Source organism: Eulemur rufifrons, chromosome 16 (genome assembly GCF_041146395.1).
Source record: "Eulemur rufifrons isolate Redbay chromosome 16, OSU_ERuf_1, whole genome shotgun sequence".
Classification (NCBI taxonomy): domain Eukaryota; kingdom Metazoa; phylum Chordata; class Mammalia; order Primates; family Lemuridae; genus Eulemur; species Eulemur rufifrons.
The window spans coordinates 78,897,745-78,967,032 of NC_090998.1; the positions used below are offsets into that span (position 1 = coordinate 78,897,745).

Below are 69,288 nucleotides of genomic sequence, written 5' to 3' on the forward strand. Positions count from 1 at the left end.
AATGTGTTTTCTGTGCCTATGGTTTTTTTTTTAGTTTGTTAACATGATAAATTATATTGATTTACAAGTAATAATCCATTTTTGCATTCCTGGGATAAACTCCACTTGGACATGATGTATTATCTTAAGACAATAATGTATTTTCTTTTTAGTGCTGTTTTAAATTTACAGAATAATTGAGCAGATGGTACATAGAGTTCCATATATCCACCTCACCCCACCACTCCCAGTTTTTTTTTATTATTAAGATCTTGCATTAATGACACATATGTTGCAATGAATGAACAAATATTGATACATTATTATTAACTAGTTCACAGTTTACATTAAGGTTCATGGTGTTTTACAGTTCTATGGGTTTTGACAAATACATAATGAGATATACCCATCATTATCGTTTCATACAGAATAACTTCACTTTCCTAAGAATCTCCTGTGCTTCACCTATTCATCCCTCTTTTCCCTCCTCTCACATCCACTGACCCTTTACTTTCTCTATAGTTTTGCCTTTTCCAAAATGTCATTTGTTTAGAATCATAAAATGTGCAACTTTTTCATACTAGCTTCTTTCAGTTAGCAATATTTATTTAAGTTTCCTCTGTGTCTTTCTGTGGCTTGATAACTCATTTCTTCTTATTGCTGAATCATGTTCTACTGTATGGATGCACCAGAGTTTGTTTATCCATTCACCTACTGAAGGACATCTTGGTTGCCTCCAGTTTTGGTAATTACAAATAAAGCTGCCATAAACATTCATGTGCAGGTTTTTGTGTGGATATGTTTTCAACTCAACTGGGAAAATGTCTAGGAGTATGATTGCTATATGGTAAACTTATGTTTAGCTTTGTAACAAACTGCCAAACTGTTTTTCAAAGTCGTTGTACTATTACTACAACGAATGAGGGTTCCTGTTGTACTGCATCCTCATCAGCATTTTGAATTATTAGTGTTTTGGATTTTAACATTTCTAATAGATGTGTAATGGTATCTCGTTGTTTTACTTTATAATTCCCTAATGATATATGATGATGAGCCTCTTTTCATAAGCTTATTGATGTTTATATATCTTCTATGATATTTGATTTGCTAAAATGTTTTCAAGAATATTTACGCCTGTTTTCATGAGGAACATTGGTCTATAGTTTCTCTTCTTGCAATGTCTTTGCTCTTGGTATCAGATTAATGCTAATCTCATAGAATGTCTTCAGAAATAGTTTCCCCTTTCCAATTTTCTGGAAGAGTTTGTGTAGAAGTGGCATTATTTCTTTCTTAAATGTTTTGTAGGATTAACTACTGAAACCATGTGGGTGTCCAATTTTCTTTATGGGAATGTTTTTAACTATACACTCAATTTATTTTATAGATATAAGGCTATTCAAATTATCCATTTATTTTTGAGTGATTTTTGATAGTTTGTGTCCCTGAAGAAATTCTGTCATAGGTTTTACCCTTGGAGGTTCTGATTTTGCTATCTAGGTATTCTCTGTTGCAACTATTTTAAGTTTCATTACCATACACGTGCATACCAAAAAAATGGTAACTATAGGTGATGATGGATGTGTTCATTAATGTCTACCTATACCAAATTATCATATTATTCACCTTGAATATATACTATTTTACTTATCAAATATTTTAAAATACACAAAAAACTGTTTCTAGCTTCTTAGAATTTTCTAAGTTTTGACTTCTAAAACCAGAATGACAGTATAACGAAGTATAAACCAACATGGTTAAGAAGTCCCTAAGAAAATGTAGAAGTAGCTTTACTTGACTGTTGCAGGGTCACATATTTTAATGCAAATGAAAAATTGAGAGATCAATATTAAAATGTCCTTAAGAGATGTATGATAAAAACATTTCCCAACTTCACTCTGCAGACTACAATGTGAAATTTTAATAAGATCAGTGAATGTTAAGCAATTTGGTTTTATATGGACAACTAAAATCATTAATATTTAATATAAAAATATTACTGGAAGATTAAGAATTTGTTTATATTAATAAACCCCTTTACTTTCTTACATTTCTTGGGGGAATCATTCAACTCCTCTGGGCCTCAATTCATTCATTGGTAAAAATGAGTCAATTAGACTAGATATGTTTGTTAAGATTTCTTCTAGACTTAAAAATGTTGTTATTCTAATTCTTAGAACTTATTTCAAAAAAGTTTGCAATTTTAACTGTGAAACAAAGTGTTTGATTCTAAAGTGTTTTAATTTATCAGTTTGAACATAAGTATACACAGATGCCTAGTAAATAATTTGTGGATATTATAAAATGAACTTTTCCCCAAATTTGTTTATTTGTAAGGCGCCGATCTAAAGTAACATTGTTTTGGGAAGAAAGTAAATCAAATCACAAATAAAATCTTTATAATTCATGTTCCAAAGGAAGAAAAATGTCTCTTGCTGGAACTAAGTACCCAAAATCCAATTCAGAGTGAGACCTGCTTTAGTGTTAGCTCTTTCATTTATTAATCTTACCAAAAAGAAATGTAAAAGTGAATGTTTTTGAAAAGAGACCTTGGCACTGTTGCAGCAGCTATTAAAGTACAGGATTAAATTGTGGGAATTTAAGTTCTTCATGAACTCTGGAAATCAAGCTTGTTTTTGTGAAGAACTTGATCAGAAACAAAAGAGTTTTACTGAATATTACGTTGTCTGGACACTCTTCAACAGCACATGGACACAATTTATTCTTTAACAGGAGCCATGCTCTGGTTCAGATATAAAATTTTCACAGTAAAACTCTGCTGGGTATGTATAAAAGGAAACATTTAAAAATTGTATTATAATTATAACTGTCTATAAAGATATAGATTTAGTCACTGTTCATCCTTTACTCACTCTCAGAAGATTTTAAAAACTAAAATTTTTAATGGAAAATGTTCTGGAAATCTGGAGTATGGCTTACCATCCAACTTGTCTTTATATCCAAGAAGAATATTGTACATTTTAAATAAAGGTAAGCTCAGGTCAATTTGGTGTTTTGGAAGCAGCACTGTGTGTAGGTACCCTGAAATATATCCCTAGGCCCACCTTGGATTTCAGCCACAGCTGTAGTGAAGAGTTCCACTTAATCTCAGAGTCACCTTTTGCCGGTAGCAACCCACCTCAAGTGGGTGCCCCATTTCTCCACTTTCTGACCTGGTGTCCTTTCTAAGGCCATGGGAGGCCCCTAGGCCTGTAAGCAAATAGATCCCACATTATAGAGCAGTAATGCCTCCACCAATGGGTCAAAGCTAGTGGACAAATGCTTCAGGTTCCAGTTCTTCAGGTGGACAATTCTAAAAGTACTGCTCATTCCTAAGGAGACGATAGTCCTGGAATCAAGTCCCAAGTGCCCACAATGGCAATCTCAGTGATATAGCCTTTATTGGATTTTATCCCCTCTCTCATTCTTCCTGCTCTCTCATTCCTGCTTCCTGAGATTACCTCATAACTTGCACCTACATGTTTGTTGCATGCTGTGCTTTAGGAGGAACATACAACTTCGTATAAGGAGCGACCCTCAAAAGCAGATCCTTAGGTTGGGATCCTGGAACTGGATCACTCACGCCTATTGCTAGGATAAGTGGATGGTGATAACCCCTGGTGAGCATCATTATTCCTACGAATTGCACCCCTGTGGTGGATTGGGATGAGGGGCATTGGGTTATAAGGTTGTTCTTCACTAGAATGAAATGGAGGCAAAGAATTGTGGGCTTGGCTAGCATTTGTTAACCACCTTGGAAGCCTTGAAAAATGAAGGTGGCAGGCCCAGATCAACCATCAACTTGGAGCACACTGTGAAAGCCAAAAGCCTCCTTGTCAGTGTTTAAAGAGACTATTATCCCCTAAGCCATAGAGTGGCTGTGCTGAAAATCAGACTTAGAGTGTAACTGTAAGGAGAGCAGGGTGGGAAAGGAGATGAAAGATGCAGCTTCAACATGTCTCCTTTGCTAAAGTCAGGGCGCTTATATCAAAGGAGAGGAACTCTGAGACCTGGGATGGGAAAATTTCAGTGAATATACCTGAGGAGCTTGAATTCCTGGTTTCCTCTGAAGCCTCCATCCCAACCAAAGCAGCTCCTTCTCCCACGCCAGAGGGTAGCAGCCTCCCCTCATGCAAACTGTTTGCCTGAGGTGGATGCCTTGTAAAATGACTCTTATCTCTTCAAGATATAATTCTGCCTCCCCCCATTGCTTTGAGATCAACTAATATCAGGTTTTGGCTGAGAGGAAAAATGTAGTCCTTGACCTGGGAAGAAATAGCTTATTCACAGAAAGAGTTTCAGGTACCAGCTAATAAGCACTGGCAGTAAGGTGGAGACTATACGTGAGAGGTGATTTTGAGGACGCTGGACCAGAGAGGCAGAATATAAGGCTGGCTGGAGGAGAGTTTGCTGATATGGGAGCATTGTCTTATGACAAGAGTTAGTGTCTTGGTGAGGACACAGGAGCTGGTCTTAACAGGCTGTGGGGTTCGTGGCTTCTTGAAACTTGCTCATGATGACAGCCTACACTAAATGAGGCAGAGATGCAGGAACTGCCTGGTCAAGGCATTGAAGAAGTGGGTGAGAAGCTCAGAGGTGGATATGTTAGAATGATTTATTTAATGTATCAAGAGAACCAACCTATCATTTTCCCAGGAAGGGTCCAGAGAGCACTCTCTTTGCTAAGACAATAAAGGTGTACTAACAAAGGTGGCACCAACAACTTTGAGAAAATCAGCAGTAGCTCTACTCTGTAGGCCAGGATTCACAGTAGGACATGATGCGTAGAATTGCGCTCTCTAGTACTAGTTGAGATGATAGGGTTCCATAATGGCAGGAGGCAGGTAGTGTTATTTAACCATCAGCAGCAAAGTAATAGCAAGGCTGAAGTGAATGTCACTTATGCCACCAGGAGTATATACAATAAACATTCACCCAATCTTTCTCGAAAGACCTTAAACCACTTAGCAAAGCGGGATTAGTGGAATACTCAATCCTTTCAAAGATTGCATACAGGGCTCAGTTGACTTGGTATCAAGTGATCTAAAATGTCAGCATTGTCCCTCACTTAAAGTGGGGGCTTATGAATACCAGGTAATAAATGGAGTCCTGGCTCCAGTCAATGTCACAGTAGTTTCAATTGCTCCAGAGGGGTCCCTGCGATTATTTCCCAGGTCTCTAGTGAATAACTGGAATAAATATCCTTAACAGCTTCACATTAGTTTCCTGACCTATGGAATAAAATCCATTAGGGTAGAGAGGATCAAGTGGAAATCCCTAAAATTGAACCTCCCTACCCTAGCCAAGATAATAAACCACAAACAATATTTCACTCTGAGTGGAATTTCAGAGATTAGCACCACTTTCAAAGACCTCAAGGATGCAGCGGTAGTACCTTCTGTATTCACCTGTACGGCCCCTGCTAAAACCACACGGAACATGGTGGAAGACAAGGGACTATCACAAACTTAACCAAAGTGGTAGCGTCGACCAGGGATGCCATGCTAGATGTGATATGTGTCCTGGAACATATCAACACAGCCTCTATGTGGTAAGTGGCTTTTGATCTGGCAAACTTTTTTCAATCATTAAGAACATCAAAAGTGTTTTATATTTATGTGGAAAGCCTAGCAATACCTATTAACCTGATTGTCCCAGAACTATGTTAGCTCTCTTGCTCTCTCTCACAGTGTAGTCTCCAGGGATCCTGTTCATCCTGACATTACACTGAACCTCATGCTGGTCCTCTATATTGATAACATCAGGATATTTGGATCTGGTGAACAGAAAGTGGAAAGGACTCTTGGGGTCCTATAAGATGCACACAAGCCACAGGATGTCACAGTAATAATCCATTATTCAATAGAAATGATACATTTGGGGTCAAGCCTGAATAAGTCCAGAGGCACATGTATAATAATTCAGACCCCTGCAGATTTTAGGGGTCCAATAGTATAGAGGATGCTGGGACATTCCCTCCAAGGTAAAGGACAAGTTATTGAACTTGCATCTTTACCGTGTACCTTTACCAGTAAGAAGGAGACACAGCATGTTGGGGACTACTTTGGCTTTTGAAAGCTTCACATACTTTCCAGTTATATTCTCATATAACTGGAGCTGCCCTTCATAACTTAGGTATTATCATAAAGTCAGATAGTCACAATAGCGATCCATTATTCAATGGAAATGATATATTTGGGATCAAGTCTCAACAAGTCCAGAGGCATACGTAATTACCAGGACAAGTGGCCTGTCATTTACCTCCCATAACATTTACATCTCTTGCAAATGTCTCTCCTTCAACCTATTCTTGTCTCATGGGGAATCCCCTAAGGCAAACTGTATCAGTTATTTATTGCTACAATAATGCTATAACCAAAACAACCAAAAAGTCTTTATGACAATTAACAATGAAAATTTATTACTCACACATCCAGGGGCAGCTGGGATTCAGCTAGGCAGATTTTCTGGTCTTGGTTCACCTATGTTTTGCATTCGCTGGTAGATGAATGGAACAACTCAGCTCTGCTCCACACATCTCTCATTTTCTCATTCTCTATCAGACTTTCCCAGTCATGTTCTTATGTCAATAACAGAGGCACAAGAGAAGGCAAGACCAATCAACTAAGTATTTTTCAAGCATCTGCTTGGATCACATTTGCTTACATTCCATTGGTCCAAAGCAAATCATGTGGCTAAGTTCAGAGTTCAGAACTGAAAGCTGATGCAGAATGCTTCACCCAGAGTGGGAGGGCAATGCAACATTCTAACTCATAAGGCATGGAGATAGGGAGAAATGAAAAACTGAAGCTCTTTTTGCAATATTAGCATATCACCTGAAAAGGAAGGGAAAAACGTAGGCCTTGTTCATGCATGAAGCAGCTTGATATGTTGGTGTGAGCCAAAAATGGCTGGTTACTACACTACTGCCTCAGTAGAGGTGGCCCTAAGAATTAGTGGTGAGAAAAAAATAAATCTTCCTGATGGGAAGAACTTCAAACAGTACACTTTGTCATCACATTGATGGAGAAAGACACGGCCTGAGTTAAGAACACAGACTTTTTAATCCTGGTAACTTGCTTGGCTGGTCAGGGGCATGGATGGAGCAAGTTTGGAAGATTAGAGAAAGAGAAATCTCAGCATGAGGCATGTGGACAAAAACTATGGTAATGTGCACAAAGTTTGAAGATTTCTGTGTCATGGAATGTCAAAAAGAGAACACTTACCTGAGGAGGCAAAGATTAGGTGGACAGGATGATTCCTCCAGTAGGTATCAGCCAGCCTTGTCCTTGGATCACCCCAGGCTCACACAATGAGCCCATGAATGAAGTAGTCATGGCGGCAGAGATGGAGGCTATGCATAGGCCCAACTGCTCCAGCTTCCTCTCACTGAGGCTAATCCAGTTACTGCCACTGCTGAATACTCAATCTGTCAGCAGCAGAGACCAAGGATTTGGTAAAATTCCATGAAGAGATTAACTGGTCACTTGGGAGCAAGTTATTTCCTTTAAATTCCTTCTACCCTGGAGGAGGAAGCAATTCCCTCCTATTGTAATTAATTCTTACTCTTAATATGGGCTTTCCTTCCCTTCTAGCAGTACCTCTGCCTACACTATTATCTGATAGCCTGCAGAATGCCTATTACCAATGTAGTATACCAACACAGCATTACACTGCCTAGGATATATGGATTTTGTAGTAAATGAAGAGCAGTAATAGGTGCATGAATTATTGGATCCACTGGTCTTACCATATACAGTAGTATCCAGAAGAAATCAAATAGAACCATGGAATTGCCTATTATAGGCACAGTACCAGCTCAGAGATAACATCCTGTAGGGTTGAGGGGCTGTTCTCCAGGATGTGGTATAGGCACTATATCAATGGCTAGTATATGATGCTTATCCCCAATTGCTAGAATTCATGGATCCATGGCCCTTCCTACCACCATTCCCAGAGAACTACTTTCATAATTGTGTTTCCCATCCCTGCCACCTTAGACTTTGCTGGGAATCCTGGTTTCCAGACAGGGTAGGAGGAAGGAGCCGGCACACTTCCATGAAGGAGCACAGTGAGGATTCCACTAAACTGAAGCTACTGCTGCCAGTTGGTCCCTTTGGACTCTTCATGCCTGTAAGACAACAGACAAAAAAAGGAGTTAATATGTTGATTAACAGGAGGAGCTAGGGTTGTGATTATAAAATGAAACAGGCAGAATGTGACTGGAACGAAGGTGATTCACTGGGGCATGTCTTGGTTCTTCAATGCCTGGTGTAAACAGCAAACAGATAATTCTGATAACCATAACCTAAAAAGGGCAAAGTAATCAAGGCCTTGGACACTTTAAAAGATAAAGGTCTGGCTCACTGTACTAGAGAAACAGCCTAGACCACCCAAATTTCTGGCAGAGAGCAGGTGAAATCTAAAATGGGTGGTAGGAGATCATGAATGTGAGTTTTGGCCTTGGGTTCAGTTGCAGCAATAGTAACTGTAGCTTGTCCCACTAATCCTCCCATGTAGTATTTTAGAGACTATAGCTGGCTGTCACCTTGAAGATGTGGTGACAGGGTAGACTTAACATGGGACTCAAGCAGTTCTGAATAGTCAAAGGGTAGAGAGCAGCAGACACCTCTTGTGTATGGACATCACATCCCTTTGTTTACTTCTAATAATAGCCACAGCTGCACTGGACAGTTCTAAGTGACCTTAGACTTGTTCTTGTTGGTGAAATCCCACTGCAATCGTAAGCCACGCAGCTTTCTGCTTTCTGTTCCAAGTCCTTCTTCAATGTTGGAGGAGACTGTTTTCCCACACAGAAGCACAACCCAGAAGTTCAGGGGTAGTTAATGTCTCTGGAGGCAACTCTCAACTAATGGTGGATGGAAACTGGTTAACAAATGATCTCACTCTATTAAGTGGACAATCTGGGGAGGCATTCTGAAAGCTTCTGAGGTCTTAGGACACTCAAGCCCCACCTTGATAACACACCTTTATAGTGGTTTCCACCCTCTTCCTCTCCCTGTTCTGTCACTTCTGTTTTCTGGGACCATCTCACAAAGGACCTTTTCTCAGGTTCTACTTCCAGGTGACCTAAACTAAGATGAGCAAAATTAATCAAATGCAATATATGTCTTTCCACATAAGATTTTAGGGATTTTCTACACTATATGTAAATAATTATTACGAACAATTATTTGTAAGGTGAGGTGAGAAAATTTTAACCCTATGCAAATTAAATTTTTTTGCTTAGATAATAAAGTTACGATAATGATTGTTGCTTATTCTGAACCACATTGTAACTACCTTCAATTCAATTTCCATCTGATAAATATAGTCATGTGCCACATAAGAGTGTTTCAGTCAATGATGGACCACATATATGACAGTGGTCCCATAAGATTAAAATACTATATTTTTAGTGTACATTTTCTATATTTAGATACCTAAATCCTACCACTGTGTTACAATTGCCTACAGTATTTAGTCCAGTAACATGCTGTACAGATTTGTAGCCTAGGGACAATAGGCTATACTATATAGCCTAAGTGTGTAGCAGGCTATACCATTTAGGTTTGTGTAAGTATACTCTATGTTTACATAACAACAAAATCGCCTAATGACACATTTCTCAGACCATATCCCTGTCATGCATGACTGTATTATAAGAATATCTGACTTAAAAAATATCTGAACTAACGGCCAAGTGGGGAAAAGTGGTATATGCTAGTAAATACTATCAATAAATTCCATATTCAAATAAGTTTCACATTGTCATAGATAATTTCAATCCAGTATTACTTTCTACCATAAATTTAACAACTCTTATGATATGAATGCACATATTTTTCATGTCAAAATATTCACAAAAATTGAATAATTCACTTAGCCAAATTCACTTCTTTGTATTGAGTCTATTACTGATCACTAAATTCACATTGACTTCATTTTTAAAATGCTCATTGCAACCCTGAAATATTTCACCTAAGTATTTGTAGCACTAATCATACTTTATTTAGGTTATTCTATTTTTCATTTCAGGGCCCTTTATTTTAGTAACAAGACACACTGGCAGGTTATAAATGTTTTATTATTTTGTTGACATAGAGGAAGGTTGGTGATGGGTATGTGGCCATTGATGTTTTTATGCCTAAGTTAGAATTCAGGCTCTCTTTCTTATAGAATGTAAATGCTACATATACATACATATGTAATTGTTATCAAAATTAAGCTTAGTCACTAAAAGATGATTCACTGTCTGAACTTTCTTCTGCAGTTTTTTCACTTTCGCCATCAGGGACTGGAGCATCTGGCCTCCTGAAAGAAGAAAAAAAAATTTTAAGTTTTTTTCCAATTGAAAAACACATTTACAAACTGTAAATTAGGGTTATCTTAGAATATTGCTGCTAATAAATCTGCCAAGTCTGTGTCTTTAACTGAGGGAGTCTCCCGCTCTACACCACAGCATGTTTCTCTCTGGCTTCTTCGGCACCATGGGGATTAAATGCTATTCCTGTAGAGGCCACGGCACTATTTTCTCTTGCCAGTCCTTACACAGTATGCTATTTCAGCAATTTCTGCTTCTCATTACCATGGAGACCCAACTATAGACAGAGATGCAATCTGTAGAGGCTGGCATGAGCAGTGCTAAATCCCTGAAGCCTCGAAGCGTACATGAGGTACAGAGAAAGGAAAGCTAGAAATGGAAAGAAAAGGAAAATCTTCATGTTTAGGAAAGCTGCAGGGAAAAACTTAGAAACGGAAGAGAGTTCAAGAATGGCTATTAAAAAACATAGGCAATATAGAAATTTTGTGGGGAAGGAGAGTGCCTAGTCAAAGAAAGTTCTTCATGTTTGAATGTTTTCATTTACACAGTTTATCTTTAGAGAATAAATATAAAAAGTATGAGTTGGCAAAAATACTGATTCCCTAGGCAAAATAAGGAGACATGAGAATGGTTAAACTTCATATTTGCATGGATGTGCTATAATAAACCAAAATGAATTTTAATGGTGTTATTAAAATAGTCAAATAGATAGGCCCCAATAGTGTTTGTGCTAGTAAATCCTTTAATCAATACAGTGGCACTATCACTCAGCTTCCATTCACTCTCACTAAGAAAGTAAATTAAGCTAGGAAAGTATACTTTGGGAAAAATTAAGAGGAAACAGAAGAATTATATAGCTACTATATCTTAATAATTAAAAACTACAAGACTTATTTCTCCCTCAGGCTCCTTGAGTCCTATTAATGATTTAGGACACTAAAGAAATAAAACTTTTCATTGCCAAAAATAGAAATTACTATTACTAAAATAAGAAAATATTAAGTCTAACAGTTACTTTTAGGTATTAAAAATAATGGCTTATATTTTTAATATATTTGCCATGCTACAAAACAGAAAGAAATTCTGGCATTGCTCCCTAGCTGTCAAATATAAATCCATTTGTTCTGCTGAACAATTTTAGATTATGCCTATAAGGAAGCCATATATACCCAGTACAGTGAAAGTTTAATGCCGGGCATAGCATTTCTAGGTTTTAATTGATGCTCCATCTGCCTAAAATACTAACTTGGGATCATCATCCTCATCACTCTTCATTGGAAGTAACAACTCTAGAAGTAGTGGGCATGAACACTGGGCATGTTTTTCCCAGTAAATTTCTCTTTGCTTTATAGTTGATTTCTTACTGTCTCCACTTTGTTAAAAGGGAAAACATTACTAGAGGGAATTATTTCAAAACAATATCAAAATTATATTAGTATCTATGACAACTCAAACAAATAAAACAATGTATATATAACTCCCTAAAATAAATGCTACTTAAGGGTAAAAAAAGCTAGGTCTAGAAGGAATGAAACTATAAAACTCATTAATTTTTGTGTGTAACTATTTATTGATACATGTGATGCTGTATCACACAGCAGTTAAGAACATAAGACTCTGGGGCCAGATTGCCTGTGTTCAAATCTCAGCCTTGTTTCTTACTTGTTGGCCAACTTTGGGGAAGTTATTTAACTACTCTGTGCCCAACTAACTGATTGGATTTTTGTGATGACGAAGTTAATTAATAAATGTAAATTATACTGAATTATATCCGGCACATAATAAGTACTAAATAAATGTTATCTGTTCTTCTTATTATTATATTATTCTCATCACAATGAACCTATTATTTGCTAGAAATTGTGTTAGGTATTGGAGATACAGAAATGAATAACAAGTATCTTCTGCCCTGAAACACCTGATATTTTAGTGGAGGAGACAGACACAAATTCTTGTTATATAGTATGATACAGCCATGTACCAAATAATGTTTCAGTAGGTGATGGACCACATATACAACAGTGGTTCATTAAGATTATAATAGAACTGAAAAATTTCTATCACCTAGTATTTACTATACTATACTTTTAATTGTTACTGTAGAGTGTACTCCTACTTACTAAAAAAAAAGTTAACTGTAAAACAGCTTCAGGCCAGTCCTCCAGGCGGTCTTCCAGAAGAAGGCGTTGTAGGAGATGAGAACTCCATGTACATTATTGCCACTGAAGACCTTCCAGTGGGACAAGATGTGGAGGTGGAAGACAGTGATATTAATGATCCTCACCCTGTGTAGCCCTAGGCCAATGTGTGTGTTTTTGTCTTAGTTTTTAATAAAAAAGTTCAAAATGTAAAAAAATAAGAATTTTAACCATAGAGTAAAGCTTATAAAAATATAAAGAAAACATTTTTGTACAGCTGTACAACGTGTGTTTTAAGTGTTATTACCAAAGAGTCAAAAAGGTAAAAAAATTAAAAATTTATAAAGTTACATTAAGCTAAGCTTAATTTATTATTAAAGAAAAATATTCGTTTTTTAAGGGACAAGGATCTTGCTCTGCCACCCAGGCTGGAGTGCAGTGGCACAATCATAGCTCACTGCAACCTTGAACCTCTGGGCTCAAGTGATCCTCCCACCTCAGACTCCCAAGTAGCTGAGACTACAGGCATGCACCACCCCACCTAGCTAAATTTTTTTATTTAAGAGACAGGGTCTCGCTATGTTGCCCAGGGTGGTCTCAAACTCCTGGTTTCAAGTAATCCTGCCTTGGCCTCCCAAAGTGCTGGGATTACAGGCATGAGACACCATGCCAGGCCAAGAAAAACATTTTTTTTATGAATTTAGTATAACCTAAGTGTACAGTGTTTATAAAGTCTACAGTAGTGTACGGTAATGTCCTGGGCCTTCACATTCACTTACTACTCACTGATTCAACCACCACAACTTCCAGCTCTGTAAGCTCCATCCATGGTTAAGTGCTCTATGCAGGTATATCATTTTTATCTTGTATACCATATTTTTACTGCATATCTTTTCTATGATTAGGTATACAAATACCTACCTACAGTATCTGGTACATAACATGCTATACAGGTTTATAGCCTAGGTGTGCAGTAGGCTATACCATCTAGGGTTGTGTAAGTACACTCTATGATGTTCATACAATAACAAAATCGCATAACAACACATTTCTTATAACATTTCTGTCGTTAAGCTGTATATATAAATACAGTTGAACTAACAATGTTTGTGTGAAAAGAAAAAGGAATCAACTCTGCTAGAGTTGGTCAGAGAAGACTCCAAGGAGGTAGAAACATTTGTGAAGAGTTTTGAGATATGAGTAGGAGTTTGTCAGAAACAGAAAAGGTGGGAATGAGAGTATTCTGAGCAAAGAATAAAATGGTAATGGTGTGGCATGCTGCATTTGGGAACTGTAAGTCATTTGGTAACTAAAGTGTAAGGTATATTGGGATATAAAAAATAGATGAGCTTAGACCATTTGGCAGGAGCAACAGGTGAAGGGTGGGCAGAAGTTATATAAAATGTTTAAGTTTTTTAATGAAATGGCACAACTAAGCTTGGGATTCTTAAGTACTCATTTACTTTTAAAATTAAGATATACAATTCACAGCAAAAAATTAACCATTTTAAAGTGTATAAATTAGTGGTTTTTAGTATATTCACAAGGTTGTACAACCATTCCCACCACACAATTCCAGAACATTTTCATTATCCCAAAAAGAAACCTGTACCCATTAGAAAATACTCTCTATATATTCCCCTTTAACCCTAGTCTCTGACAACCAATAATCTACTTTCTATGCATATGGATTTTCCTATTCTGGACATTTCATAGAAGTGGGATCATGAGATACTTGGCCTTTGTGTTTGGCTTCTTTCGCCTAGCACAATGTTTTCAAGGTTCATCCATGTTGTAGCATTTATCAATATCTCGCTATTTTTTATAGTAAATATTATTTCACTGTATAGATATACCACATTTTGCTTATCCATTTATCAGTTGATTGGACATCTGAATTGTTTCTATTTTTTGGCTATTATGAACAATGCCGCTATGAACATTTGTGCACATGTTTTTGTGTGAACATATGTTTTCAATTCTCTTGGGTATATACCACTTAGGAGTGGAACTGCTGGATCATATGGTATCTCTGTTTAACTTTCTGAGGAACTGTCAAACTTTTCCACAGCAGCTGCACGATTTCACTTTTCACCAGCAATGTATGAGGGTTTCATTTTCTCCACATTCTCATCGACAATTGTTTTTTTCTTAAATTTTTTATTACGGTAAAACACATACAACATAAAATTTACCATCATAACCATTTTTAAGTGTACATTTCAGTAGTCTTAAGTATATTCACATTATCGTACAACCATCACCACTCCTAACAGTGCATAAGAGCTTCAATTTCTTCTATTGCTATTTTTTGTCCTCATTCATTTTAAAATAAATTTTATGTTACTTTGAATTGGAATCACCAGGGAACAAAAGAAAAAGTGCACACTAGTTCTCTTTGGGTATAAAAAGAGAAAAACTTCAAAAAAAAATGACAATCAAATGAGGTAATATATAGGAAAGCATTTTATAAGTTACAAAGCCTTACAAATGTTAACAGTAATAATAAAATTCACAGCAATGTCATCATTTCAAGCCTTGATAGTCATATGTTTGGGGGAAACAGAAATTTGGCTCTTTATATATTATGATCAGAAGTACTCTTACTTGATCATAGATAGATGGATAGATAGATATGAGGGATGTATAGAGGATATTAAGAAATTGGAGCCCTTGTACAGATATAGAAATATGCGTATATCTGTATGTGTGGGTGTATGTGAATCTTTCATTTTAACTTGTTTTTCATGGAAAGAAGTTTTAATACATGTTTGAAAAGGTTGCTACTTTAAACTACTGAAGTTTAGCTTCTCCAAATTGAAAGGAAACACACTTCACTACTAAACTCTGGAAATGAAGACTTTATAATAAATAGTCTCTCACTACTTTAAATATGTAAGTGGATTACTAAAAAAGAGTGTAACAGCAAAATAAAGAAAAATATATAAAGTCATAGGTATATTCATGATGTATATGCATATTTTTAACAATCACAATCATTAGTGGTTACAATAAAAAACACTATCTTGGTAGATACATTTTTAGAAGCATTTTTATATTTATGACACCAAGATTGTCAATAAAATTCTTAACAAAAGCAAATTTTTAAAGTTTAAACTCACATCTAAATTATCTCAAAAAAAAGATCTTTTCAAAGAAGTTACTAGGTTGATCTCAACTAAAAATGAGCTAAAACACAGAAAGGAAAGGAGCATTAGGAGGGACTAAGTATATACAAATTGGTACTTTTTGGCATATCAGATACTGTGTGCATGCTAATTTTGACACCCATCCTTCTCCCATTTATGTGAATTAAGGAAGGCTGCCCTCACCCTTTCCTATCCACTTCCTTGTTTCAGTCACATAATCCAGGCCTGGCCAATCACAGGAAGCTATTTCCTTGGAGTCATGGATTCAAGGGAGGGCACATAACTCAAGCAGGGCCAATCAGACTGTCTCCCTAGAAATGAGCTATGGGTTGTGGAGAAGGGGTTGCTCTCTTTCTGCTCAGTTGGAAAAACTAGCAATATTAAAGCCTGTTGGGGGCTGTATTCCCTGGCTTCAGAGAGGAAGCTCATTAGCAGTAGGAGAGACATGGTTTACTATACCAAAAAAGTAAAGGTGGAATGAGGTGAGGGGAGAGAGAACTTCAGCCAGCCAGCCCAGGTGACATTTAGGCCCTAGATACTGTCTTACACCTAGATTTCTCAGCTATTTATGAGACAATAACTTCCCTTTTTGCTTAAGCTAGTTTGAATTGGTTTCTGCAATCCTGAACATGAAAAGAATCCTAAAATACAAATATTGCTGGTTTAATTTGTTTTCATTAAAGGAAGATTTGTATATTTGTGTTTAAAGACATAGTCACTTTAAGGATACAAAAACCAAATCAATATCCTTTGGGAAAATATTTATTTTTGTAGATAAAGAGTTTAAAAACATTTTTCATTTTCTTTATGTTTAAAATAGCTGAATGTTAAGCAGATTAAGTACCAAAAACATTTGTTAGTAAAAATATTTCTGAGTAGGAGGTGGTAGGGAGAGGGTGTAGCCGTTATTCAACTCACTTTTCAATGTAAACTACAGCACACATAAAATTATTATTATGTCATATGACACTGTTATATTACTGGTGGTCTGTCAAAGGTCTATGTGAAGGCAATGGGTAGTGTTAAGAAAAAAGCAAAACACTAAAATTCCTGACTAAGATTGTACATACTATATAAAGACCTCTGGGGTAATTAAAAATATAACAATTTGAACTTTGATATTATATTAATAGTAGCTAGTGAGACTTATTTCATTTACTCAAACTATATACACTTTGGTCTTTTCCCTTCTGAATTCTTATCAAGACAGGTATATCCTGTTCTTTGTCTTGGTAAGTAGGCTCCTGCAACCAGAACAATTTAATGTCTAATAAAATAAAGAAAAAGAAAGCCAGCTGTTCTAGGTAGGATGGGCTTCTGCTATTGATCTTGGATCTTTTACTTCCCAGCAGTCCCCTGTCTCTTGCTTGTTAGCTACTGACAGACCACACTGTTTTTTAACACCAGCTCTTTGATATTTCTATTATCTCTCACACTCTTGTGATCAAGGTCTCCAGCAATGACCAATCACAATTTTTGACATTTCTTATTTGTCCTATATTTTCTAGCCAGCGTCTGCCAGCCAGTGACTCAGGACTAGCAATTATACGAAATGGAGAACCCAGCTCAGCCAAAAAAAAAAAAAAAAAAAAAGAACCAGTGGCCAGGCAGTGGCTCACACCTGTAATCCCAGCACTTTTGGAGGCTGAAGCAGGAGGACTGCTGGAGGCCAAGAGTTTGAGACCAGCCTGAGCAACATAGCGAGACTTCATCTCTACAAAAAATAGAAAAATCAGCCAGGTGTGGTGGTGTGTGCCTGTAGTCCCAGCTGCTCAGAGGCTGAGGCAGGAGGATCGCTTGAGCCCAGGAGTTCAAGGTTACAGTGAGCTATGATAAGGCCACTGCCCTCCAGCCTGGGTAACAGAGTGAGACCCTATCTCTAATAATAATAATAATGATGATGATAAATAAAGCCAGTAAAAAAAATCTATTTTTTGAATTCCCCAGTTGTGGAATTGAGGTCTACTCTATCCTCAACTAGCTGAAACTCAGTCTTTAATCCATTATCTTGTTGTGTAGCAGGAGGTAGATAAAGATCACTGGCAGATATGGAATTCCCTTGGAAGTCAGGAAAATCTGCTGGACATGCCTTGTAAAAGAAAGTTTTGCTTTCCAGTATCCTTTTGTTTAACACTAATAAATCCTCTCTTGTCTCAGTGATAAGTAGGCTGAGGTGGTTGCTTTTACTTCTGGCAACCATTAAGAGTGGTCATTCCACTGTCTAGGAAGACGGTATAAATGTCTTTTGAATAGACATCTCTAGGACAAATGCCATCTGAGCTGGTTCTGTTCAAAGCCTGCGCAGTAACTTAGTTATATCCTTTCTTTAACCAAATCAATATACTGCACACTGCACCCTTCCACTAAGGTTAAGATAAGAGTATGACCATCTGAATTTCAATTTCAGTAATCTGTTGTTTACTGCAAAGTTGAAAATACAGATTTTCAGTTTGAGAAAACAGAAGCTAAAAAGATAACTATTCTATGTAAGTTAAATATATCTTTGTTGAAAACATAATGGTATACAGACAACTACAGGATTATAAACAAGCTGTGATCCAAAAGGCTGGCAAATCTGCTGTTTAGAATTTGCTACAAAGTCCTCCGTGAAACCATTCATAAATCACAACTAATATTTATTGACCATTTACTGCTTGTCCAGAGCTGTGCTAAGTGCTTACATCATTATCTATCTTAGCCTGAACAACTCTATGAACGGGTGAACTCTTCTATTTCTCATTTTACTGATAAGGAAACAGATGCACAGAGAGGTTAGGTAATCAATCCAGGATCATACAGCTAGAAAGTGGCAGGGTGTAATCTAAACTCAAGCAAGCAGACCATTCCTAAAGTCTGCCCTAGCCTAAGCCTTAACCATCATGAATTTCATCTCTTGCTGATGAGCAGGTCCAGAGTCGTAAAAGCAGTAATTACTAAGTAATAAGAGTAACTTTAGTTCTGGAACATAAATGTCAAAGTACAAAACAGGACAGAGGAAAAACTTTTTTCTTTTTTTCCTGGCAAGGAAATCTAGGCATTGATTGAAAGATTTTATAAGGCATGATTTATCTATTCTATATTTCTGAATGCAAAACTAAAGCAGGTTAACCTTTGGACAAAGACCAATTAATATTTCCCATTTTCTTTCCCTTTAAACTCTTTTGAGTATGACAAAGGTATTCTTTCACATATATTTTTATCTCAGTGGTATTAAAACTGATTTTTAGAAACTAAACAGGACTAATTCTTGGTTATATAAGAACTATTGTTATTTCAAAAACTTGGATTTTTAAAAATAAACAACCACTTAGAAGTATCAAACGAATAACATTTATTTAGTAATTGTCAGGCATTTTCTTCAATCTAAAATTCTATGATAGTCAGTTTTCTAGGAAAATTGCTAGGCTCTCTTCCCCCTTATCATGTAAACATTTTTTAGCTTAAAGTTGTGTACTCTTAGCTTCTGATTTTTTATACACACTAGCCAAATAAATAACAATGTATTTTCTGATCAGTATTTATTTCTATTTTAACCTCAGGTTTGCCCTTTGTTCAGTGCAGACAGATCTAGGCTATTTCTTCCTACAGTTCTATGAGTTTTTCTTACTACCTAAAATTAATAAAAAAGAAAGTGTATGTTTATACTTTAAAAGAAAAAAGGAAACAGAACAATCTTTACTGAAAGTTCTCAGTTAAGGCTTAATATGTACCTAGGATTCTAAATAAAAGTGCACTCTTTCCTTGGACGGCACATTTTCTTCTCTTTCATCATCTCATACTTTTCTTCCAAAGTGAGGCTCCTTGACTTATGTAAACATGATTCCAAGAGCACCAAAATTCCTCTGTTAAGGCAGTTGATTCTACTTATCATATCTAGCTAAATGTATTAAGAATTTGAACTGGTTTCTTACTCGTGGTGATTAGGTTATAGTGAGTCACCCCTTCTCCAACCAGTGCCCCTGGTGACCAATGGCATGTATTTATGAGGTAATCGGTCAGAATTCAAGCCCCAAGCTGTGGTTTAGGAGTAGCTTTTCTGTAAGACAATGTTAACTGTTACTGGAATTCTACCCTAAAATTTGGCACCACCTCGAAAATGAATGTTTCTCAACGTTTATAGAAAATGACATACCTCTCGTGACAGTTTCTTTGGCTATGCAGAAGCTTTTTAATTTGATCGGGTTCCATTTATTTATTTTTGTTGTTGCTGTGATTGCCTTTGGGGTCTTCTTCATAAATTCTTTGCCTAGGCCAATGTCTATAAGAGTTTTTCCTACATTTTCTTCTAGAATTCTAACAGTTTCACGCCTTGGTTAAAGTCTTTTACCCACCATGAGTTGATTTTTGTGAGAGATGAAAGGTGTGGATCCTGTTTCAGTCTTCTACATGTGGCTATCCAATTTTCCCAGCATCATTTATTGAATAAGGATTCTTTTCCCCAGTGTATGTTTTTGTCTGCCTTGTCAAAGATTAGATGGTTATATGAGGATGGTTTTATATCTGGGTTCTCAGTTCTGTTCCACTGGTCAATGTCCCTGTTCTTGTGCCAATACCTAGCTGTTTTAATTACTATAGCCTTGTAGTATAGTTTGAAGTCCGATAAATTGATACTTCCCATTTTGTTCTTATTGCCTAGGATTGCTTTTGCTAAAAGGAGTCTTCTCAGGTTCCATACGAAGCATAAAATTATTTTTTCTATATCTGTGACAAATGATGTTGGTATTTTAATAGGGATTGTATTGAATCTCTAGATGACTTTGGGTAGTATAGACATTTTAACAATGTTGATTCTGCCGACTCACGAGCATGGCATGGTTTTCCACCTGTTCACGTCCTCTGCTATTTCTTTCCTCAGTGTTTCATAGTTCTCCTTGTAGAGGTCTTTTACTTCCTTAGTTAAATATATTCCTAGGTACTTTATTTTCTTGGTTGCTGTTGTGAAGGGTATTGAGTCTTTGATTTGGTTCTCAGTTTGACTCTTGTTGGTGTATATGAATGCCTCTGATTTGTGTGTATTGATTTTGTATCCTGAGACTTTACTGAATTTATCAATTCCAGGATTCTTTTGGTTGAATCCTTGGGGTTTTCTAGATATAATACCATATCATCAGCAAAGAGTGAGAGTTTGATCTCTTCTGCTCCCATTTGGATGCCCTTAATTCTGCTCTCTTGCCTAATTGCTCTAGCAAGGACTTCCAGTACTATGTTGAATAGAAGTCTGCACAGTCAAAGAAACTGTCAATGAGAGCAAACAGACAACCTACAGAATGGGAAAAAATTTTCACATGCTACACATCTGATAAAGGGCTGATAACTAGAATCAATTTAGAACTCAGAAAAATCAGCAAGAAAAAATCAAACAACCCTATCAAAAAGTGGGTAAAGGACATGAACAGAAACTTTTCAAAAGAAGGCAGAACAATGGCCAGCAAACATATGAAAAAATGCTCAACATCTCTAATCATCAGGGAAATGTAAATCAAAACCACAATGAGATATCACTTTTCTCCAGTGAGAATGACCTTTATCAAAAAGTCCCAAAACAATACATGTTGGCGTGGATGTGGATAGATAGGAACACTCATACACTGCTGGTGGGACTGCAAACTAGTGCAACCCCTGTGGAAAGCAATATTGAGATACCTTAAGGTGATACAAGTAGATCTACCATTTGGTCCAGCAATAAAGACATTCTATAAAAAAGACATCTGCACTTGAATGTTTATAGCAGCACAATTCACAATTGCAAAGATGTGGAAACAAAAGTGCCCATCAATACATGAGTGGATTAATAAAATATGGTATATGTATACCATGGAGTACTATTCAGCTGTAAGAAATAACAGTGATATAGAATCTCTTTTGTTCTCCTGAAAAGAGTTGGAACCCATTCTACTAAGTGAAGTATCCCAAGAATGGAAAAATAAGCACCACATGTACTCACCATAAAATTGGTTTCACTGATCAACACCTAAGTGCACATATAGGAATAACATTTATCAAGTGTCGGGCAGATGGGAGGGGGGAGAGGAGATGGGTATATACATATATAAAAAGTGCGATGCGCACCGTCTGGGGGATGGAAATGCTTGAAGCTCTGACTGGGGGGGGCAAGAGCAATATACGTAACTTAAACATTTGTACTCCCATAATATGCTGAAATAAAAAAAAAAAGAAAAGAAAGAAAATGACATACCCTCAAACTTGCTAAGCCAGATAGAAGGGAGTGTTGGAGATGTTGGAATTTTCCCCCTGGTAGTCACCTATGGACTTCAGGTGGTGATACCTAATGAAGTCTTGAAGAGTAAGAAACCAGCCAGGCCAATATGATGGGGGAAGGTAGTTCCATAGAGAGGAAAGAAAACATTTAAAGACGCCAAAAGGGAATAGGAAAATGAAACATTCAGGAAACTGCAAGAAGTTTGCTATGGCTGCATGAGACAGACATGTGAAAGAATGGCAAAAGATGAAGCTAGTGAGAGGGTTTGGGTCTTTATGATAAAAGCATTTATATGCAATGCTTGGACTACATGTTGAAGGCAGTGGAGAGTCACAGGAAGATGTGAAGTAAGAATGAAGTATGAACAGATCCACCCAGACTTTAGTGGATTGCTTGAGTTGAATAGAAAAACCAATCTGGAGCTACTGTAATAATTCAGGTGAGAAATTATGAGGGCCTGAACTAAACAGCAATGGGTATGGAGCCATGTGGTCTGATGTAAGAGATATTAAACATGAGAAAATCATGTTTAAAATCATGTTTAATATCATGTGACTGACATAGTAGGGGGTAGAAAAGAGGGCAGAATCAAGGATTTTCAAGTCGCTAGTGTAGGTAGCTGCCTGAGGTAAAGAATTATGAAGTAGTTTAGTCTGGGTAGGAATGAAACGAAGCCAGTAGTGGGTAAAAGGATAGGATATCCAGCGTATCTGATGCTGATAGGGCAGTAGTTTTCCATTTATTACATTTTCTCTAGAGAAATATCATCATTTTAAAGGTCATTTTAGCTGTTATTATAGACGGTCTACTGTGTATTTCCAGAAGCAAAAAAAGAAGTCATGGTTAATGTTAAATGTATTTATAACCTATATATTCCAATGAGTATCAAAATGGATTGAACCCATATGTCCAATTCACATTAAAATATATGTCACAATCCAACTGCTTTTAAAGTGTGTGTCAGAAACAATTTCCAGAACAAATGCCAAGTATCCCGGAGATGCAATAGTTCAAATTACCAAGTCATGCTATTGTACTTGAACTGTTTGCTACTTGGATATATATCAAAATGTAGATACATGTTAGAAATCTGTTCTTGCAGACTTAAAAAAAAATTCTGCAATTTCTGTTTTGGAAGATAAAATATGAGAAAAAGACTGCTTTATGTGTTTTACCTCCAAAATGTATACCTTTTCTTGGAGGGCGGAGAGCCAAGAAAAATTCCAAAGTATACTTCTAGTACAGTATGAATGCTTGGATAACATAGCTAAATACATTGGGGTGAATTAAAACACCAAACAGGAAAGACTTTTTATGAGTACCTAGATATTTGCAAAATAGAATTCTTCTGAAGAATCCATTAAGATATATATCTTATACAGGATGAATTATGTAGCCAGGTTTGCTTGGATGGAATGAATTATTATCAAATGTCTGAGACACAATTTTTTATCATTTCTCAAAAAACACTTTCTAAAACTCACACAAACTGGTATATAGTTTCTTAACAAAAATTAACATGACCTATGGTAACTTTATCTTATTTATTTCTCATTGTGGCTTAATCTAGATGATGGTAGAATAAATTTCCTATACACTAAGGTGTTAAGTAAAAAGCTAGTAGATAATAATCATTGCCCCTTCCCCGCAAAAAAATAAGAAAAAGGTATCAAACAAGAAACTAAGGTTCAAATATAGAGCTTATAGGTTCAAGTTTCTATTATTCTCATACTATTATCAATTCCATGAAACTAACATTAAAATAGGAAGCTTATCTTCCTATTTTACAAGAAAAGCAAAAAAACTATCATCAAATTCCAGTTCCTTTGGATATCTAGATTCAACACTGGGCTACTGAAATTGCTCCTAAAATGTACAAAGGTTTTATTATAAGCAGAGGATATTTTTCTTTTTGGTAACATAGCAGAGACACTATTTATGAAGATGGTTTCTTCAACCAGAAAACACTATATAGGAAAAATACAGGGAGAGCTTGCGATATTTTTATTATAACTGACAAATTCAATATCTGGCAGTAACATAATTATATTAGAAGATTTACTTACTCAAGAAGATCTGGGTCTAGTCCTTCCGATATCATTTTGTTTCTTATTGCCATTACTGGAACACCCTAAGTAAAGGATACAAGATAATTCAATCATTAAAAATGCTTCCTTTATATATCTCCACATTTTACCTAAAACAAGACCTTTAGATATCTATTTAAAATAGTTCTTAATTTGCTTTTATATTAGTATGTGCGCTGCACATGAGTAATCTAAAAAGGTACATATTTTATACTGACTTAATGGAATCAGTGCTATCCAATACCACAGAAGCCCAAATTAAATCCTTTGAGCTTATTCATTACTAACTCTGATGTATAGAAGGCAGAGATCATATTCTCATTCTTATTATAACACTAACAGAAAGAACATTGATAAATGATTAAAACACTGGCTAGAGTGATACAATGAATACTTAACAATATGAATAAATGTGATCTCAAAGATTTAGAGCTTTCTACTCTTAAATATAGCTATGCTTATGCTCTTTTCATATTAAAATGGTCCAATTCCATTTGAACACTTTAGGCACAAAAGTCAAATAGAATTCAAGAGCCCTCCTGGGACTATATTAAGAATAGCAACAGTGAGAAAAGGACAAGACAGAAATAAATATAAATTTACTTGTAATAAAGTAAGGAAGAAATGAAAACTAACACCACTTGAAAAATATGTTACTCCAAAGTAAGACTGGCTTGAGTGAAATATATTTAAAAACACAATTTACTTAATAATAAAATTAATTTTAATTGTAGAGGAGTTCGAGGCCAGTCTGGACAACATAGTGTGACCCCATGTCTACAAAAAGTTTTTAAAAAATTAGGGCATGGTGGCGCATGCCCGAGCCCAGGAGTTCGAGGTTACAGTGAGCTATAACCACAACACTGACTCCAGCCTGGGCAACAGAGTGAGGAGAGTAGAGGAGAAAACTAACTACTTAAATGACAAGGCTGGGAATTTAACTTGATAATTAAATGCCATTCAACTATTTAGGATAACACGGAAAGTTGGGAGTTTGGAACATTTCATAAAAAAAAAAAAAAGGAAGTGCTTAGTAGAAAAGGGGAAAAGAAAGCAGAGTTAATGCCATACTTCTTTAAAAAGACCTCTCAGCTTCTATTAGCTATGGTTTTATGGCATAAAGTCTTTCTATAAACTCAACACTGTGATTTACTTATTATACTTTAGCATAATCCACAGGACATCATTGGAAAGGTTATACAAGAAAGTTACAAAGCCGAGAAAACAGAAGCGAGGAGAAATGAAGTTGAAATAAAACATTTCCTAAAATATAGCAAAGAAAGTGTGTATAGGGTGGAGGTGAGGGGAAGCAGTGGGTGGGAAGGAAGGAGTGAGGAACAGGAAAGTTGGTGGAATTAGATAAGCTTCCTATTTTAATGTTATTTCATGGAATTGGTTATAGTATGAGAATAATAGAAACCTGAACCTATAAGCTCCTTATTTGAACCTTAGTTTCTTGGATTGGCTTGCAGCACAAGAGTACAAATATACATACACAAAATTTGGTGCCTTTAGTCATTTCTGTATATGGCTATAGGTAAAGGGAAATACAGTCAACTTCTAATATCCCACATTAAAGGCTTATTAACACCACTTTAATACAAATCTCATAAAGCTTGATAACAAATAATTTGGCCTGTGTTCCAAAGAATGCACTCCAAAGGGATTTGCCATTGTTTCCAGTGATGTTGCTTAAAAAATTTGTTGTTTTCCTGTATTCTTCCTTAGAGGCCAAGTAACAGAGTCTGGTTTGTTAAACATCAAAATGAAGTGTCCAATTTCTGATTGCCAAGAGACAAAGCTACTGGTGGTCTAAAGAGGACATGAGAGACCTCAAAACCGAAGTCTACTGAACTGTGGGATTTTTTTTGGCAAGTGAAAATGGCAGTTTGTCCAACATAAGTAATGAAGAAGAGAGAAGGCAGCCATAAGTCTGATGTTCCAAAAAATCACGTCTGTATTTGCGTCACTGGAGAAAGTGTGTAAAGAAGCCACACTAATGAAATTATGATGGCAGCACTAATAGTGAAATACTAGGTACTTATATCACAAAAACTGTTGGGAGGTTTAGAGGCCTGCCAATATTTACATTTATTTGTTATTGTATTAATGAAAGCCAAACTATTGAATCCCTCAATAAACCATGCTAAAATTTTCTTCAGGTTTTAGATTAGAAGGGGGAAAAAAAGCCTTACTCAATTTAAGAGATATAAATGACCTTTCTTTTTTTAAAATTAAAAATGCTCCTTATATTTTAAAATGTTTCCTCTCAGTTTATGAGTTTGAATCACAATTCAATTATGAAAGATGGAAAATATGAAGTTTCTTTCCTACCTAAGGCAACAATAAAGAAAAGCACTATTGAGTTGATAGGTAGATAAAACTTTATTTGTAGGGAGCAGGAACAAGCAGGAATTGAAAAGATGCTATGGGTTGCTAAAAGGCAGCCAGTCCTCCAATCAGGCTCCTTTTATTTAAAATTTAACTTAGTAATATAGACTCAACCATATCCTTGCCTTCTGATTTTCAATAGTGCTATCTTTAAAATATCTATACTGTACTTTATGAACTATATTAGGGTGTTATATTTAGGATACAATTTTGAGGTAAAATACATGATAGATAATTGTTTACTGAACAAATCACAACACAAATGAAAGCACATGTTCAATGATCTTTTCTCTTTCTGGAAGCTTTCAGTGAAGGGATACAAAATTAATTTAAATAAATCTCTTAATCACTGTAAAATGAATATAGCTATCTAAAAAAGGAGAAGCGTTATTTCTAATGACTTATACAGATCTAGAAAATGCTAGACTCTGATATTAACTCTGATAATGTTACTACCAAGGGTTTTCATTTGGACCTAAATATATGGGCCAAAGAGTCTCACAAATCTTGACTAGTACTATACACAGTGGTTTCTTTTGGTTTCTATGAAAGCTAATAGTAAATTATTCCTTTTTCAAGGATTATCTTAAGGCATCAGTTTCACAGTAAGTATTTCCCACTGACTGCAATCAGGTATCTTTAAAAATGAAGGAACAAATCGCTTGAATAAATGGGCAAAAATGATACCAGCTATGACTAGAGCTCCAGGAAGTTGGTAAGGCAATTACTGTTGCTTTATTCATAAAATAAACACATTTTAGCAGTTTCAAAAAGTGAGGGATCTATTGTTGAGACACAATTCAAAATACAGCTGCATCAATTTCCCCATGTGATTGCTTCTCCTCCCAATCTCTCCTATAAAATACACTGTAACATGATAAATATGAGGTGTCGATGACCAAAAAAAGTATATGGTGTTTTCTTTGCATTTTGTAGCTACTCAAGTGTTTGTTGGATTTAAGAATAATTTAGGGCTATGGAGGACCCATTTTCCTCTCCTCATTATGATGCAAATGAAATATCTAAAATTGAAAGATTCACTTTGATAGGCTAATTAATGGTAGAACTCCATTTTTAACATATAGCTCATTTGGTTCAAATGATACAGTATTTGTTCTTCAAAACATATATATATTTTTTTTTTTTTTTTTTTTTAGACAGAGTCTCACTCTGTTGCCCAGGCTAGAGTGAGTGCCGTGGCGTCAGCCTAGCTCACAGCAACCTCAAACTCCTGGGCTCAAGCGATCCTCCTGTCTCAGCCTCCCGAGTAGCTGGGACTACAGGCATGCACCACCATGCCCGGCTAATTTTTTCTATATATATATTTTTAGCTGTCCATATAATTTCTTTCTATTTTTAGTAGAGATGGGGTCTCGCTCTTGCTCAGGCTGGTCTCGAACTCCTGAGCTCAAACAATCCGCCCACCTCGGCCTCCCAGAGAGCTAGGATTACAGGCGTGAGCCACCGCGCCCGGCCCAAAACATATATTAATTAGAAATTTCTAAATTTAATTATACTTTTACTTTCTAGGAATAAAAACTTTGAATAAAAATTTTAGAAGACTTTTTACAGCAAATCATTTTGGAATTTGCCACCTAAGACTGTAATAAGTTCAGATGGTCTCCTGAACAATTTTTGAAAACTTACAGTTACTTGTACCTGTTCAAGAGGATTTAAAGAACTATCTCTAAATACAGCAATAAAGGCTAGAAAGAATAGAATTCTTAGTAAATAATGATGAAGATTATTCTAATGACTGAAATCACAGAATATTTATTTTTAAATTAATTTTCCAATAGTGGTAATGTATTTGAACTGGTATATTATGATTCTCTCACTCTATGCCCTTACGGATATAATAGGTACCCATTTAAAGAGAGATGGCCAGGATTAGGCATGCCATGTGTCTACAGAACCACAATGAAGGGCCCTGAATCTGATAACAATGTGTCATCAGCACATGGTCTAACCAATTAATAAAAATCATTTGTGAACCTGGGCTAGAAAAAAAGCAAGAAAAAATTTGGAATGCTTCACCGAATTATAAAAACCTTCAGTATATTGTACTTAGGTCTGAAAATATCTTTTAAAATTATAATATTAAGATAAATACGAAAATATAACTATCTTCAGGTAGAATAGATAATTTTCAGTCATTTTTCCCAGTAAAATTCAGTATTTTGAAATCTGCTTTATTTCTTTTAAAACATACAGTTAACACATCAGCATTTTCCTCTAAATGGTAAATAATCTTTAACAAAAAATGAGCTTACAAATGTATGTAAGTTGCATCTTACATTGCTGTGACCAATTCAAGACAAATTATCTTCTGACCTAGGACTGTCACATTATGAATGCTTACACTATCTGAGATCCTAGTTAGCATGTAGTGTTAAAAACACCTTCCTCAAGTTATAGTCCCTACAACCTCTTAGGCACTTCTCTCCCTCCTCAGGTGAGCTCACTTCCTTATTATAGCTCATTTGCGTTTTTAGTCCTTTCTTTTTCTCTCATCAGTTAAACACAATCTTAAACAAACAAATTTATAGCTAGATTGAGAATCATGATATTTCTAAAAAGAGTAAATCTATGTAAATAACTACTTAATTTATGACTATTATTTCCTCCTCACCAATTTGGAAAACTTTTAAGTGCGGTCCCTCCTTATTTCTGGCAGAGGTAGTTAGTGAGAAAGATGAAAGAAAGGTACTGAGAAATTAAAACTGGATAACTGAAAAATTATACTTGGATCAGAGCAAAAGGCCTAAACCACACATTTCCGCAAGCATAAAAACTGTTACTGCTAGTGTATATCTTCAAGAGCTTCCTTATGAGCCTTAATAGAATGCTGTTCCTTTTGTTATAATTTCTGAAGAGTTAAGAAGTTGTTTAGATGAGTTAGAATGAAAGATATGAGGTCAAACATTAAGATATTTTTCTGCTAATGCCTTTGTTATCATTTTACATATCATAAAAAGGAAATTCTTGTGAAACTTAAAACTATTAAGCTAATCCTCTAAACGTTCCCTCCCTTGTGTTTATTTGCTTCTGCCCCCTCTTTGTCTTTCTGTCGTGGGGAAAGGGGGACAGAGGTAGGGTGTAGTAGCAAATTTAAGACAGATGAAGTAACTTTTATTGACACAGGAAAATAAACAGAAATCAAGAATTAAACATTTTGGCTTGAAAGGACTGTTACAGAGAAGTCATCCTACACACTGTTTAAATTATTTTAATTATAATACCAATGGCATAAAAATATGATGTGGAGAACAAATTCCTGAATACATTCTCTTCTAACACACTTTGAAAACTGATTTGATAAACTGAACATCCTAGGTTTATTACCTTCTTAATCATTTTTAAAAGATTATTTTGCATTCTCAATTCTCTTACATTTCACTTACTCCCCCCTTTAAATTATTTTTTAAATTAAAATTATTTAATTTTTTAATAATTATTTAATTATTTAATCTGGTATATTCGAAGAAAATAAAGGACTCAAGTGTACAGAGTACTTTATCCTTCTACAACTCTAACGGAGACTGGAGTCTGTATAATATACCAGTTTGTTGGTATGTGACTATTCTTCAAATATGACTGAGAATTCCAAAACTTCCTGAGGCTCACAACTCAAAATATATTTTCCAGAGATGGTATGCACTATAAATAAAAATAGTAATGGTAACAACTAGATCCTGGAAACAAATTATTCACAAATGAATACTTTCACGGCAATTGAATGCCACCTAAGGATAGCTATAATGAAAAATATGTGATATTAGTATTAAAATATTCTGATCTGTATATCAACAGTGGTACTAGTGAAGAACAGATGAGAATCAAGGGTGGCATGTATAATATTACCAACTAGATATTGGCAACCATATAACTTACCAGGTACCTGCCTACTACATGGCAAGTACTTCCTGTCATCTTTTGTATCACCCATCAAGAAAAGCAAGAAATTTAAAACTTGGACTTAGTAATATCATTGTTTACTGCTTTCTAACAAAGAAAAATTTGAAAGAAAGAATAAACAGAAGGGCAAATACATAATTTAAAGGCCGTCTTCTCAACACCAAGAAGTTGAGAAGACTATGCACAGCATGACTAGTTCTAAGTTCCCTAACTTTCAAGGCATCATGGGGAGAGTTCAAAATGCAGCCAAAATGACTGAAAAATAATAATCTGCAAAACTGGCATAATAATTCTTCACACATGGTTTCCTTAGAGGCCGGTTTACTGACTTTAGCAGAGAATAAGTAATTTCTGTACTTCTTTTCCAAAAATATGACAAAAAGTGGTGTGTTTCCAGGTTCTCTGGATACTCAGGCCATGGCAAAGCATAGGTAACACAGCAGGGGCTTCCAATTGGTGGTTAACTGTCACAGTTTTCTGGTTAGGGGAAAGCTCTGTCTAAACCTTCTTATATTTGATATAAGATAGAATGTAGAGGAAGAAGGCTAACTGTCAGAGGTCACTTGAATTTCATTTATCCCAACTCAAAGTTACTTTATCATTCTGCTAAGCTTTGCTTCTTTCTTTTAGTTATATTCAAATAGACTTGGCTAACTATGTAGCTGATGTGAAGGATAAAATATTTTTATTTACAATTCTCAAGGTTGGCTACATTATGCAATTAATTAAAAAGACAAATGTTTATTTGCATTTCTGCTTTATCTACATTCATAAGTGTAGAAAATCAAATAATTGGGCATGAAGCTTTTATTTTCAATAAACAGACTGAGGCTAAAACAACACAAAAAAATTATCTCCCTATCCCCCAAACCTTCATGTGCTCAAAAACCATTAACATTAATATTGATTAGTAAATCTTAGGTATCATAAAAAAATGAAATACATACTAATGTAATACATATAGTTTTAAAACAATGAAACAAATAACATATAGTTATTAAACTAAATCCATACCAGTGTTTTTCACAGCTGTGATTATATATGAACCAGTAACTCCTGCTTTGGACTACACTATTGATCTGTGATGAGGAACCTACCCTGGGGTTCCCTACACCATGGAAAGCATATGACTGGGGTCATATCCAAAAAAAGGTTTTAAAGACTCTAATTGCTCTAACAGTAACTACACCTTGTTTGGTATCTAAATAGCACTCTACTTCATGCTTGATTAGTTTCACGAGGTCCAAGGTGCATAACTTCTTGACGAACATCTTTAATAATCATTTGGAACCTCTTCATCCTTAAGTAATGGAAGTCACATTTCCCCAGGCCAACATCCATGGCTGGCAACAGATACATCAGAACCACCAGAACCAAAGAGATTATTCAATTCACATTTTATGCCAGCCAAAGAAAACAGAGCTTTAAAAAAGTCTAAGTATCCGAAGAGACTGTTTTGGCAAATATGGTTTCAAAAAATACAAGTCATTAGCTTCTTAATGTGGAAGTCGGACTTTCCCAATGCACAATTTATTACTGGCAAAGGATTCACCAAACTCTGCCAGTAAAAAGAGGAGAATTGTTGGAAAAGTGATCTATGTACACAATTCCAGTTAAGTTATAAAAGCAGTATGTAATTTAGTAAAGGCTTGTGCTGCACTATTATGACAACAAACATTAAATCAGAATCAATTATCTGCCACATTTGGAACATAATGGTATTACTCACTGAAAATCTTGTATTAAACTTGCTTAAAAAGGAGAAAAAAAAGTCAGAAAATGCCAGCAGGTGTTCCAGGAACATTCATTAATAACAAGATTCACACTTGGGGATCAATTAATAGATTACAAATCTAAAGGAACTTTAGATTTTATTTTATGTATGAGGGAACTGAGGCCTTGAGAAGTGACGTGACCTGAACATGGTCACATAAGGAGTATATGACAAAGCTAAGAAACTATACCATGTTGCACCTCAGAAGTACAGGGTAAAGATCTGGGTATACTCCTGGGCATTCAAATTGTCTCTCAGAAAAACAACTACTTTCTGGAACTGTAATCATTCTTTTATCTCACAGAGGATAATACAGGAGTGACAGAAAAAGGCATGGAGACCAAAGAACAAGGTAATGCTTTGAATTATGCTGATTATCAGTATTTCTCTACATTCACAACTAAAGCTAAATCTTGAGTGGTGGGTAAGGAAGAGAAACCTTACCCACCCCCTGAAGTTGAAAAAAATTGAGTATTTTAATGAAAATCTAAAATCTTGTTGGGAAATGAAATATTTTTCAATATTGATAAGGCAATATGTAATGAAGCTGCCCTCTAGAATTACCTGGGGTTAGGCTCCTTTTTATGGCCAGTGGTCAATTTTGTTTTTCTATCTATATCCCTCTGAACCCTGTTTGGTCTCAGATAGACTCAAGGAATTGAACCACCTTATCAAAGTTTATACTCAAGGAATTGAACCACCTTATCACAGTGAACTAGAAGACTAACAGAAAATAGACTAACTAGAAGACTAACAGAAAATGGGACGGCATATCACCATCCTAGAGTACAGAGGTACAAAGCTATCTGGATTCTTCCCATCTCAATGATAGAAACTGAATGATGCAATGGCACAGACTATAATGTATCTCTAATGACTCTTCTCCATTCCTGTGAGGCATTTTCTAAAGCAAGGTGCCAATGTGATGTGTTCTTCCAGTTAAAAGTTACAGTTTTATAAAGGGATGGATATAGGAAACACAACTAGCTATGCAGATACTGCTGAAGAACAATATTTTAGGTGATGACTTATGACATTAGAATAATTGTACTCCTGGAAAAGTGCTAAGTAGTTCAGAAAAACCAAAAGATTATGCTTAGCAATACCCACAGGTATGATCAAGGGGCTTGTGACTGAAATCAAAGGATAAAAAAATCCTCAATTAAAACTGTAAGATTAGATCTACAAATAACAATAATACAATAGAGAAGAATACAGAGTGGAAGAACTATTAAAAAAATTATTAGGAGTAAAAATGTAAATAGACAATAAATCCAACAGCCTAAAGAAAGTGTATGTGTTTGTGTGTATGTGTGTAGTTATACAAAGGAAACCTAAAATTTCAAAATAAATAAATCTTGGGAATTGCTAACACTTAGGGGGAAGAAACTTGTGACTGAGAACAAGCATTTGAAAGGAATGTCTTACAATGTTTACAATAGAAGGAGGACAATAACTATAAATCAATACATATACACATATATGGAAATTCTTGAACATGGGATAAAGAAACTCCTAAATGAGGTTAAAATAAGGTAAAAGTTGTATTATGAGATAGGGCATATTTTTTGGCCACCACATCAGATGGAGGATTTAGATAGGGCTTTCCTAAAACATTACAAATAGGCACAAAGATAAGACACAGATATGACAGGGAGACATTATCTATATGTACTAGAAGCTTAATTTTAACCAAATCAGAACATCAGAGCATCTGATAAATTTCTATGTTTCTTTGCTGAAAATTTCTTTCTTTTTGTTTTTTTTTAGACGGAGTTCACTCTGTTGCCCAGGCTAGAGTGCCATGGTGTCAGCCTAGCTCATAGGAACCTCAAACTCCTGGGCTCAAGAAATCCTCCTACCTCAGTCTCTCGAGTAGCTGGGACTACAGGTGCACACCACCACACCTGGCTAATTTTTCTATTTTTAGTAGAGACACAGTCTCGCTCTTCCTCAGGCTAGTCCCGAACTCCCGACCTCAAGCGATCCTCCTGCCTCAGCCTCCCAGAATGTTAGTCAGCCTCCCAGAGTGCTAGGATTATAGGCATGAGCCATTGTGCCTGGTCTGAAAATTTAATTCTTAAACAGATGAAGGAAGCAATGAGGGAAATAGGTTTAACTATTTTGTACTTAAGTTTGAACACAAAGGCCAAAATGAATGATGATGCAGAAGTGTCAGGAACTCTGGTAGTGACCATATCAAGATTTGACAATCCTGGGCATTGTCAAACATGGAGCCTACATCTGCTGTTGGAAATTGACAGTCACTCATGATATACTTAAGAAATAGAAGAAAGGGTAGATTTATAGATGGTTCAATACTACAATCCAAAGAATAATGACTGGCAGATTCATGTCAACCTTGAGGAAGACTTCTACTTGGTCTATTCTTGTTTTGGTACTACAAAACATTTTAAACTGATAAACTGAAGAAATGGGAGCACATTTACACATTTCCAGGTGATACAAAGCTGGGAAGGAGAGTTAATATGCAGGATTAAATAGTCCATTCAATAAATATTGATTGGATACCTTTATGGGCAAGGTGTTAAAATGAATATAAAGATTATTCAAGATACCATTTTTTGGCCGGGCGCGGTGGCTCGCGCCTGTAATCCTAGCACTCTGGGAGGCCGAGGTGGGCGGATCCTTTGAGCTCAGGAGTTCGAGACCAGCCTGAGCAAGAGCGAGACCCCATCTCTACTAAAAATAGAAAGAAATTATATGGACAGCTAAAAATATATATAGAAAAAATTAGCCGCGCATGGTGGTGCATGTCTGTAGTCCCAGCTACTCGGGAGGCTGAGACAGGAGGATCCCTTGAGCTCAGGAGTTTGAGGTTGCTGTGAGCTAGGCTGACGCCACGGCACTCACTCTAGCCTGGGCAACAGAGTGAGACTCTGTCTCAAAAAAAAAAAAAAAAAAAAAAAAGATACCATTTTTCCTCTCATGGTTTGATTTTCAACTGGGGATGTAAAAATATGGACAAATAATCACAGAACAAGGTATGAATTCATAAATTCTACAAAGATTACAGATAAAGTGGTTGGACAGATCAATGAAGGGAGATATTAATTCTAGCTTTATGTGCTGGTAGGTTTAGAATCTGGGATGATTTAGTGGAAGCATTCATAAGAACATGTTAGATGAGTAGAATTTGGACATGTAATAAGGGGAATCTAGATTCAGGAGTAGAAAAGCACAGAGCTTACATAGGGAAAGGTTTGTGGTTTTGTCTGACTACAGAATGGAATTCAGGACAGGGAGCAGTAGGAAATAAAAATTGGGTAATAAGATTCTGGGATACAGGTTGGCACAATAAACTAAAAACAATAAAATTCAATTTAACTTGGATAAATTTCTAGTTTTAGGATGGCAATTTGATGTTGTTCTCCCCTTTCTTCTTGCAAATCACTCTCAAACAATAAGAAACAGAATATAACCTCTAGCTTTACTGATACAGATGCATATATGAACCACATCACAGGACAGTTTAGAGCAGATATAAGAATGACTGATGACTTAGCATAGCAATGGAAGGCCAAGTCCATGTGCCTGAAGAGGGAGACACCATGAAGTAGCAGCACTTGCAGAACCCTGGAAATGCTCAGGAAATAAAAACACCTGCACCAAAGACAGGAAGGAGGCAAAAGGCTGAATACAGGAAGACTTAGCTAAAATCAGAAAAAGGCTGAGGCAGAGAAGTTGAACCCTTGATCATACTCAGTGTCATCAAGCAAAAAGGATGGACTGAAGTTAAGTATGAAGTACTGCTAGTGGGTTAAGACTTTCTTTTCTTTTCTTTTTTCTTTTTTGAGACACAGTCTTGTTCTGTTGCCTGGGTTAGAATGCAGTGGCATCATCATAGCTCACCGCAACTTCAAACTCCTGGGCTCAAGTGATCCTCCTGCCTCAGCCTCCAAAGTAGCTGGCACTACAGGTGCGTGCCATCATGCCTGACTTAACTTTTTTAGGTTTTTTTTGTACAGATGGGGTTTTGCTATTGCCCAGGTTGGTTTCAAATTCCTAGCCTCAAGCAATACTCCTGCTTCAGCCTCCCAAAGTGTTAGGATTACAGGTGTGAGCTACTGCGCCCCGTCGAGGCTTTCTTTTTTAAATAAAACAATTTATTATTTTCTTAAATGTTTTTAAATTTAAAAATATGTCTGATATAATACATAGTTTATAATATTTTAAAAAGTTCTGGCCGGGCGCGGTGGCTCACACCTGTAATCCTAGCTCTCTGGGAGGCCGAGGCGGGTGGATCGCTTGAGGTCAGGAGTTCGAGACCAGCCTGAGCAAGAGCGAGACCCCGTCTCTACTAAAAATAGAAAGAAATTATATGGACAACTAAAAATCTATATAGAAAAAATTAGCCAGGCATAGTGGCGCATGCCTGTAATCCCAGCTACTCGGGAGGCTGAGGCAGTAGGATCGCTTAAGCCGAGGAGTCTGAGGTTGCTGTGAGCTAAGCTGACGCCACGGCACTCACTCTAGCCTGGGCAACAAAGTGAGACTCTGTCTCAACAAAAAAAAAAAAAAAAAAAAAAAAAAAAAGTTCTTAATTAGAAGAGCTTTATTCCAAAATACACATGCTCTATATGCCAAGTACCAACACTAGAGATTCTAATTTTGTAGTGTGGAGCCCAGGAACTTGTATTTTGCAATTTTCTCATTCTGAAAGCCACTGAGCTAGTGTGAAAAAGAAATCTATCATCAAAACCTATGAAAAGGTAAAATGGCACAGAGAAAAATATAGGCATTTTCATTCATAACTGAATACTATGTGCTAGGTTTTGTTCTAGGAATGGGAATAGTGCAGTACACACAAAAAATTCCCTGTCCTCATGGAGTTTTTAATTTAGTAGAGGAAAAGACACAAAGTAAATATGTAAAATACGAACAATGCTAGAAGCTGATATGATGAAAAATACAGTAGGGAAGGGGTAAAGAGAATTGGGTCAGAGGACACTACAATTCAAAATAGGGTGGTCAAGGAAGGCCTCACTTAGAAGGTAATATCTGAATAAAGATCTGAAGGAAGTAAGGGAGCAAACCATGAAGATATGTGGGGAATAGTATTTCAGGCAGAGAGACTAGCTGATACAAAGGCCCTGAGACAGGAGACTGCCCTTATACTTATTCAAGGAAATCACGGAGGCCAGTAAAGCTGGGGAAGAATGAGTGATCATATGAGATCATAAAGGCAGCATGAGAACTAGATTGTACAGGATCTCATGGGCCTGCCTATAAAAGACTTTGGCTGTTACTCCTAGTGAGATGGTAAACCATACGATTGAAAAAAAGAATATTTAAAGGGCCAATTATATATATTTATATACATATATATATAAAAACAATGGAACTTGTTTAAGTAATTAATAACAAAAATTAAAATTGCAAGTCGTGTCTAGAAACTTTGCTAAATAAATCTAGACAATACCTAATATAGTAGCTTAGTGTTTAATAAATATTTCCAGAAAAAATGGACAGATTTACACTGAAAAGGAGAAAGAATTTTTGAAGTTCTTGTAAAATCAAAGGTAATGTATCAAGAATATAATAGTTTTCCCAAGATACAGTCTCTGATAAAAGATTTCAGGGCATTCAGATATCACTCAGATTTTCCTATTTCCTGTTTTACATAGGTAAGACAAGAAGAGATTAACATAAAAAGCCTTTTTTGGAGTCATTTTGAAGCTTTTTCTCTTTTGTTTAAAAGACTCAAACACACAGTTTTTAACAAGTCTATTTTCAAGCCTAGGCTTTCCCAGGTTCTAGCTTTAAAAATGCATTCATCATGATTCATACTCCAGCTGGCTCTGCTTTATTCTTAATTTAAAAACTTCATATGTTTTCCCCAAAGCCTGTTTTTTTTTTGTTTTTTTTTTCCTGGAAAGCCTAGAGTTTTCCTGAGCCTAGAGCTTCAGGAAAAAAAATAAAGGGTTAAGAAAATAAAATTTTTAAAGTGATAAATCCATTCCTTTGATAGGTAGGGAAAGTACTTTTCTCCCTGCCCACCCCCCTGTAGCTTCTAAATGGATCAATCTACTCTTTCTGGTTGTCAGAGAATATTTGCTTTTAAATGATTTTGGTGATAAACAATGTGATGGACAGCAAAACAAAAATGTTCTTCTTTAGTATTAGTACTGTACTTCTTTTGCCTAATAGAATTTTATAAAAGCATTAATTTTTTGATTAACAGAAAAATGATAGACAGCTACCTTCTTCAACCATCAAAATAGAACTTTCTACAGGAATGGAAAGAAATTAACTTCTGCTGCCAGAGACAACTGCAAATATTTTTGGTATCATACCATGTTATGATTTCTTAGAAAAATATATGAATTATGAAGTCAGACATTAAAAGCATTACTTTACATGGCCAAGAGATCACTGATAGATGTACATCAGAAAAAAAATATTAAGAAAAACATTATTTGTGCTAACATACGGGAATTAAGCTAAAATCAAAGGATTTATTAAATGAATATTCTACTTCATTCCTTTCTGATACATCCAAGATTTGCATTGATAACTTTGTGGAAAGCAAGAAAATTTACATAAATCTTTACTAAACTATGTTAATTTGAAATATGTGATCAATTCTAATTAGAAAGATTTGATTTCTGGCTACTTTTTATCAGGGTATTAATTACAACAGTAAAGAAGAAAGAGAGTAGAAAACTTGGTCACTCAGTTTAGCAGTTTTCTCAGATTGATAAAATAACAATGAAACCTCCAGGGTTAAGAATTTCAAATGAGGCTGCTAGACAGAGAAGACAGACCAAATTAGCTTACCACTTGAACCATTTTGAGATATCTGGCATATCTTGGATCCTTGGCTACAGTTAAGATATTTTCTGCTGATACTTCACTTTCCTGTGGTCCAGAGTCTTGTGTACTGTTCTGCTGTAGAGAGTATTTTGTATAAATCTTTAGACAATTCACAAAAGGGGTCCATTATGTTACTTAAAAGGGATGTTTCTGTCTATAATTCTAAGGCAATAAATATCAGAAAAAAATCATATTTCTAAATTTAAATACTAATAATTTAATTATGGGATGTATGTTTCTAAATATCTACAAATACTTAAATTTGACTTCAGAGGAAGCTACACTTAATATCAACACTGTATTATTCCTTAAAATGACAATATATTCATGCATTAAAAAAATTAAAATTCTGCTTTACTTGTCCTCAGGGTGCTGATATAAAGCATGAATTATAGGTAGATATATTATTTTAATAAAACTTTTTTTTTTTTTTTTGAGACAGAGTCTCACTCTGTTGCCCAGGCTAGAGTGAGTGCCGTGGCGTTAGCCTAGCTCACAGCAACCTCAAACTCCTGAGCTCAAGCGATCCTCCTGTCTCAGCCTCCCGAGTAGCTGGGACTACAGGCATGCACCACCATGCCCGGCTAATTTTTTCTATATATATATTTTTAGCTGTCCATATAATTTCTTTCTATTTTTAGTAGAGATGGGGTCTCGCTCTTGCTCAGGCTGGTCTCGAACTCCTGAGCTCAAACGATCCGCCCACCTCGGCCTCCCAGAGTGCTAGGATTACAGGCGTGAGCCACCGCGCCCGGCCTAATAAAACTTTTAATAAAGCTAATAAAACTATTTGATTCATCAACTCTAACAGAAAGTGAATTGATTTCCTAGGTATCTACCATCTACCCAATTTAACTTTTTATTTACTGAATCATCTTATTCTAAGGGGACATGGCTTTTTTAATTTTTTAGAAAGTGATTCCTGGAGAATTTTTGGAAGAGAAGCCAGTTTCTCAGACAAAATTATCTGGTTTTGTACACTTCAGCTACTAATGGGACTATTAATGGTAACATTGTCCAGGGTGGTTAAGATTAAATACTAAATATTTACAATGAAGAATACTGGGGAATGATCTTTTTAGATAAAAATGCTTTTGTTACACAAACAGTCCTTACTTCACATAGTACAGTGTTAACTGAAATTTGTCCACATGGAAACCCTACCCTTAAGTGGAAAGCCAGGACTGCTTGTATACAATACTTGATTTTCCTATCAAACTGAACATTTAGAATAAGCTTACGTTTTTGAATCTTGCTCATTATCTGTACGTAAGTGTTAAGAGGAATTTCTTTAACAGAATGAAATCAATTTTATATGTCTACGCCGAAATGTAGGCAAAATTAATTTTAGGCAAAATGTAAATAAATGTCTAAATCTTCATAGTCTTTAGAATATGAGTATGAACTACATATTAAGTTTTTTTTTAAATCAGATAATTCAAATATAAACTAAATCTGTCAAAGACTCTGAAGCAAACAAAACATCTGAAAATCTTATAGGTTTCTTCTGTTATATGATATTGTTAAGTAAACAAAAGTAATTACATATATATTCATCTATAATGCATACACATTTAAAAAGTCCAAAAGAATGTTAATTAATAAAAAATTCAAATGAAATCTAAATTTTTTTAAAATTTATGGACATTAAACCCATATAACAGCACAATAGAGCTAATGAGAACTATATCCCAGCCTAATAGATTTCAACTCTCAGCTGAAACTTTTGCCTAATAAGCAATACCTCAACAAGGTTTAATTATGTAATATCTTACACCTTTGTTACTTGACTCACCCAATAAATCCTCTACCGTATCTCTCAACTGTCCTTCATTTTATTCTCAAATTAATCTCAATCTGCACAATTGGATATTCTTTTGTGAATAATGATAAAATCTGAACCACGAAATTAAAGTTGCAGAAAAATCAATATACAAACCTTAGGTCTTTGACTCATGTATAGACAGTGATAAATGAATGGTTTTTTAAAAAGTGCATAACTATACTTTATCTGATAATTGAGTTGATTGTAATGGCAATGTAAACTCAGTATTAAGCAGTACTTAAGCCCATTTCAAAACATTTTATACAAAATATACCAATTAATAAAAATGAAGAAATGAGAAGTTGACCTTGAATATTAAGAACATGCTGAAGTTATTTTATTAAGGTAATCAACACATAACTTTATCATAATTTGTAAAACTTTGCAAGCCAACAGAACTTTATAAATCCTCTAAATAAATTAATATGGTATATAATTTTAAAATAAAATTGCCAGAGATATACCAGGTCATTCTGAATTTGCAAAGCAAATTAAGAAATTCAGCTATGATTACTGGTAATCAGATTTGCAGGATCTTAAATAGGTGAGGACCAAAACAACTGCATAAAAGTTTTAAAAAATATAGATGGCATTCATAATAGCATCTGGAAAAATTAATATTCCAAGTTAGACAGATACCACTTAAAAATTTTATAGAAACATATGACAACTATATCCACCAAAGAATAACTACTAGGTACAGTAGAAATACTCTCTTAATATTCTTTACAGATGTCTTGTTTTAGAAAGAGGATAGTTTATATTCAATTGAGAGAACTTTATAAACTCCTCTACATTTGGATTTCCTCTTGTGTATTATATATATTTCAGTGTCCATCATAATGGAATTTGTTATATTAATTAAACAGGTGTTAAACTTCTTAGTATCTAATTATTAAGTAAATGATTATCTAATTCATTGCCCAAATACATACTTTATCTAAATTTATGGCTTCGTTCTCAGGGCCTCACACCACATATCCTCAATATGTTTGATGAATTGAACATAGCTACTGGAGAAAGTGCACTACAGCATAGCAGGTAAGAACTAGGGCTCCTGGCATCAGTCTGCCTGGGTTAAAATTCCAGCTCTTCCATTACTATTTAACCTTCAGCAAGTTACTTAATGTCTGTGAACCTCATTTGACCCATTTATAAAGTAGGATTGATAATATAGTGCTTATATCATAGGGTTATTGTGAGAATTAAATGAGTTAATTTGTGAAAAGCACTTAAAAATGTATGTGCTCTGGCACACAGTAAGCACCCTTCAAGTGATAGCTATTACTATCATTGTCAATATCATCATTTATCTAAAAAATATCCCGTGAAAAGTATCTCCAGGTACAAATGTAGAATTCCACTATATAGGAAGTCTACTTGTTTATTATTACTTTGGTAGGCCAATATTTTAGTCATTATTTTATTCTGGATTTATTATTATTATTATTATTTTGAAGACAGGGTCTCGCTCTGTTGCCTGGGCTACAGTGCAGTTGCATCATCATTGTTCACTGCAACCTCAAACTCCTGGGCTCAGCTGCCTCAGCTTTCCAAGTAGCTGGAGTAGTGTGCCACCACGCCCAGCTAACTTTTGTATTTTCTGTAGAGAAAGGGTCTTGATATGTTGCTCAGACTTGTTGCCAACTCCTGGCCTGAAGTGATCCTCCTGGCCCTATCCTCTTAAGTGCTAGGATTACAGGTGTGAGCCACCACACTCAACCTTATTTTAGATTTTAATACCTCACTGAGATACAGTAGAGATTGTCTGTTCTCAAACAAATAATTTTCATTTTTTGAAATAAAAAATAATATAAAATTTAAATTTATACAGAAGCACAGATGAACATTAAGACATAAGAGCCAAATGTAAAGTGTGGCTCCTATTAGGATGCTGATTTGAACAAATCAATTTTAAAAACACACTTTTTAGACAATTGGTATTTCTAAGAAGAGTAGCTCTCAGATTTCAAGAGCCTACAAATCACCTAGGGATCTTGTTAAAATGTAGATTCTGATTCAGCAGTTCTTGGGGGAGCCTGAAGTTCTTCATTTCTAATAAGCCCCCAGGTGATGTCTGTGCAGCTGGTCCATGGGGCATACTTTGAGTAGCAAGACGTTAGATGATGCCAGGGAATTACTGTTAATTATATTGTGTATGATAAAGCATGATAAAGACATTTAAATAAGAAAAATATTATACAAGAAAATGTCAAAACTTTTCAGAGATGCTCAAAGAATTATGTAGGGGTAAAATGACATGATTCTGGGGGTTCATTTCAGCAAGTGATAAGATAGGTGAAGCAATTGTGACATAATCTTAATTGGGAATCTGAGTAATAAGCATTGAGTATTCATTGTACTCCTCTTTCTATTTTTGTGTATGTTTACAATTTTATAATAAAACATTTTAAAAGTACATTTCTTATAAGAACTTAGAAAAATTTCCATAGGAAACTTGAAGAAAATAATTGTATTCATGATTTTTTCTAGCCCTATACAGATTTATTTTCTTTTTTAAAGGCAAAAACAAAAATACTAACTTCAGGAAGCCCTTCAAAATAATAAAATAAAACAGCTAACTTATTTTCCTACAAACTTCATTTTCTACCTTAAGGTTTTATAATTTTACTATTAAAAATTTTACATTTTTGTTTAACTTCTTCCTTCCAAACTGCTGCTTAGGTCTATCAGTTTCAACCAAGAAGATCTGCTCATCCTTGAAACTCAAATACTTACCTGAGATTGCTCTGAAGTGACTTCAGAATGTGATCCATTTGTGACACTAGTGACACTTAAAGGAGATACTTCGAATGTGACATCATCTAGGCCTGGGATGGATGACAACTGAGAAAAGGAAATTGGTGTTGGTATACAAGGACCATATTAGGTGTATAAATAAACAGTAAGTTTCTAGGTGTGTGTACAAGGTCTGTCTGGAAAGTATTTAGCCACTGTTAATGTAATGAGAACACAAGAATGGTTACATGGCTGAATACCTTCCAGACAGACCTTGTATTTTTAATAGCTGTCTTAAGTTCTAAGTCTATACAAATAGGTTCATAAAATCTCATCTTTAATTCTCCATGTTATAAGCTAAAAGTAAAAGACAGTCACAAATAAAATACTTTTGAAGAATTTCTAATTTAGCTGTAACTAAATTAGAACTTAGCTAAATCTAATTTAGCTTATAACCATTCTTTTCCCAGAAATTATTTTTAAAATACATACAATCCTAGTGCAAGAATTGGGAGCATGGGCTTTGGAGTCAGATTAACTAGGTTTAAGTCCCAGTTCTACCATTCATAGCTGTGTGATATTTTGTAAATTTTCTCACCTGTAAAGTGGGGATAAGAAAATTTACCTTACAAAGTTATTGCAAAAAGATTTTTATTAAAAAATTTTCTTTAAAAAGTGCTGTGAGCACATTTTAAGTTTGAATTGTCTGGAATCTGACAAAACTTGTCTTTATATTTTAATGTATGAAACAGCTCATTCATTTTTCTTTAGCATTTACCACTGTTATTAAAATATGTTGTTTCTTATACACAAAAAATAGGCATACTGTCAGCATTTCAATATGTAATGATTAAGCATTTGAACCTGAAATAGTTAAGCATTTAAGGTTAGATTTGCAAATCCATGCAAACCTTCTTTTCTGATTTCATTTAGATAACAATGATACGCATTTGTCAGATGTTTGAATGACTTTGGAGATTGATTCTAAGGCCATGGAAATAACCAAGGTTAACTTGCCCATGTGGGATCTTAATGTGTGACCTTGGACTCTAACTCCATGAGAATTCCCCAAACATTAAAAATGGCACATATTCATAATAAAGAATAATGAAAACACCAATGATAATAAGATCTTAAGCAGCAATATTCATTGAGAACTGATGACTGATGATAGTACTTAACACAGTGGCTACAGCCCAAACAGTTTCAAGTGGGTATGGATGTTAGGAGAATATCTTGAACATGTTCAAGGCTAGGTATTCTAAATTTCCAAGCTAGAGAAATGTTATAAGAAAAATATAGTTGCTGAAGTACATTAAGGAAATACAGAAAGCAGAAACTAGATACTTTAGTCCTTATTCTAAAGATATGTCATTTTTTTATTCCTCACAAATATTCAACAAATATTTTTTAGATCATTTTTTTTTTGGGGACAAAGTCACAAAAAAAACACAAAGTCACAAAAATACACTAGGGTCTCCATAACTTTATAAACAGAAAAAAACCCCGCATGTACAATATTTTAAAAAGGAAACCAAGTTAAAACTAAATATGCCACTCTTATTCAGCAATATCTTTAAGCTTTCAAATCAGAACCATATTCTAATTTTCCTAGTCATCTCTTGTTCTGACATCAAAAGTGGTATTCTTCATTAGCATTTAAGATATTTAGAAATGAAAAAGAGGCGATATTGTTTCTACATTTTGCTCTGAGACATCTAAAGAGTTATATAAGTATTATTGTATTATCTGTTAAAATAATTTTGAATTTTCCATCAAATGAAGTGAACTATATAACAGCTCAATTTGTTAACATGTTACTCACATGATGCTTTTGCCTAGCATAATGAAAGTAATCTTAATCCATGTGCACATTTTGATTAATGGTTCATAAAAATATCATTTCCTTTGTAATTATATTTTTTAAAAAACAAATCATCATACCACTTCATAGATACAGCAATTAAACTGAATTCATTCCCAAATGCAATTAAAGTTAGGTATGACTCAGAAAGTTGGTATATGTACAGCAAAGTTTATACTATAAATTATTCAGAAATACAAACCTTTGCATCTAAAATATTAAGGGTTGTTTCAATTTGTTGGATACGAAGAGAAAGGTCTGCCAGTTTCTGGAAAAGAAAAATTAGAGACATAAGACTAAAGTCTTTGGTTAAGGCCGGGTGTGGTGGCTCACGCCTGTAATCCTAGCACTTTGGGAGGCCAAGGCAGGAGGATCACTTGAGGTCAAGAGTTTGAGACTAGCCTGAGCAAGAGCGAGACCCCACCTCTACTAAAAATAGAAAGAAATTAGCCAGACAACTAAAAATCTATATAGAAAAAATTAGCCAGGCATGGTGGCACATGCCTGTAGTCCCAGCTACTCGGGTGGCTGAGGCAGAAGGACTGCTTGAGCCCAGGAGTTTGAGGTTGCTGTGAGCTGGGCTCACATCACGGCACTCTAGCCCGGGCCACAGAGCAAGACTCTGTCTCCAAAAAAAAAAAAAAAAAAAAAAAATTTTTTAAAAAGAAAAGAAAAAGTCTTTGGCTAAGATAGACTGTTAACAAGAACAACAAAGGGCAGATTTGAAAATATTACAAACCATGGTTGTATTTGTCATTTTCTGATATACTACTGTGTTATTTACATGACTAGGAATGGGAACTCAAGCATTCTATTATCTTTATTAATATTCACCAATAAGAAAGTTACATTTCCAGCTTTAGAAAACTCATTATCAGAGCAGTAAACAATCACTGGGACCAGAATATAAACTTAATCCAGGGCAGAGTCTTTTGTTTACTGCTATATCTCTAGTGCCCAGAACAGTACCTGACACTTAACAGGAGCTTAATAATTATTTGTTGATGAATGAAGGAATTCGTCAGAAAAAACAAGAATAAAAATTAGCCAAAGATTGCCTACAACAGGGTCCGTCTATTATAAATCACTTAAACATACAAACGTATATAATTTATCTCAAATTCAGACTTCTTAAGTGTGAATAGTAAAAGGAGATGAAACTGGAAGTTGAGTAATTCATTATGGAAAGAATTAAAACAAAAGATAAAAAATTAGGAAGAGTACTAAAGAAGCAAAAAGAAGCAATCTACCATCAAAATGCAAGATAAATCAGATCGAAGAGCTTGTCATGCTCTAGTTACTTTGTACAATTAAATTATCCATATACGTATACACCTACACAAACAAAAGTAACATCATAAAATATGATCCATATGAACAGTTTTTTAAAACTCCCTAATCCTAAACATTATTATATTCAGTCATGTAGTCCAAAAGCAGTTGGCCAGTTTACTATAACAGTTTCAGATATACAGCATTCTATCTTCTGGGATATTAATATCACAATCATGACCAATAAGAATTGTAACACCCTGAGAAATGGTCATTTTATCCACAATGAGAGGGGGAAAAAATGAAAGTAGGCACAGAGTAGTTAGTGCTTCTTTACAGGGTACTTATTTTTAAGATGAGCATGTTGATATCCACAAGGATATAATGTAGAAATAAAATATTAGAATGTAGTATTAATGACATCAAAGCTAAGTTTAACCATGACTTCTAGAATTTGTTCACATAAAGGTTTTATGTAAACATAAATACAGGTTTACAAAATATATCATGGATAAATCCCTCTTCAAACAATAGCTGTATTCCTGAAAATCATGGAAATTTAATTTTTGGCAAATTTAATCAGTCTTAATTCACTAGAGCAGAAATCCTACAGCAAATTAATTTGTAAAGTAACTAATAATTTCCAACTTACTTAAAAATGAATATATTGGTTTGATTACAGTGAACACAAAAAGAACCAAAAAGCTGAATTAAAAATTTTTGTTTTTATATACCTATATAAATATGTACTTTTAAGCAAGTCAACATAAACATTTCAGCGTTTACCCTACTATGTATGCTACACCGTATATGCAACATATCATTCAAAATCTCATACCATATCCCTGAAGTAGGAACCATTATGCCAGTTTTAAAGATGAGAAAACTGAGTATTCATACAACCAAAATAACCGGAACTCAAACCATCCAACTCCAGAGGCAATACTCTTCATCAGATTTTCAAGAGAATTTTACATTGTTAAAACATGATAGTAAATTCCTGTGTATTGCATAAGCAGAATTTTTGTTATCCAAAGCTAACAAATGATCAATCTGCTTCTCACTAAGATGCTATTGCGCTATATACTGGTAACCAAATTTTTCTGATCTTGGTGAATTTCCTAAGATAGATATTATGTATTTGGAATTATTTTAAAAATTGGTATTAAAAAATTTTCAGGGTTAAATTATAAAGCAAACTTGTCATTAAATGGGCACTCCAAGGTTCACATAGTGTAGGCTGAGGATTGAAATACAGTTAGTAAACAAGGGCCTAAGAATGAAAATGTTTATTAAGAAAATTATTGTTGATAAAGAAGACTGAAGAGGCTTGGAGAAAAAAGTTATACTTTCATGTGCAGTAATTCTTGTTGTTTTTTTTTTTTGATACTGATTAGTTTGGTATGGCAATCCTTTGCTTTGTCATTCATTTTACCTACTCCCATCTACTATAATCAAATCCTCACCAAAAGGAAATGATCTTTTTTAATAAAACAGGATTATATGAATGATTTATTCATGTAAGATAAGACAGTGATCTAAACATTGATATTTTAATTTGTAAAAACTTATCTGAACATCTTTGAGAGTTTGAGAATAATTTTTCTAAATTTAAAATAATTATGGGAATTGGTTATCTCAAATAGTAGTTTTTTGCTTGCTACTGCTACTATCACCTATGTCATAATCACATTGATAAATGTAAACAATATTTTAGAAAACAAATTTAGTTTTATATTGTATCTATTAAGTTTCAGGAATTTTCAACATAGTCTTGTTATTAATGTATAAATTCATTTGAATGGTGCTTGGTACGTTAAGAAATAATTCGTAAAAGTGATATGTAACACTGGGAATATTTTATATTTTCAGATAACATTTAATATTTTAGACTCTTAAAAACCAGCTGTAGAGTAGATAACACCTTTATGAATAATAAAATAATACCTTAATTTATTACAACAAAGATCTTCCCAAGCCAAGAGGAAAAGCCTTTTTGTTGATCTGATTTTGAGAAGATAATTTACGAAGTGGCTCTGAACCTAAATGAACCTGGATGAGAGAAAAAAATTCTATCTTTATTTTTACCTACCTCTAACTTAAATTTGGCATTTTCTTTAAATTTAGTGAAAAAAAATCACAGTAGTATTAGGACCTTATCACTCTGTCACCAATAAAAATCACAGATTTTTTAATTGCAATTGTTGCAGATTTATACTTCAAAATTATGTTTATTAGACATGCTGACTTAATAAAGAACCTACTACTGTGTCACAGTTTTGAGTTTTTTTTTAAGGATATAACTAGTTTCTTTTGTAATCTTTGATCCATTTGAAAACATTAATTTGGTTTCACCAAACTGTCAAAGCGTCCACGGCATAATTAAGAAAGAACTTCTGCTTTTCAAAGATAATTCAGCTTAATATATGGTTTTGGGTCTGTTCCAATGTAATTATTGTTATAACACACATGAATACATACTTTTTACAGAGTTATTGTCACTTGAGAAAGTACACCTGCCTTCATTTATGGGTTGATGAAGTTCATTTTGAAGATGTTTAGGCCTATTGTATTTTCTTTCTATTATCTCCAGACCACTATAAAGCAGGTTTCTCAGTCTTAGCTCCACTGACATTTTGGGCTGAAAAATTCTTTGCTATAGGAGGCTGTTCTGTGTAGTATAGCATGTATAGCAGAATCTCTGGTCTCTACTTACTAAACGCCAGTAGCACTACCCAGTTGATATAATCAAAAACACCTCTAGTGCTCTGAACTGTGGATGACTATGGATGTAAGTAACAGGATCAATGATAGCAATTGTCCTCACCTCTGAAAGTTTCAGCAACAGGGAGTAGAAAGCTAACAGTCTTCCCCATCCATTTAAGCATCCTCTTTATGTGGATTTAAAATAAACTTGAAATGTCTTGGTTTGGGAAAATAGGGGAATTCACAAGGTACCTGATATTTATCAGATGAACTGAAAACTTCTTGATTTATTAGCCACTTATTTCTAAGGCAGTACATTTTATTAAAGTGGAAAAAAGGACAAAAGAAAGAAATATGGAGTTAGTAGTTGAACATGGAAACAAAAATACACTAGTTTTTCATGGCTGTGAAACATTCAGCTTACATATCCATTTCTCTAAAAGGGAAATAGTATTTTAAAATAACAGATCTCTTGGTATATCCTGTTGTGTTGTATATAACCTAGAAGTCAGAAAAGGAAGCGATCAATAGTTTCATTAATCTGCATCTGATAATTAAGCCCAACAGTAATAAAAGATGTAGCAGCAAATAAGGTTTTAAGCAAAAGATTATCTGGTTAAAAGCTAAATCCAATGGTGGCCTTAAAAATTTAATGTAGAAGATAAGCACTGAAAAATTTTTTTGGTCATGTGAGAATTCTCAGTGCTTTTGCTTGTTCTGAAAGATTTTAGAGAAATAAAAAATTTCAGAAAATTAAAAAATCATTTAAAAATCCAGTATTCTAGGCATGTAACACATCTGAGTTAAAATAATACATCTGACATTCCTGTTTACAAACTACCTTTGACCTTTTTTTATTTTGGCTTTCAAACTTGTTTTTTGCTTTTTAAAGAATGTTAATAGATTTAGGGCATACAAGTTGAATTCTGTTACATGTACATATTGTACATTTGACTTTAAAGTTAAATGCTCACATTTTACCTGCAATATGCAATAGATCTTGTGTTCCTCCCTCCACCACCCTCTTTTGAAATCTGCAGTCCTAATGGATCACTACAACATTTTTCTGACAGTGGTAAGAATAAAAAACACTGGGGATTGTGAAGGAAGAAGAGATGACTGTAAGTACCTTCATAACTTGAGTCTGACTCAACTACTTTCTTTTCTCTCTCATCTAATCTCTCTTTTACTATAGTGCCAGTCATTAGAAGAGTCACAAAGTAGCCTAATATGCAGAAAGTTTTTAAAAAGTTGAGTTCTTCAAAGAATACAGTTCTATACTCTTCCCTTTATTACAGAACTCGAAAAACAGCATTAGTGATGAAGAAAGAGCCCTAGAAATTTGTTTCAAATTTAATCCTGGTTTGAGTTTAGCTGTGACTGAAATTGTTAGTTTGGTTTTGGTTCAAAGATCATGTGGGGGAGGGACGGGGGGAGAAGTTTTCTTTTCCCCTCCAGTTCATTTCTAGTTCAAAAAATAACAGTTGAGGTTCATTTTTTTTTGTTGAGGGCAACTCAGTCTGGTTTTTGTTTAAGGCTTTAAATATAAATAAGGACTACAGGTCTATTAGGTAATATTAACAACCTAAAAACCATTTCAAAACATTACATTGACCTTAACATAGGAAAAAGTGATACTTTATGTTTGAATACATATGAGGAGTCTTCAAAAAGTTCATGGAACATAAGTATTACGAAAAAACTATGCATGGATTTCAAAATTTTTTTGCACATTAAAATAAACTTGTACTAACTTGTTGTAACACTTTTGAACAGGATCTAGTTTTAAACACTAAGAACAGGACATCAGTTCCCTATCAGAGGCCCTAACAGAGCAACATGAATTTGCTAAAATTTAAGTTAAAAGAAACACGAGATTTATGGTAAAGCTTAGGCGGAAGAACAGTGAAATCACTGATGCTTTAAGAGAAGTTTATGGAGACAATGCCCCAAAGAAATCAACAGTTTACAAATGAATAACTCATTTTAAGAAGGAATGAGACAATGTTAAAGATGAAGCCCCTAGCAGCAAGGTTATCCAGATCAATTTACAAGGAAAACTTAATCTAATTTGTGCCCTAATTGAACGGGACCAATGATTAACAGCACAAACAATATTCAACACCAAAGACATCTCAATTGGTTCAGTTTACACAATTCTGACTGAAAAATTAAAGTTGAGCAAACTTTCCACTCGATGGGTGCCAAAACAGTTGCACCCAGATCAGCTGCAGACAAGAGCAGAGCTTTCAATGGAAATTTTAAATAAGTAGGATCAAGATGCTAAAGTACTTCTTCAAAGAATTTTAACAGGAGGTGAAACGTGGCTTTACCATTACGATCCTGAAGACAAAGCACATCAAAGCAATGGCTACCAAGAGGTGGAAGGGGTCCAGTCATGGCAACAGTTTTTTGGGATGCTCAAGGCATTTTGCTTATTGGCTTTCTGGAGGGCCAAAGGATGATATTATAACATCTGCTTACTATGAGAGTGTTTTGAGAAAGTTAGCCAAAGCTTGAGCAGAAAAACGCCTGGCAAAGCTTCACCAAAGAGTCCTTTTGCACCATGGCAATGCTCCTGCTCATTCCTCTCATCATACAAGGGCAATTTTGTGAGTTTTGACAGGAACTCATTAGGCATCCACCTTATAGTCCTGATTTGGTTTCTTCTGACTTCTTTTTGCTTCCTAATCTTAAAATGTCTGTAAAGTGCACCCATTTTTCTTCAGTTAATAATGTAAAAAAGACTGCATTGACATGGTTAAATTCCCAAGACCTTTAGTTCTTTAGGGATGGACTAAATGGCTGCTATCATCACTTACTAAAGTGTCATGACCTTGATGGAGTTTATTCTGATAAATAAATTTTATATTTTTTATTTTTAACTTTTAATTCCATTTTTCCACAAACTTTTGAAGTCTCCTTGGAATGTATATCAAAAACATATTACATCAAATAGACTCAGCATAGCAAAGAAGTGAATATAAATCTAAAAAACAGATTTTAAAATAGCTATGTAAAAGGTACTGTACTCTCTTGCTTGAAAATAGCAAATATCCTTCTTATTTAGATAAGAAATACACCATAAGAGAGCAGTGAGACATTATTGGCTTTTCCAGTTAACAGACCAGAACTGGAAACTCAGTTCTGCTACGTTCTATCTGTGCGAGTATGGACAAGTTAGACCAGCTAATGCATAATGCAGCTACAAATACTAAGCAAATGAATGAATGAATGAATGAATAAGCAAATTATTTAAATCTCTCTGTATCTCAGTTTCTATATCTGTACAAGAGAGATAACTGAACCTCTCTCAAAAGGATAGGCTGTGATGATTAAATACATATAAAGCACTTACTATGATGCCTAGCACTGAGTAAGCACACAATAAGTATTAGTTATTGTCATCTCACTTAGCAGTCCATAACTGACATAAATATCCAAACTGCTAAAATATAAATTGTAAATAATAAGTTACAGTCAACCCCAGATTACCATACATAAAGGAGAAAAAGGCAGGGCATCAGCAAGATGACAGAATAGTATTTTCTAGTACTCATTTCCCCACAGAAACATCAATTTGAACAATTATTTACTCACAAAAATACCTTTACAAGAGCTAAGGAAATGAGGTGAGAAATTATAGCACCTGGGTGTAGTACAAAAATAAGAAAAAGCACATTTAAGAGTGTAGAAAGGGTAGTTTTATATTACCCATGTCACCTTTCTTGCCAATCCCAAGCAACATAACAGAGAGAGAGACAGCTTTTAAGTGGAGGCAAAAGAGGGAAGTAAGCACAGGACTTTGCCTTGAACCCCAACACTGGGCCCACTCCAGCAAAACCCAGTGCTGGGAAAGCCCCCTCAGCCTCAGACTTCAGGCTGATATCTGCAGACTGAACCTTCAGGCCCTCCCCAGCGCCAGGCTGGATCATGCAGTATGAGGATCCAGGTCTGTCCTACTGCCAGGCTGATCCCAGTAGTCCCAGGCTCTGAACCACCCCAAAGCTCAGGCCAGCACCCCCAGACTCAGTCTCCAAGCCCATCCCAAGGCTAAGCTGGCCTCAGTGCTCCTAGGCTCCAGGCTGTTCCCCCATGGATACAGGCTCTAAGCCTACCCTCAGAGAACCAGGCTCACCCTCACAGAGTCCAACAATAGTCCACCCCAATGGATCCAGGCTCCAAGCACAATCCCATGAACCTAGGTACCAGGCCAACCTTCCCAAAGGCTCTAGCAGCAAGCATGCCCATAAACCACGCTAGATGGCCCATCCAGAACCTCTGGATGGGCTTACTGGTTGAAGGGCTTTCCCAGAAAGTCATTCTGCAAAGACTAAAATAAGTCCCTACTTCTTCAAAGGCACACACACCAACATATAGCCACAAGGATCAAGAATAATCGGTGAAACACATCACTACCAACGAAACAAAATAAATCACCAGTAACTGACTCTCTGCCTGACAAAGAATTCAAAATAATATTTTTAAAGAAACTCAAGAAAGCACAGAGAAACAATGCAATGAAATTAGGAAAACAATAAATGAATAAAATGAGATTTAACATAAAGATTGAAACATTATTTACAAAAACAGAAATGCTACAGCTGAAAAACACAATGAATGAAATGAAAAATGAAATAAGGGAGCATCAATAGCAGAAATGATCAAGGAGAAGGTAGAATCTGTGAACTCAAAGATAGTTATTTGAAAATATATAGGTCAGATGAGAAAAAAGAATGAAAAGGAATGAAGAAAGCTTATGGAATTTATGGAACACATTAAAAGAGCAAATTTTCAAGTTACTGCAGTTTAAGAAGAGAGACAAAAGCGGTAGAAAGTTTATTTAGAGAAATAACAGAAGAAAATGGTCCAAATCTGGGGGAAAATGTTCATTTCCAGGAACAGGAAGGTCAAAGGTCTCCAATCAGATTCAATCCAAATAAGACTAAATTAAGACATAAAATCCAACTGTGAAAAATCAAAGACATAGAGAGGATCCTGAAAGCATTAAGAAAAAAAGGGAATCACATATCAAGGAGTTTCAATAAGGCTAACAGCAGATTTCTCAGCAGAACCCTTACAAGACAGGAGGAAGTGCAATGATATATTCAAAGTACTGAAGGAAAAAAACCCTTGCCAACCAAGAATACTGTGTTTGGCAAAGCAGGCCTTCAGAAATGAAGACGCGGTAAAGACTTTCCCAGACAAACAAAAGGTGAGGGAGTTCATCATCACAAGACCTGTCTTACAAGAACTGGTAAAGGGAGTTCTTTAAGCTGAAAGAAAACTATGCTAATTAGAAACAAGAAAACATATGAAAGTATAAAACTCACTGGTAAAAGTATATAGTCAAATTCAGAATACTCTAATACTATAATGGTGGTGTGTAAATCACTTATATCTTACCTATCAATAATTACTTTGAATGCAGATGGATTAAATTCTCCAATCAAAAGACATAGATTGGCTGAATGAACACAAAAAGAAGACTCAACTATGTGCTGCCTAGAAGAGACTCACTCACTTCACCTTTAACAATGGGCAAATGGAAAATGAAAGAATGAAAAAAGATATTTCACGCAAATGAAAACTAAAAGTGAGCAGGGGTACCTATTCTTGTATCAGATAAAATAAATTTTAAGTCAAAGACTGTAAAATGAGACAAAGAAAGTCATTATGTAATGATAAAGGGATAAATTCATCAAGAACATGTAAAAATTGAAAATATACATTCACCCAACATGGGAACACCTAAATATATAAAGCAAACATTAGCAGATCTGAAGAAATACAATGCAATACAGTATTAGTAGGGACTTCAATACCCTACTTTTAACCATGGACAGATCACTCAGACAGAAAATCAATAATGAAACACTGGATTTGAACTACACTTTAAACCCAAAGATAGTAGAGAAGAGAAAATAATAATGATCAGAACAGAAAACAAAACTTTAGCTAGATTAAGAAAAAGAGAGAAGATTCAAATAAAAGCAGAAATGAAAGAGGAGACATTACAACTGCTATCACAGAAATACAAAGGATCATAAGACACTAGTATGAACAATCACATGCCAAGATATTGGATAACCTAGAAGAAATGGATGAATTCTTACACAAAAACAAGCTACCTAGACTAAATTATAAAGAAACAGAAAGTCTGAACAGACTGGTAACAAGAGACTAAATTGGTAATAAGTCTCCTACCAAAGAAAATCCTAGAATCTGATGGCTTCACTACTGAATTCTACCAAACATTTAAAGAACTAATACCAATCCTTTTCAAACTATTCTAAAAAAACTGAAGAGAAGGGAAAACTTACAAACTCATTTTAGGACGCTAGCATTACCCTGATAGCAAAACCAGACAAGGACACAATACGAAAAGAAAATGACAGGCCAATATCCCTGATGACAATAGAGGCAAAATCATCTACAAAATACTAGCAAACTGAATTCAAAAGCACATTAAAAGGATCATTCCACCATGATCAAGTAACTCAAGTTTATCCCTGAGATGCAAGGATAACTTCATAAATGAGTATATATATGAGTGAGTAAATCTGATGCATCACATTAACAGGATGAAAAACAAAAACCATATGATCATCTTAATAAATGGGGAAAAGGCATCTGACAAAATTCAACATCCTTTGATGATAAAAAATCTCAATCAATTAAGAAACAGAAAAAACAATCTTAAAATTCATATGGAATCACAAAAGACCCTGAAAAGCTAATGTAATCTTAAGCCAAAAGAACAAAGCCAGAGCCATCATACTCCCTGATTTGAAAATGTACAAAGCTACAGTAATCAAAACAGCATAGTACTGGCACAAAAACAGACCTACAGATCAATAGAACAGAATACAGGGCCCAGAAATAAATCCATGAATATATGGTAAATCGATTTTTGATTTTTTTTTACTTTGTCTGATTTTTATTGATTTTTTCTGTCTTTTATTTTTAATTTTTTTTTTAAATTTCAGAATATTATCGGGGTACAAACATTTTGGTTCCATATAATGCCTTTGCCTCACCCAAGCCAGGGCTACAAGCTTATACTTCCCCCATACCGTGTGTACTGCATCCATTAGTTGTGAGTTTCTCACCCCCACCACCCCCCTCCCATGTGACTGGCACCCAATGAATATTACTTCCATGTGAGCACCTTAGTGTTGATCAGTTAGTACCAATTTGATGGCAAGTACATGTGGTGCTTGTTTTTCCATTCTTGTGATACCTCACTTCAAAGGATGGGCTCAAGCTCTATCCAGGATAATATAAGAGGCGCTAGTTCACCGTTGTTTCTTATAGTTGAGTAGAACTCCATGGCATACATATACCACATTTTATTAATCCACTCATGTATTGATGGGCACTTGGGTTGTTTCCACATCTTTGCAATTGTGAATTGTGTTGCCATAAATATGTGAGTGCAGATGTCTTTAATACAGAATGTCTTTTTTCTCTTTAGGTAGATGCCTAATAGTGGGATTGCTGGAGCAAATGGTATTTCTATTTTTAGTTCTTTGAGACATCTCCAAATTACTTTCCACAGGGGTTACACTAATTTGCAGTCCCACCAGCAGTGTAAGCATGTTACTACCTTTCCACATCCATGACACACAATTTGGAAATGACAGTCTTAATAAATGGTGTTGGGACAAATGGATATCCACATGCAGAAAAAGAAATTAGACCCTCATCTCACACCATACACAAAAATCAACTCAAAATGGATTAAAGATTTAAATGTAAGACCTGAAACTGTAAAATTATTAGAAGAAAATATAGAGGGAAAGTTCCATGACATTGGTCTGGGCAATTTTTTTTTTTTTTTTGATATGAATCCCAAAGCATAGATAACAAAAACAAAAAGAGGAAAATGAGATTATATCAAATTAAGAAGCTTCTGCACAGCCAAGGAAACCATCAACAGATTAAATAGACAACCTACAAAATGGGAGAATATATTTGCAAACTATACATTTGATAAGAGGTTAATATCCGAAGTATATCAGGAACTCAACTCAATAGCAACAAAACAAATAACATGAAAAAATGGGCAATGGACCTTAATAGACATTTCTCAAAGGAACATACAAATGGCCAAAAAATATATGAAAAATCGTTCAACATCACTAATCATCAGGAAAAAGCAAATTAAAACCACAATGAGATATCACCTAACATCTTTTAGAAGGCCTGCTATTAAAAAGATGACAGATGAGTGCTGATGAGGATTTATAGAAAAGGGAACCTTTATACACTGTTGGTGAAAATGTAAATTAGTCATTTTAGAAAACAGTATGGAGGTTCTTCAAAAAATTAAAAATAGAACTACCATATGACCCAGCAATCCTATTTCAGGTTATATATACAAAGGATATGAAATCAGAATATTGAAGAGATATCTGTACTCTCATGTTCATTGTGACATTATTCACAACAGCCAAGATACAGAATCAACCTAAGTGTCCATCAATCCAATGGATAAAGAAAATGTGACACATACACACACACACACACACACACACACACAAAAAAAAAAAAAAAAAAAAAAAAACAACGGCATACTATTTGGCCTTACAAAAGAAAGAAATCTTATCATTTGTGACAACATAGCTGAACCAGGAGGAATTATGTTAAGTGAAATAAGTCAGGCGCAGAGAGAAATCCCACATGATCTTACTTATATATGGCATATAAAAAAGTCAAACTCATAGAAATTGAGCTTAAAATCGTGATTATTAGAGACCGGGGGGTTGGAGAATTTGGGAGATATTGGTCAAAGGATACAAAATTTCAGTCAGACAATCTACTGTGCATCATGGTAATTTCTGTTAATAACACTATACTTCATAGAAAATTGATAAGAGAGCAGATTTTAAGTGTTTTCACTACAAAAAAATTAGTATGTGAAGCAGTACCTCTGTTAAATAGCTTGATTTAGCCATTCTATAAAGTGTACATATATCAAAACATCATGTTGTACACCATAATTTAATTTAAGATATATAATTTTTATTTGTCAGTTTAAATAAATAAATAAGAGCCCCCTCCAAAAAACACAAACACACAAACAAAAAAAAAAAACCAGGAGAAAAAGGCAATGGACTACCTATAGTTTTGGTGAACAAACTTTTCTCTACAGTCAAGAAAATACAGTGATGTAGCCACAACAGCTGCGGGGAAGTTAAGAGGGGAATAGAAGGAGGTTAAAAAGTGAATCATGAGTCTTTTATCAATCATAAGCTATCAATAAATGATATTATTATAATTTACTTTGATCTAGTTGTCAGTAAACCAGTTTATTTAAAAATTAATAGGCATTATAAAGGTGAGAGGCTATCTCTTTTTTAGGGCAGCTTAACCAAGTTGCTGTGTTTGCTTATTTTTTTGTTTATCTTTTAAACTGGTGATGGGGACTATGGGCATGGAGTAATTTGCTCCTTTCAGCTAACAATCCTGGGATAGTCCTCCATGTACTGCTCTACCTTGCTCTGGTATAACATTGAATGGTGAAAACCTTGGCTTGTTATTGTCAATTCTATATCCTGTTTAGAGAGGCAGCAGTATAAGATAAAATTCACTGGAAGCAAGCACTTAGTCTTTGCCCATTAACACATGAAGTACACTGAATTGAGCCCCTTACTCTATCATCATATTCCACTTTTGTCTTGAAGGCAGAAGAAATTCTGGTAACAACAAAAACAGTTAGAATCTTACATAAGTAAAAATAGTTTTCCTATCTCCATGCAATTTTTATTAATAGTAACACACCTAATAAAAACTCTACTTGCTAAGGCAATACCTTATATAAGATAGAATGTTCAAGTGACTCATCTGTGAATTACCTAACTCCCAAGCTTTACTCTTTTTATCTTTCCCCAAACCCAATTTCAACCCATTTTTCTCATTTCTCCCCCCATCCTCTTTTCTGGCTTTTTAAAAGACATGGGTCCTTGGATCTTGTAGCTAATCCCTAATTCGGTACTTAATGTTTACCAGTCATTTGTAGCAAGTATTTTTATTTTTCCACAATGAGGGGGTGTGTGTGTGTGTGTATACAGATATATAGATAGATAGCATTAATAGATATACATACAGTTTTTTTGTTCTGCTTCGTCCATGTTGAGAATCCCTAATGATATTTGATGCCGAATTTATGTTTCTAGGCTACTTCCCCTTGCTATCTTTTGGATCAGGAATGTAAAATCATTTTAATATCAACTGAAACAATGTGTACTTAAAAACGTAAATCTTTGGGGTAGGAAAACAAATAACAAATTTCAAAATAAAACATGTTTTGAACTGTGAAATTTTGGATTTCCTTTGTTCTCTTTAATCACAATAAGCCTGACTAAACTATCTCACAAAGACCTGTAGAACACTAAGTCAGTAGAGGAAGGGTGCAGGATTGATTGTAATAGAATCAAAGAGAATTTAGGGTATATTAACACAGTTGGGTGACAAGAAGTCATGGTACACGAATACATAAAGCCTGTAACTCTTGTTTTACTCCATTTGTCAACCTCAAAAGTGCAAGGTGATGTCTAGGCTACTTTATAAACCGGTATCACAGAACCTACCTCCTCACAAACTGTCGAAAAGCGGTTGAGGAACTGCACAGTGTGCACCACAAATTGGTTTAGAAAAGCCACCGTTCTTTTCTGTTGAATAGCTGGCACCTGTGTTATGTAAAAACAAACGTGATTCGTACAGGAGGACTGCACACCATGCAATTCTTTTGATATCTGGACATTATAATGAGGCACTTTACTGTGTGATATGAAGTTCTTGAAGGACTATGAATGGTCATTAACTTGTTTTCCTAAACTGTGGGTGGGGTGTCCGAAGATGACAGATGAAGCATACAGTTTGAGAATAGGGTCTAGGTTCACAAATACAAATTTCAGCAGGTAAAAGCAACACACATAAATACACAAAAACTTGAGGGCTGAATAAAAGAGGTAGGGTCAGAGGTCGCAACCGGACTGTGTGGCCAGCGGGTCAAACTTCGGGCACAGAGACACGTGACATGGGAAAAGAAGGTTGGAAGAGGCACATTATCTCCTTAATCAGCTAAGGAGGGACCCTTTTTCAAGGTTAAGTGTGGGGCTCTCTCTCCTGAGGCCGGCGGAAGAGGGGCCCGGAGCCAGGGACAGGGTGGGGCCTGGAGAGGTGGGGGTCTCCCTGTGAACCGGGTGTCCCTTCCCCATCCTCCTCCCCGGTCACCGGAAGTTCAACTCCGTCTTTTACAAACCTTGGTCAGGTCTATGCCTGACCCCATGAGAGGAAGCCCGTCCTCATCCATCTCCTCAGCGGGCGGGGGACCCAGGACTCAACTACAAACCCCTCCCAGATAGGACCCGCCCAACCCGGTAATCCGGTCCCAACACTTCCCTGTTTCTCTGCCACCCGGGCCTTCCCGCCGGAAGAAAACGCCTCCGCTCACCAATCAGTCGGCGGCCTCCGGAGGGGCCGCCCCTTCGCTCGGCATCCTGGGATTGGTAGTTCTTGGTCCGGATTGTGACGTCATTCTTGGGGCGTGCGGGGTGGAAGGAGGCCTCTGTTCTAGCAATAAGAGCTTAAAAGAGGGGGGGAAAAAAAAAAGTCAGGAATTATGTCCGTTTGAAGTTATCCCTAATTAGTCCTGTGCGTTATATAAATAGATCTGCCATTCGTTAAACAACAAAATTTCTTTTTTTTATCCTACTAAATGCTGGAGACTGCTAGGCTTTCCTGGGGATACAAAGATTGAGTCAGATTGAGCCTGCTGCACAGGGGAGGCTTATGCTCTGAAGAAGGATATATGCCCTGTTTTTAAAGATCTTTAAAATATGAAATAAAATGTCAAATACTACAGGTGAGGCACAAACCCATGGAAGTGACTGCCACTTTAGAGAGATCACTGAGAATGCGGAATAGTGACCTGCAAGGAGCTTTGCACCCGGAATTTGAAGACTTCGGTTCAGATTTTGACCGTGCAGGTTACCAGTTAGGTGACCTACTACAAGTCACCTGACCAAAAGTCTGAACTCCTCCTATGCACCAAGCAAGATTCTCAGTACTGAAAGGATGAAGAATAGAATAGTTTCTGTTTCCAAAAAATTTATAGTTTAGGGAAGACCTACAGAGTTTATATGTGTAACGTCTAGAAAGACTTGCAAACAAAATACTGTGAAAGTTGCGAGCATGCAGGGGGCACACCCACACTGATGAAAAGTGCTGTGGTACCACAGGTAAAAGATGCTTCTAAGTCCCCTGAGAAAACCAGAGAAAGCTTTTTAGCAGCTACTTAACAATAGAGGAAGTTAGGCAATTTGGGGTGAAGTTTTGTATAAACAAAGCCAAGAACACATGAGGGAGTATGGTATGTAGGGGGGGTGAAAAGCTGTTGGTTTTGTTGAAGCAAAAAAATACCACAAATAGAGAATGGTAGGAAATGAGGCAGGAGAAATAGACAGAAAAAACTTATTAAGGACCTTTTATGCTAAATATGATACTATATGGTCCATGTTTTTCTAAGTGTGATGCATGTACCATCTGCATCAATTATTTGGGGGTGGATAGTGCTTCTTAAAATGTACATTGCAGAAATTAACCTCAGATAAAATGAATCAAGACCTCTGGGGGATGAACCTGGAAATTTTCATTTTAACCAGCCCACCTCCTGGTCTTATTCTGAATCAAAACGCTTAAAAATTATTTCTATAGGTGATGGGAACCATTAAAATATTCTGAGCAGGGGAGTGACATGATCCAAATTTGCTAAAAGGCTATGTGATCTCTGGCACATAGATGCATAATAAATGTTGGAAACAGAAAAGTTGAGAGAGTATTTGTACGTGTAGAAATGGGAGGTCCAAGTGAGGAAGGATAAGATGAACAATTCTTTTAAAATACACATTCCTTCCTGTCTATGACTAGTTATATACCATTGAATATTTCATCGTTATCTTTCAACAAACATGTACTGAGCACCTTCCATATTCTAGGTACTGACTGTACTAATGCCATAACTATAAATAAGATAAACATTGTGACAGGTCTAGGCAATTGTATTTATATATTTTTTTCCCTTGATAAAGTCCATAGGAGCTGGATTTTTTCCACTAGACTCTAAATTTCTTGGACAAGGATTATTCTTATGACTCCTCAATTAGTACCAACCACTCCACTTTTTAATGAAAACTCATTAATAATTTTAATACACAGTGTTGAGGGCTTACTATGATCCATCCAGGCATGGTGTCTAGCATTGAAGAGTCCCCCTTTTATCCATCCATCCATTCAACAGATATTCCCTTACAGTGTGCCAAGCACTGTTATATAAATCAGCTATACAGCAGTGAACAAAACAGACAAAAAATTCTGCCCTCATGAAGATAAAAATAATAAACAAATGAACAGATATTAAGTTGCTCATAGTCTAGATTGAGAGACAGAAAAATGAAAAGAGATTAATAGTGTGATAAGGGTAGCTTAATGTATGTTCCAAAGAGGAGCACCTAACTCAGACTGGTGAAATTAAGGGTGACTTCTGAAGGAGATGATACCTGAGCTGAGTTTTGAAGATGTAAAATTTAGCAAGGTGAAGATGGGGAAGGGCACTCGACAAGAGGAACAGCATGTGCACAGGCACTGAGGTTTGTGCCCCAGAGATCTCTACATGCTCCAGATAAGAACAACCCACCCTGGCCTACATACCACCTTTGATAAGAGTGAAGACCACCACTTATTCCTTCAAGAGCTCTGCTTGCTCCTGGCAAGAACCCCACCCTTTCTTCTTCTACTACCACTCTGTGCCTTAAGACCATCACAGTTAGTCCTGGACTCCCAGGCATCCCTTATCCTTTACACTTCCAAACTCATATGGCTTTCTACATTGATCACCTTTTCTGACCCCTTCCCACCTTCCAAACCTTTCAGCTGCGGTGTGCAAAATCCCCATTTCTCAATCTCTTCTTTGATCATTACCCTCTTCCAGCTTCAGCTTGACTGTTCCTTGAGGATACTGTGTCCTGTGTAGCCTATGGTTCTTTTCTCATTCACATCTTTATTGTTAGGTTAGGAGGTAGTAGGTGTTTCCCTTGCTCCCCATTGCTTCCAGACTGTTGCCCTTCCTGTTTCCTTAAAAACGTCTCCCAGCTCTAAGTTCATGCTATGAGATGTAGAATGACATCCTTGTTACAGCTGCCTAAAGGCTCTTGGGTTACTATTGCTTATTTCTTTTTAAATATCTACAGAGATGATCTTTCTGGTACTCTGGTCTCTCAGTTCCTTCAGTTCTCCTCCAGTGATCTTGTCCTCTGTCCTCCTACTTCACCCACACTCTTCCTTCCATCTTCAACCCCTGGAATTTGTCATTACTAATATTTTCACCCTCTGCAAAATCTTAATTTGAAACATCCACTCTCTGGCAAACTTCTCCCTATCTTTCCAGATAACTCTCCTTGTTACTCCAACTTGCACAGTTCTTTGAGCCATCAGGAATCTACTTTTTCACTGTCCCTCAATTCCCTCATGTCCTTACTTCCTTTCTTATCCTGTTTAGATCCTGTGATTCATCATAATCACTCCATAAAGCTACCCCTCCCTCTCTTTGTCATGTCTACCTGGAAAAAATGTAGTAAATCCAATGTTCTGCTTTTTCTGTAACTGCTACCAATATTATACAATCAATGTTGGTTGGCTTCAAACAGACCCCTTTCACTTTAAATTCGTGTTTCTTGAGGTTAGATCTTGCACGTGCTTCCACCACCACCTCTATTTCTTACTCACGTATAAGTCCTTAATTGAAGGCCTTCCCTTCAGTTACTATGGATAAACTGTCCTTACTCCTAAGGCCAATTCCTCTACCTGTGCACTAGATACCATTCCCCCTCACCTACTCAAGAACATCACTCCAATGATTATCTTCACTCTCTCCTGCATCATCAGTTTCCCATTTTATTGGATCATTCCTAGCAAAATACAAAAATGCTATTATTTCACCTACTTTCATAAAGTAAATCTCTTTTTTTTTTTTTTTTTGAGACAGAGTGTCGCTTTGTTGCCCTGGCTAGAGTGAATGCCGTGGCGTCAGCCTAGCTCACAGCAACCTCAAACTCCTGGGCTTAAGCAATCCTACTGCCTCAGCCTCCCAAGTAGCTGGGACTACAGGCATGTGCCACCATGCCCGGCTAATTTTTTCTATATATATTTTAGTTGGCCAGATAATTTCTTTCTATTTTTTTTTTTAGTAGAGATGGGGTCTCGCTCTTGCTCAGGCTGGTCTCGAACTCCTGACCTTGAGCGATCCACCCGCCTCGGCCGAGTAAATCTCTTGAATCCACTCCTTTCCCTTTCTAGCAAAACTCCTCAAAAAAGATTATCCAGCCCCACTTTCTTCAGTTCCTCTCCTCCCATTTTCTCCTGAAGTTACTGTAATTGGCCCCATTACTCTCTGTAAGAACTGGTGATCTCAAGGCCTCCTGTGACTTCTGTAATGCTAAAACCCTTGATCAATTCTTAACTTCTTATCCAATTTGACCCATAAGCAACAGTTGACAAAGTTGATCACCTTATTCTGATTGGAACTTTCTTAGTTTGTCTTTCATAAAGGTAAATATTTCATGGTTTTCTTTTTATCGCCCTGGCCATTTCTTCTCAGTTTCCTTTGCTGGTTCCTCCTCATTTTCCCAAACTTTAGAGTTTTTCACATTTACATATCTAGCCCAGATCTCACATTAGAAGCCAGTGTAGCTGAAGCAGAGTGAGCAAGGCAGGGAACAGAAGGAGATGATGTCTAAAAGTTATGTGGGGGCCTGATCATGCACAGCTTTGTTGGCCATTGTAAAGACGTTGGTTTTCATTCTGGGTGAGATAGGAAGCCATGGAAAGATCTTGAACAGAGGCATGATGGGAGCCTATAAAGAGCTTTAAGGAGGGGAGTGACATGATCAGAATTGTATTTTAGAGCATTCTATTTGGCACAAGGTAATGAACATGATTTGAGGGTAGATAGGCAAGCCTGGGAAAGTTCCATGGCTATAATACTCACCATTTACTTCATCCTCCTTTACATCTAATTATCTACCAATTCTCATATCTTCTAGCTCCATATCATCTTCTGTTAACCTCATCTTGGCACATATTGTACTTGCCTATTTGCTTGAATGCCTACTAGATTATCAATTTAGGATAGAGACTCTGTCTTGTTCACTGTGAAGTCTCCAGCCCAATGTTTGACCCAGAGTAAAACCTAAGTATCTGTAAAATGACATTTGGGCCTAATGACCTTTGTGCTTTCACATTTTACTTGATATTGCATGAACCCTTGATTTAGGTGGGAGTTACAACTCTGGGTACTCACTTAATCATCCTCCCTGAGCAGAATCCCCAACTAGCCAGCCTAGTCCTCCTCTCTAGAGCCAAGAGAGGCTCCCAGCAAGGAGAAAAAAATAAAAAAAAAAAAACCAGTCACTTCATGGTTATGGTTATGTATTAGTAGCAGGCATTTATATATATGTATGTATATATGTATATGTATATATAAACACACACACATATATGATATAGTCCTATATATACAGTCATGGGCCACACAACATTTCCATCAGTGACAGACTACACATAAGACAGTGTCCCATAAGATTATAATACTGTATTTTTATTATTCCTTTTCTATGTTTAGATACACAAATATCATTGTGTTACAATTGCCTACAGTATTCAGTACAATAACATGCTGTACAGGTTTGTAGCCTGTGAGCAATAGGCCATACCATATAACCCAAGTGTGCAGTAGGCTATGCCATCAAGGTTTGTATAAGTACACTCCTCGGTGTTCACATGACAAAACTGCCTAAACAATGCATTTCTCAGAATGTATCCCTGTCGTTAAGCAATGCATGACTGTATATAGTATAGAATTATAGAAATATGAACTTGTTCTCAGTTGGCCAACTGACAGAAATATTTCAAAAAGTGGTTTGGTTTCAAGAAGAGTGGCAGTTTCTCTCTGCCTCCTAGGACTCTTGGTGATTACTGTTTATCAGTCATCCACAGCTCCTGACAGCACTGCCAGTCACATTTTACTAGCTGGATTTCCGGGACTATGAAAATAATCTATAGCTAGGAGACTTGGCCAACTGTCAGATATTCTTTGCAATTACTCTCTTTCAGGCTTTCTGAACTGGTAAAAATGAAAAGTATTACCAGATTTCATTTACTGTCGTGAATTTTGGAGGCAAATAAGTAGATTGTAATGAATACTGATTTCAAAGGGCAGAGCCTATATATGCTACATGTCCATTTAATAAAAAAATCTTAAGAATGTTTCAATTTTTCAGTGCTTTGTTTTCATAGCAGATTATTAGAAAATTACCGCTAATTTTATCATGGGTAAGTTCTCAGGTGGGGGAAATAATGAGAAAAGGACCCCAATTTTTCTTTTGTATTTCTCTCCGCTCTGCTTCAGGATTGAAAATAGAGAGCCATGATATTGGTTTATGAAAGTGGGAAAATAAAACGTTCCTTCCCTTTATCCCCTCCCCCACCCCATCCCTCAGGAGAGATACAAATTGTCTGTTGAGACTTGGTTAAGTGAAGGAATTCCAAACTAGTTACTTCAATTTTGTAAGAATTTACCGTTTTCAGGCTATTCCTTTTAATTGTTCTGGTTTTCCTAACTTCATTCAGGAAACTGAATTGTAAGTTTATGTCCTCTAGGCAGGAGACTGGATTTCTCTGTAGAAAGCTAACTACCTCAATAGACAAGACCTAAAGATATTTACAGTCAAGGAGTCCCCAGTAAAAAAGCAAACAACCTAATGATTATTGTGCTTTCTTTGAGGGGGTTGGGAAAAGTTTTCACTGTCCCATTTGTACCCACAGGATTTTTATTTATGTAGGTGACCGAGTGATGACACAGAGAAGTTAATGCCATTGAAAGAATTTATTACTTACATTTCCCAAAAGAAGTCATGACAGGCCATGCAAGGCTACAGAGGCAACACCAGAGTTTGGTCAGGAGACAGAAGCAGGAGTGAGGGCAAAACCTAGACCAGAGCCGTTATCGGAGTTTCTGTTGGAAAGACAAGGCAGGGAGGGTAAACTGTTCAGGATTGGCTAGTTTCATTAATTCTGGGGGCTTTCAGACAAAGGGCTGTTCCTAGTTGCCTGATACCTGGCCCTGGGTTGATTTAGTGCAGGGGAAATATTGGCTTGGTGTGTTAAGAGTTAGGTAAGGAGGTGATTGGGAGATATGGGATCAGGAAGTAGTTTACTATTAATATCTTTAAGAATTAGCTAACCTTTGGGGGAGGCAGTCTATTCCTGGGTTTATGAGCCCACAAATGCCAGAGCATCAAGAATACAGAAAACAAGAAAATACAGTTAATATAACTGATCCTATGATGAACGGATGCCAAATAGATAAATACAGAATCTAAGAAAATACAGAATACTCACCTTTCAGGATTTGGACTTTCAGGTAATACCACTGGTTTCAGTAAGTCATCTCACTGCTGAATTTAAAGTCTCATTGATTTTCTCAACAAGAGATCAGAGGGGAAGCAGTAGCTGCCTGGCTACGCATGCCAGGCGGAGGACAAAAAGTGGAGCATCTAATCATTCCTCATCTAGACTCTCGAGCAAGACTCCTGTTTTAACACAACCCCTGAAACACTGTACTCCCCTTCAGAGGAACTGGCGCCCCAAGTTCCTCAGCAGGGTGTGCTCTAGAAATTCAAGTGTCTTTTTAACTTTCATGCATTAGATGAAGATCATGAAGCCAGTTTCTTTTAATCCTTGTAACACTCCTTGCCTGCACCACTCATGATACCTAAGACATGCTACCTAAGACGCACTACCCTTTATCTTTTTGTAACCATGGGATATTGCCAACCTCTTTGTAATTTCTTTGTCAGAGGCCAGTTTCCATTTCCTTGTATTCCCTTAAAGCTAGGACAGAGCCATGCACATGGAAGACAGTTATTAAGAATTTATTATAAGAGAGAAATATTTAGTCACAGAAACTTAGAAGTAAAGAAAAATGCATAGGAGGAAAAAGGTCACCCCAGTCATTTCTCTTAGGAGAAAATATTACCATTTTTATTAAGCTATGGTACTTTGTCTTGGATTCACTAAGTCAGACTTTTCCCCTTTGGTGGGTGCAGTAGAAATGAGGTAAACCTCAGTCATGAGTGTTTGCTTAGCTTTGCACACCTTTGATAGCACTCTGTCCTCTTCATAGAATCACCCTCTCCGTTTATTAAAAAAAAAAAAAAAAGCAGCAAATGATGCCACTATCAGCTGCTTCTAATTAACCTCCCCTGGCTGTTTCAGTAAATGACTCAGCACCTGGACTTATTAAAGTGGTCAGGTTATTTTGAATCACAACCACATAAAATCACTTAAAACTACTCTGGAAGTTCAGCATCAACATTTCTTCCTGAAGCCTTGTGTCTAGAGTCCAAAATGATCATGTTAGAGCCTTTTAAAAAATAACTGGGCCAGAAGTTATGAGACAGTCAATGTAGGAAAGTGGTTCACATGTTTTCCAGTATAAGAAGCTCTTTTAACATAAAAAAATTTTGAGGAACCCAAGGTGATTGTAGCTGGACATCTAATATCCATTGAGCAACTACATATACATTGTTGAGGGAGATTTAAACTTAAAATACCAAAATTTCATTCAAAGATAGTATTTCTCTCCCTTTTATTTTCCACCCTAGGTTCTATTAGTTTTCCTGTAACATATCCTGCCTTAGAAAGTCTTGCCTCCTATATATCACATAGGAAGAAATGGTTAAAGTATTCTGGCTTTCTTACAAACTCCAGAGCCAAACCTAGAGTCACAAATAGTGGTCTCTAACCTTTCGGCACCAGGGACCAATTTCATGGAATACAATTTTTCCCAGGACTAGGGTGGGGGTGAGGAGGAGCTCAGGTGGTGATGCGAGTAATGGGGAGTGGCTGTAAATACAGATGAAGCTTCTGCCTGCTGCTCACCTCCTGCTGTATAGCCTGGTTCATAACAGATCATGGACAGGTAAGGTCTATGGCCCAGGGATTG

At 35.8% G+C, this 69,288-nt stretch overlaps 1 protein-coding gene across 2 annotated transcripts; it reads right to left on the reverse strand.

Moving 5' to 3' along the window:
- Positions 1 to 9,943: 9,943 nt before the first annotated feature.
- On the reverse strand, positions 9,944 to 60,700 carry WASHC3 (WASH complex subunit 3). Of its 2 annotated transcripts, none has more exons than XM_069490491.1 (7): positions 60,490 to 60,700; positions 59,816 to 59,914; positions 45,445 to 45,510; positions 43,379 to 43,486; positions 38,779 to 38,886; positions 23,874 to 23,938; positions 9,944 to 10,290 (listed from the first exon to the last, which is right to left on the reverse strand). In XM_069490491.1, the coding sequence occupies exons 1-7, from the start codon at positions 60,538 to 60,540 to the stop codon at positions 10,206 to 10,208; spliced, it is 582 nt and encodes a 193-aa protein (XP_069346592.1). In that variant the 5' UTR covers positions 60,541 to 60,700; the 3' UTR covers positions 9,944 to 10,205. The 2 variants fall into 2 exon arrangements, with proteins under 2 accessions (XP_069346592.1, XP_069346591.1); XM_069490490.1 differs by having other exon boundaries at positions 38,779 to 38,889; positions 60,490 to 60,597.
- Positions 60,701 to 69,288: the final 8,588 nt, after the last annotated feature.

Excerpts from the sequence above, each read along its gene's own strand:
- WASHC3 (XM_069490490.1), bottom strand. The coding sequence starts at position 60,540 with ATGGATGAGGACGGGCTTCCTCTCATGGGGTCAGGCATAGACCTGACC. Across the intron at positions 59,915-60,489 it reads CAGGCATAGACCTGACCAAG|GTGCCAGCTATTCAACAGAA; the intron begins GTTTGTAAAAGA and ends TACATAACACAG. Across the intron at positions 23,939-38,778 it reads ATCTCAAAATGGTTCAAGTG|GGTGTTCCAGTAATGGCAAT; the intron begins GTAAGCTAATTT and ends TCCTTTACTTAG.